This window comes from Cyprinus carpio, chromosome A17 (genome assembly GCF_018340385.1).
Source record: "Cyprinus carpio isolate SPL01 chromosome A17, ASM1834038v1, whole genome shotgun sequence".
In the NCBI taxonomy this organism is placed as follows: domain Eukaryota; kingdom Metazoa; phylum Chordata; class Actinopteri; order Cypriniformes; family Cyprinidae; genus Cyprinus; species Cyprinus carpio.
The window spans coordinates 6,426,845-6,480,723 of record NC_056588.1 but is presented as its reverse complement, the minus strand read 5'-3'; the positions used below and the strand labels follow the sequence as shown (position 1 = coordinate 6,480,723).

Here is a 53,879-nt window from a genome sequence, read left to right as displayed (position 1 = left end):
TGCCCTGCTAATGTTGCCAACACACTGGTGCCAACCATCTGTCCTCTGAGAAACATGGAGGGGGAGGCTACAGCGATGTCAAAATTGAAGAGTGGTGGGCAAATGAACACTAATGAAACACAATACTCGATCCATTCATCATGACATTCTGATGGTATTATATCATCTCTGTGCATATGATCCTGTGACACCACATCACCCTATCTGGTGTTTGAGCCGAAGCTGAAGGTCAGTGGGAACATTTAACCAGGTTTTGTGGTTCCAACCTTACCTTAGTGGTTTCTCAAAACACTGACTACTACAAAGGCATCATTAAACTCTGAGTTTAGCAGGCTTTAATTAAAAGGGTCAGTCCGTATATCAGGTCAGTCAGCCGAAACGTTTGCAGTCACCACAGATGATCCCAGCCTGCGCTGCTCTGAAGAACGCAGATTCTCGTGACATGCTATTGCTGACACACAGAACATTCAACTGCAGTAGCTGCAATAAACAGTTTATGATAGGAGATGTTATCACATGCTCTTCCCTTGGTAAATAATGTCTAAATAATGCATACTTGGCCATTTCTAATTACTACAGTGAACTCAATATTTTACAGCTGTTATAATAACATATACAAAACTGGAATTTTATATCATGACTGGGTGCTTAGCTAGTAGATATTAGCCTAAAAGTAATGACAGAAAATCATTTAGACCCGTCTCTCATTTTATAAAAGCCAATATGTTTACAGTAAAGCACTTTCACTGGAAAGCATTCTGGAGTGTTTAAGAACACATACATTAAGGTTATATTTTTATTACAGCTCTTATATTAAATCTTCACCTATGGTTCTAGGTGGATGACCTTCTGGTAATGTTTACTGGCTTTAAATGACTGTGACAGGCGCTGAAAGATTTACTATACAGATAATGTTAACAAGTCTTATGTTAGCATGTATAATATTAAAATACTCTTTAAAATATTGAATAAAAATAAAGTTAGGAAAAATTTGTATAATCTTTTAAATAAAGGAAATTATTGCTATTATTCAAGGATGCATGAAATTGATCAAAAACAACAAAATATTTCTATTTCAAATAAATGCTGTTCTTTACATTAATCAAAAAATCCTGGGAAAAATATCCACAAGAATACTAAGCAGCAAAACTGATTTCAGCACTGATAATAATAAGAAATGTTAAAATACTATAATTCTGAAGGATCACATGAGACAGAGGACTAGAGTAATAGTGGCTGAAAATTTAGCTTTGGCCATCACAGGAATAAATGATTATTTTTTAAATATATTAAAACAGAAAATAGTTATTTTAAACTGTAATAACATTTTAAAATATTTATGTTTTTACTGTATCTTTGATCAAATAAATGCAGCCTTGGCGAGCATAAAAGACAATATTCAAAAATTGTAGACTCCAAAAACAGCATTCTATTTTTTTTTAAGAGGTTTTTTTTTTTCATATTTCTTTTACAAGACTTTCCCAGTGGAGAGCACCCTGACATGGCAACCTTGGCTGCCATGGCAACATGCCACGAAATTAAATATTTACTGCAGTGGTTCTGGCCAGCCAGTGTAATAAAACAGATTTCTTCAGCTGCTGTTTTAACAGACCAGGTGCACAATGACATTAACCCATTTGTTATGCTTACTGATTAATTAACAATGACAGGGCTACAAAAAGTCATCCAGTTTGCTCAAGTGATATTGCTGTTTGACTTTTATAGTCAAAGACATTCCTTAGTTAGTCATACAACTAAACTATTCCTTAGTACAGTCATACAACTGGGGGAGTCGTGGCCTAATGGTTAGAGAGTCGGACTCCCAATCGAAGGGTTGTGAGTTCGAGTCTCGGGCCGGCAGGAATTGTGGGTGGGGGGAGTGCATGTACAGTTCTCTCTCCACCTTCAATACCACGACTTAGGTGCCCTTGAGCAAGGCATCGAACCCCCAACTGCTCCCCGGGCGCCACAGCATAAAATGGCTGCCCATTGCTCCGGGTGTGTGTGTTCACTGCTCTGTGTGTGTGCACTTCGGATGGGTTAAAATGCAGAGCACTAATTCTGAGTATGGGTCACCATACTTGGCTGAATGTCACGTCACTTTCACTTTCTTTTCACTTTCACTTTCACAAGGTTAAAAACTGTCCAGACTTTGGCACATTATTAAGCTAACGAGAAAACTGCAGTCTTTAGCAATGTGAGTCATGTCCGGCACAATAACAACAGCAGTTTATCATGTGACCAGGAGCTCTTGGTGTTTTTTTCATATCCCACTTAAGCCAGCAAATGTGTAACTTGTACTCAAGTTAAAAGTTAAGTGGCTAAATGTGATTACGGAGCACATCCGGCTAGTGTGACTACAGCTTCATCTCAGAAATGTCTTCAGTGAACATGGTCAATATTTGTGGGTCCAGATTATGAATTACTTATTAAAAACAGACTGAACTAAGTTATAACTCTAGATTGGCAGGTCAGTGTTATTTGTGTAAAGCAGTGGTATTTTAGCATTGTTTATACACTATTACAATATTTAGTAATATTTTACTTAGATTTTTCAGTTTTCATTTTTTTTCATTAAGTTACAATATTAGTAATTTTGTTATGCACTGTCATTTTTTAAATATTTCTATAATTGTATTTGTTTTAGAAATTTTAGAATGTTTTTAAAATAAAATGTTCATATGTTTTATTTTATTTCAGCTTTATTTAACAAAAACTTTTTACAATTAATTTTAGTTATCGTTTTAGTCTGGATTATTACATTACTAGAACTAAAACTAAACCTGAAACCAACAAAAGCATTTTCATTACTTTAATAAAATAAACTGAAAAAAGAAATATTATATTTCAGCAACATTTCTTGTACTTGTAAATAACCAAAATGAAATAAAACTAATAAAATCTCTCTCTCTCTCTCTATATATATATATAAAATACAAAATTCTAAAACTTGAAATTAAAATGAAAAATGTAATGAAGAATAAAAAAACTTCAAAATATGAATAAAAACTAATAGTATCTTGATACTAAAATAAAACTGGTTTTAGTTAACAGCAAAAACACTGGTGTAAATTTAAAGAATGTATCTTGTTTTGCAGATAAAGGGTATTTTTTATTGTTTTTTGGTTAATGTGTCAGTGTGTAAAGGTGAAGTTTAACTTGGGTAAAATGCTGCATTCACACCATGATTTTGAGATGAAAACATGTGACGTTCTACTTTGAGCTGTTCACACCCTTGGATTCGGAACTATCACACTTCAATGCATAAACATAGCAGATAATGAATTCGAGGTGCTCAGGTGGTACAAGCTGAAGCTTGTTATTATGAGTTCTACAAGGACATGAATGCTAATGATCACTGTATTATTCAAACCCCATTACTTTCACCTGAATGGCTAATGTACATCATACCACAGCCTGGATCCCTCCTCCAGAATTCTAGGCATCAGTAAACAAACATGATTTGGATTGCACTGATATGACACATGGCATTTCCACACCAGAGAAATATCTGCCCATTGCTAAGCAGGAAGGAAACGGCATTGTGAAATCTGTTGCTGCGCATGTGGGTGAGCGTGTAGAAAAGATCCAACTCTTTCCCACTCGCAGGAATCGCATTTGAATAATTTAGTGTGCTTTCAGTGAGTGGGCTTTACCATTAAAGCTATATACCATCATTTCTTTGTGCCAAATAGGCAAGAGTTCACATACACACCTCGAAGACAAACAACCACATGACTACACAGCGACTATGTCAATAAATGCACTCCGCTATTACCAATATGTAACCAAAACTCAAAGACTCAAATAGCTGTTCTGACAGTGCTGGGCAGTATCCTTCAATTAGATCTAGTTTCCCTTTAGCTGGTGACCTAAATGAAATGAAAAACAAATCTCAAGTGACAGAGTACCACACACATTGTTGCTAAGGCAACCAAGAAATGACTAATCTATGCAAATAAACATTTCATTAACCATAGTTAGTCTGATCCTAAAATGTGAACTGATAAAATGTAAAACCCTCCTATGGCTTCTCCTTTTCAACTATCCCAAGCAAATCAAATCATCTGTATAGTAACCTCAGGCCAACCTTATGACCTCACATGGCCCCTATTGATAGGGAAGACCTAGCCGTGCTCCATTGCGTGATGTTTATTCACACCTGCACGCTGGTTTTGCGTTTCATTATCATTGCACATCTTGTCAGACCAGTTCAGCTTTGGTTTAACGCTGAATGCAGATAAAGAAATGTTTCCTGCAAAAAGAGTATCACTGGCTTTCAGAATGGGAATCTTGATATTGAGTCACACATTTATCTATTCAATCTCAAGTCCATAGCAACAAAAGAAACACAAACAGTACTGAAAATGCACTGCATGTTTATTGCCTGGAATAAAATACAAAAATACTGGTTATATGCTTCATACCATATATATATATATATTTATCGGTTTACAAATACATTATAAGAGTTTCATCCAAAATATGGTAATAAAATACTTTTTTATTAATACATTGTCTTACAACCCTTCATGCATTTGAAGTCTCGCTATAGTTCCTACATGCTTTCATTTCATTTTTTTTTAGCTGTCTTTGAAAAAAAAATTCTTCCCAAATCAAAGATCTCCAATGAGAAAACTCTCCTATGCACACAGTGCTGTAAACTAGCTATATTAGAATACATTTAATTATCTTGTAACAGCTGAACCATTTAACAGAATTTTGTACAGTCTAGCATTTACAATATCATTGATGAAACCAGTACAGATCATTAAAGGGTTTGCATTGACATAAAAAGAGATAGTTTACCCAAAAATATATATTTGCTGAAAATGTATTTACTCTCAGGCCATACAAGATGCAGATAGGTTTCTACATCAGAACAGAATTAGAGAAATAACGTGCTTGATGGACTGAAGTTGTGTGCATTACTTGTGGGTTATTGTAATGTTTTTATCAGCTGTTTGGACTCTCATTCTGACGGCACCCATTCACTGCAGTGGATCCACTGGTGAGCAAGTAATGCAATGCCAAATTTCTCCAAATCCGTTCCAAAGAAGAAACAATATCATCTACATCTTGGATGGCCTGAAGGTGAGTACATTTTCAGCAAATTTTCATTTTTGGGTGAATTTTTCCTTCAGATACAAACAATAAAGCAGTGCATTAACCCGATATGCCGAGCTTCAACATAACAGTTTCTTTTAGAAAATGCAAAATATTTTCTGTTAAGTCTCTTTCTGACCATGCACTATTATTAATGCATGCCATTTACCATTAGATAGTTCATTACGTGTTAACAGAAATTGCAGTTTTAACATAGGAGAGATATGCAGAGAGGTCTGAATACAATTTTAAAAGGGGATTTTGCTACAGGATAAAAGCAGTTGAGTCCGGTGTGCGTATGTGACATACTTCTCAAATCTGTAAAGCCATGCAATACGCCTCTAAATAAAATGACAAGCACTGCAAACATAAAGCCCAATGATGCGTTCAAAGAGGGTTTTGACTTTTTGCCAGCTCTGAAAGACAGACCATTTGTGAGAGAAGCCATTGTTCTGGACAAAAAAATAAATCAAGTCATTCCTTTCATCAAACCATTACTTTAAAGAAGCAGTCCTGAAAGAATAACTGAACTCAAACTCTGATGGTTTTGGGCCCTTAGAAATCCCAGCTGAGACAGTGCTTGCAAAAAAAAAAAAAAGAAAAGAAAAAGGAAAGAAATCAAAAACAGACCAAGGAGGTCACAGAGTTCCAAACTTTGGTTCAAAAAAGGACATTCTCCCCAAACAGGGGTATTTTTACTCCATAATCTATGCCTGCAAAACACTTACAATAACCAATAACAACAATCAGAGGCAAACCAATGCCAGTCTTAAAGCTCAACAATGTGATTCTGCAATCACGACTTCCAAAAAACGTTGAAAGAAAGCTCTCTATTCTAAGAGCGCATGTGCACAGCACCTTTGCTCTGGAGTGATACAGGAATATCTGTGTTGATTTGGACCTTTTCCACTTCTAAATCTAACCTATATGAAGAGCATTTTAAACTGAGCTTAGTTTTGAAACTTTTAGATGATAGTCTTATCTATGACATCAGAATCAATACACGCAACACAGTAAAAAATTATATCCTATCATCAAACAGAGTTTAGTTTTTGAGTGACCTGAGTAAAACAAAAAACAAAAGAATCTGAACAAGTGGTATGAATAAAAACATGAGGGACTTGCGATGGATCCTGAGTAGATGTCTTTAAGGGAGTTTTGATCTTTGTATAAGTTGCATTGGTTTATCCAAACGCCTGTAGAGAAATGAACAGCTTGAATCATGTTGAGCATATATTTAACTCCCACACAAACAAACAAACAAACACTTTACTCTCTCTCACACACACACACACACACATACACACACGCTTTCTGATGTGCTGGGTCCACCGGTGGGTGTACAGTGGAGCGAGACCAGCTGAGGTCCAAAAATAAAATGACTTCAAACATTAACGGAACAATGATAAAAAAATATAAGTATTTGTTAGATAAACACAAGCGCAGATTGCCGTATTTCTTAAAAAGCTGCTGTTGACACTTAAGTGGGTGGAGGTCCGTCGTAGCGGAGCATGATGTTGAAGGAGCGGGCGAAGTTGTTGGATAGTGAACAGCTGGTGCCCTCGTCCATCATGGGCAGCAGGAAGGCCAGCAGCAGCAGGGCCAACAACAGGAGCTGGAGAGGAAGAGCCACACGACATACACGGTACAGGAAGCTGAGACCACTGTTCGCCTGCAACACACACAAAACACAGATGCTGTCACATGTTGAATGGCTCTACTACAAAACCTTGAGTTTCTTCAGGATCTTTCACTCTAGAGGTCACCAAATAACATTGTAGATGTTTCTACTTAACTACAAGTGTCCAAAAGTTTAAATCACGCTAGTTTCACTGCAGTCACTGCTCAACTTTGCTCAACTTTGGCCATTGCTCACATAAAATTTAATTGTATGACATTGACATGACATTGTGAACATTAACCGACATCTGAGAACCGTGAACATGTACATTTGTTGTTAAATTATTGAAATATGAACTTATCTCAATATTAACAATATCTCAGGGGGTACTTCAAGAAAACACTTTAAGTCATAGGGGTTCAACTGACAAAAAAGTCTGGGAATCCTTGCTTCAATAGCACACACACACAAAAAAAAAACTTCTACAGATGTTTTTCAGTTGTGTATAAAATAATCTACTTTTTTCCTTTCTTGGATAAAAACCTTGAGTGATCTTATTCCAGTACATTCTGGGTTTATCTTATTCTAAAAGGATTTTTAAAATGTTATTTTAAAAAGTTTTTGTGCCAAGTGTTGTCAAAGTCTCTTCAAGGAAAGTCAGTTCACTTGGACATATTAGCAGTGCCTCCAAGCAGCTATTTTGGGCATGCAAGGCCAACTCCTATCTACTTGAGTGGCAAAATCTCAAAAACTGCTGGCCAAACTCATACATATTTAAATAACGTATTTAAAATCAGCAATAGAATCTGACAGGAACTGTCCATTAATATTGTTTTTTGTCCTCAAATAACACTAAAATGCGTAAATTTCAGGTTGGCCCAGCCAATGTGCATGTGCAGTCCTAAGCACTCATCTCAGGACACGACCGGACCTGCAGTAACGCAATGACTTTTCCAATGGTTGAATGGCTCTTTTATTTAGAAGACCGGATTTATTCCACAATATTAAGCGTTGCTATTTATCCCACTCATGGTTATATGGGTGAACAGTCTTAGTATTTCTAAAGTCTTTGTCGCCAAGGTAGATGACTCACTAGATTTATTACAAAAATAATATGAACACACAATAAGCTCAAATTCTGAGTATAGAGAGAGAGTTTTGAGAGTAATTTTAAATTGCCAACAAGAACATAAAGAAAATGTTTTACTTTTCTAAGTTTATACTTTTCTTCTGGTGGATGATAAAAGGGCAGAAACATTCCATATAAATCTCATTTAATTCCTCCAAATCATGACATTGCAAAAAAGAAAACTTTGACAAGAATATAGATCCTGGCTTGTGACTTAATGCAGCAACACAACACCCATCTCTCATTCATTAGCATTATACTACTGATAAAAAAACATCACTATAATTGAGTCATTTTTCCATGACTCACTGGATGCCGAAAAACATTCGCACAGACAAATGAATACCTAAAAAAATAAGGATGTTTTTCAAGCTTCTGTAGAACTGTGGGAGTGAATGTCCACCCACAGCTGCTCTACAACCGACATTGCTCTGAGCGCCGGGCTGTGAGATATCTGAACTTTATACAACCCTTTCTATTTAACTGTAGCAAAGCTGAGGAACATGGGAACTCTTTCTCTCTGGGTGTTTGAGAGACAGTGTAGAAGTATGAGAAAGTGAGGAGGAGGAAATGTGGGTGGATGAAAAGCTGAATTTTTCCACACTCTTCTTTTGTCAGCCTCTTTTCAGGACAATATAATTATACAGAAAAGTAATTACAGCAGTGCTCAGGCCTGGTGTAATTTAGGCTATAGAACCACAGGGTGTTCTTACAGATCAACAATCGTATCGTTCTTGCTTGATAATCATACAATAGGACAACATACAGTGGGGAAAATATTTTTCTGATCCCCTGCTGATTTTGTAAGTTTGCCCACTTACAAAAAAATGCATGGTCTGTAATTTTTATGGTAGGTTTATTTTAATGTATAGAGTGAGTGAAATAAGTGTTTGATCCCCAAGCAAAACATTACTTAGTACTTGGTGCAGAAACCCTTGTTGGCAAGCACAGAGGTAAGATGTTTTTTGTACAGTCATGGCCAAAAGTTTTGGCAGTGACATCAATTTTATGTTTTGCAAAGTTTGCTGCTTAAGCTGTTTTGGTGTTCATTCACATTGCTTCTAGATTATTGTGTAGAGTGATCAGATGCATCTTAAATAATTGCTAAAAGCTTCATTGGCCAAAAATAAACGTAATTTTTTAAAAAAATTAAAAAAATTGATTGTTTGGAGAAGAAAAGGTGACCGCTACCATGAGTCCTGTGACGTGCCAACAGTGAGACCATCCATGTGGAGTTGCTTTTCAAGCAAGGGAGTGGGCTCTCTCATAATTCTGCCAAAAACACTGCCATGAATAAAAAAATGGTATCAAAACATCCTGCAAGAACGACTTCCTCCAACGATCCATGAGCAATTTGGTGATGATCTGTGCAGCATTTTCCAGCATGATGGAGCACCATGTCACAAAGCAAGAATGATAAAGAAGTGTCTCTCTCTCTCTCTCGCTCTCTCTTTCTCTCTCTCTATACTGTGTATATATATATATATATACTCCTAATTAATTTCGGATGCTCCATTTCAAAATAATTCCAAATGAGTTTTTTTTCTCATTTTGCAGAACTAACTCAACCAAAGCATCTGTGAATAGCCTTGTTAATTGGATGGCAATGCTCCATGTGCAAAACAACATTTCTATCTCCATCCACTAATATCTGCGTATGTAAATAATGCAGGCAAACTCAGAGCAGCCTTTTATATGCAGTCAGCAGGGCACCTGCATCTCTTCTCAAGCAGACATGACAGTTCATGAACAGATGGCCAGAGAGTGAAGGAGTGAGAAGAGGTATTAAAAAAGGTGTGAACGCTGAGAAAATTAAGAAATTACTGAGAAAGGTAAACACGCTCCCCAGACAAATGTGTTGGAGCAACCTTCTTGATGTTTTTAAGAGGCCCACAGAGCCAAAAAATAGCATTTGTTTTTGGGGGCTAAGACGATGCTTTGATTCAGTGTTTCTAAGTGCTATTCATGAGCCTCTATTTCAAATCCCTCCTACTAATCCAGCTGAACAGTGTTTCACTTCACTTGAGAGTAGTGGTCGACTGATATATCGGCATCTTTCAAATATCGGCATTGGCCGATAAGTTTTTCTGCTTGGCCAATACTTTTATTTTGACGGTGCTGAGAGCGGCAGCGCCTGAGCACACAGTGCTTACATTCTCCCTCTTGTTCATTGTCGTTGTTAACAGTTCTGTCTAATAATCTGATAGAACGGTTAAACAAAGGAATTAATGTATACAGAAAGTATTATAACGATTGCTTTTATATCATTAGTAACAGAAAGGCAAACATTATTAATACTTTCTCGTCTGCCATCAGCATTAAGAAAATATGCATTTATATCATTTAAACAAATCTTTGAATGACTAATGAACATTTAATTTCACAAACCTTGCAAACTTAGTCAAATCCAGCTGTGAGATCTTGTGAAGTGTGCAATTTTATCCAGCATGATCGCGTGTTCTCTGTGTGTTGGTCGGTCCGTGCGAATAGAATGCTTTAAACTCGTGATTTCAAATTATGCTGCACTTTATGCATTTGCCCACTGTAATATTCATGTCATTTTCACTCTGCGCTGTATGAAAAATTAGTGTTACCTTTGCTTTATTTGAACAATATGATTCCCAATGGACACAAACTTCCCAGAATACTAAGTGCCCTGTTGGTTACAGTGTTTACTTCCTTTTTAATTATATTTTTATTAAATATTTATTTGTGAAAAAATACTTTGTCATCTAAAGTATAAGTATGTTTATTTTACACATTTATTTTTTAATCCATTGTCAAATGATTTCAAATTTCTCAAATAGTAATAATAATAAAAAATAAATTATATAAGCTTTATATTGGCTATCGGCCCCCCTGCTTTCCAAGATATCGGCATCGGCTGTCAAAAAACAATATCGGTCGACCACTACTTGAGAGTGCTTACAAACTCTTAAAGTCGGCATGAAACAGCATTCAAAAATCATTGTGTGTCCATAATTTGACTTATTTCAGAGTGAAACAATATTTAACAAGAAAGAAGAAGTATACAGTTGATTCAAACTGCTAAATGAGCACCTTCTTTCAAAATTATTAAATCACATGCCATTGTTACATCTCAGAAACAAAGTCTACCAGCCTCAGTTGGTGTCAATAAATAAACACTGCTTTCTATTCTGTTCTAGACATGAAAAGGGAATATTTTCTGTTCAAAAAGGCTTTAAACATTCTCCACTGTCAGATCAGAGAGATTCTGAAACCCACTTTAAACACATGCCCACTCACAACATCAAGGCCTACTTTCAAAGAATAAAACCTACCTTTCCAGCTCGGACATGCTCCTGTCCTTGTCCACTGACACCCTGAAACAAACAGAAACATTAGGTTTAGTTAGTTGCATCCAGCTATAATCTGCTACCCCCTTCTGGTGGACACATGATACTACAACAAAATCTGCATTGCGAAATAATGTAGTAGATCATATACGGCTCTTTACTGTTATTATAAAAATGTTATTCCCCATTTTTAAAAACTGAAGGGATTTATTATGGCTTTACATTAAAAATATTTTTTTTTATGGCACAAGGAAAAAAAAGTAATGTAAAAATAATGTAAAGAAAAATACCTTCCTAAGGGAAAGTTAGTTTATTATAATAATAATAAAATAAGTTAATAAAAGTTGAATAATATTTTTATTATAAATGCATAATCTTATCTAATCTAATCTAATCTAATATAACATAACTAAAGAATATAAATGAATTAAATGAATAAACAAAACTTTAAAATTAAAAAGTAAAAAAGTAATAAAAGAAAAACAATTGTCACAGATTTTCTCTTTGTACCTTGTGTTTCAGCAGACCTCTGAGGTCAGCAGCCTCTTTAAGTTTGGACTTGTATGACATCCAGCGGTAATGCAGCTCTTCTAGTTCCACGTCTTCCTCCGCTGAGGTACTCTGCTGACCGGCCATCAACTTCTGGAACTGACTTTGACCCCAGGCTACACCGGCATGTAAACCCTATAAAAAAATAAATAAAATAATAATAATAATAATAATTTTCATGACAAATTTACTATGAAGGGTTTGTGTAGGTTAACCCTTTGCTTACAAAAAACATTACAGACCAATCCTGCCTTAGAAATTTGATGCCAACAATATTACAAAACAAGCTTTTGCAGTTTTTGTGATGCAAATACAGTACCGTTCAAAAGGTTGGGGTTTTGATTATTTTTTACGTTTTTGAAAACATTATTAAATATTTAATAAAAAATACAGTAAATAAGTATTGTGAAATATGAATATAATTTAAAATAACTGTTTCTATTTAAATATATATAAAAATTTAATTTATTCCTCTGATGGCAAAGCTGAACTTTCAGCAACCATTATTCCACAATTCTGAAATTATTCTAATATGCTAATTTGGCGTTTAAGAAACATTTCTTATCATTATTAATGCTGAAAACAAATGTGCTGCTTTATATTTTCATCTTTCCAGTTGACTGATAAGCAAATCTGATTCATAGTCATCAGTTTTCAATGACATTACTGTGTAATTTAACAATTTCTTTACAGAAAAAAAATGGCAGATAAAATTTTAATTTTAGTCCACATAGAATAATATCCAATAGATTTTTTACCACTTTATGAGCACATTATACTAACAATCTCTAAGTCATGCCTATAAGTAAAAGTGTCTGAATTAACAACAGTTATTAATGGAGAAGGAAGAAGTTCCTGCTAACATAAAGTCAGGTCTTAGCATTGAAGCATCTAGGCACTTTGTCAGCTGTGGGGGAGATTTAATTACCTGAAAATAATCTCAATGTGGCTTTTTTTCCCCACAGAGCACAATATGCAAATGATTGATATTCAACAGGAAGACCACCTAAAAATTGCCATTCAAGAGCTTTCCCAAATCAGAGCTATGAACAAAAAGAGTCAATGTGACACTGGCTGTCAGTCAGTTCAGCTGTCATCAGATATGACAGCTTCCAGGTAGTTGTGAAGTTTGAATTTTTCCAAGCCTGGGGTAAAACCTGAGCACAAGCCTTTCAAAGCTTCACAGATCCACAACGGCAATGATGTAAACGTACGTATGGCACACAACACATCAGATTTCCACAGACATGTAGCTTCAAATACTGAAAATTATCCAGCATTTTCTTTGTGACCACAGTAAAACATCACACTGCGCTTTGTTGAATAAGATATCAAAGCTATCAAAGATTGTTTTTTACTCTCTAACACTTTTTGATATTTTGGACTCCACATGAAACTTTAATCAAAAACAGATAAAAAAGAAAACAAAAAAAAACTTAATAAACACCACCAACCTTGAGTGTATTCTGTCTTATCCTCAGTTCTTTATCGCTCAAGGATCTTTGGTTGTTCAGAATTCCTGTGAGTTTGTCATTTTCCTCGAGAAGCCACGCTTCAAACACCCTCCTCTGGGCCTCCATATCAGCATGATGTTGGGGCCCCTGAGAGCCCATCTGCAGCAGAAATGAAAAGAGACATGATTATATATATTATTATATTATATTATGAATATAATAATATATGATCATAATATTATGATTTTTTTTTTTAAGTCTTTTGATGTTATTGCACATCTCTTTTTAGGTATTTGCTCTGAAATAGTACCAGTCTCAAGAGTATGACTCAACATGTTTAATAATGTAAATTAAAGTAAAAATCTAGTTTAAAATAATAAAGGCATGTTTTCCTTGCTAAATAAACAAAACAATACTTTTCATTTTCTCTACTATCCAAATGTTGGGAGTTTTTTTTTTTTTTTTAAGAAGTTTCTAAGTTTCTTAAAGTCACCAAGGCTACATTTATTCAAACAGTAATACTGTGAAATATTATTCCAATTCAATAATTTTTTCACTATTTTGATATATTTTAAAATGCAATTTATTCTTGTAATTCATGTAAAATGTTTGAAACTTTGAATTATAACAGTTCCTACTATTTATATAAAGCCATTTTGCTACTTTTGTTTAAATCAAAGACTTCGTTATACTAAGTCAAAAGACAAGGAGAGACTGAAAATAATATTGGAGTTTAATTATATTGCAAACAAAATCACTGCACATACATAGCATATTTTGAGATAAGTCCCAGCCTTATAAGACTGTCAAAATAACAAGAATCATATTTGAATCATCCTAACCTGAGTGTCATCAGGGGGGATCTTTGACTGCCGCATCCTTTTCTGTGCATCAGAGTCAGTCCCACTTAAAAAGCTGTATCCACCTTTTATATCAAGGTCTTCAATCCCAGAACCATGTATGTGTTGTTCAACCCATTCCCCAGTCTGACCACTGCTCCTGAGCAAGTCACCTTCATCCATCCCAATCCTCTTCCTGTTCACATTATGGTCACCTCCAGATATGACTGCATCCACTTCATCATCCATGGACTGGTCTTGGTAAATCCACTCTCTTCTCCAGACCTCTGAACCTCCTGCTCGTCGATCTGGTTCTGCTTCCATGTTTCTCTCCAGCTCTAGGTGCCCTGTTGATTCTGGTCCGTGGTAGGATCTCTGATGCTGGCCTGTTCCTTCATCTCCTTTGGCAAGTCCCACTTCAAAGTCCGAATCCATTCCCTGGTGATGCCCTTCTGCCCATCTGTCCAGGAACTCAGTTCTCTGTAATTGGGGATCTTGGTCGCCTGTGGCAGCATGTCCATTCAGAAGCCTAGCAAGTTATGGTTAAAGTAATAAATAGGTTGTCAAAAATATAATTTTTATTTTATCTTGATTAGTGCTAAAGTGAGATATAGTGACCAGGTCAATGATTAATCAGCCGGTATTTGTCTATTTTGAAGTATTTTAAACTGAAATATTACACATATCACCTTTAAAATACTTAGTTTAACAGTAAATGCTAATTTCTGGATCTTTTTCCTCAACTTCTGACTAGTAAACATAGTGAGAACACAGCAATGATTCACAAAACAATCAACAATAATTAAAATCAAGTTGACCAGGTGAACTGGGTGCAGTACAGTTAGAATGTGAAATATGTCTGCTGTAATTTCTATGAGGCTTGTTTAACAGGTTATGGTCCTTGAGTCATAGTTTTTCTTGATACTAACAACACCCACTACTACTGCAAGCATTACTACTTCTAACCTGTAAAGATTGAGACTAAGTGTGTGGAGGGACATCCAGGTCTCTCTGAGGCGTTTAAGGTCTTGCTGGATGTGAACTTTGCCTTCATCAGAGGTTCTGGCCAGCACGGTCTGACCCCGAGCCTCTGTCTGATGAAGCTGAAGCTCCTTCTCTGGAAACTCTCCTAGTGCCCTCTAAAGGAAAACAACAGTGAAACAAGTTAGAGTCTAAAATGCTACAAAGACATGCACATTGCATACACAGGCAAACATTCATTCGCTTTTATGACTGTGTGTGAACTCTTTATATAAATCATAATATGCTTTTTAGCACACAATGTTAAAAACAGCATACTTAAAAAAAAAAAAGAAAAAAAAAAAAGTGTTGTAAAGCCTAGTTTGCACATTGTTTGAATGTTGTTTTGGAATACCATGCTTTATATCAAAAAGTTGTTACAGATTTTTTTTTTTTAAAGTGTAGTAACTAAGCCATAATTGTTTCTCTTGGTGTACCTCAGCCTCATGCTGGCGGTTATCGATGCTCCATTCCCCATTTGATCCGCAGAACGACTCTAGCTTCTGTCTCATGATCATTAACCACTTCTCCATATTCAGAATATTGTCATGGAAACTCTCATGTTCTGCAATGTTCTCCTCACTTTCATTCACCTTCATCTGCAGGATCACCAACACATATACACATAAATACACACATACATTATGAACCCGAAACAGACGTGAGAAGGATTTTAATGCAATAAATTCTGGTATCTTTTCCGAAAAGAAAAAGAAAAAATCTCTTCAGGACACAACTGTGCATTAAAACTGAAATAAGGAGGTTTGATCAAGGCCTTCATAGTCGTCATCTTCATCATCATCATGATCAACACACGGCGGGAGATATGGAAACTGGGGCGTGATGGCAGCAGTTTCCACAGATCTTCAGGGTTAAATCAAAATCACTTGTGAAGTTGGGAATTTTAGAAGTGGCTAGTAAAAAGATTTGTAGCCTCTCCTCATTATTCTAAATTTTGTATTTCTATCAATTAAAAATAAAAATATTATGAATATTGAGTAATAGGTCTTTCAAAAAAGAAAATTCACTGCAGATGAAAATCTTCCCCCTGCAACAGCTCTCAAATTCTTAACTCCATAGATACATTCATCCCAGTTATTGTAAAATTCTTTTTACGGTTTTGTTTTGTATCATGGTTGCCTGGGCACAGGATGTAATAAATCATGTTCACACAATACTTGTACAGTTGTAAGGGTGATGCATGAGCATGATAATACGATTGGTTGAAATTTAGAATAGACTACACATCTGAGAAAAGCTTTCTCATGTTTATTCCTAGACACCCTTTTGTAAATTCCATAACAACTCTTTTTGATTGATTGTCCCATAGAATCATTTCCATTAATTTTTTTTTTAAAATAATTCTAATTCAATTAAATGCTGCTCTTTTGAACATTCTATTCATCTACAAATCATGATAAAAAATGTATTATGGTTTCCACAAAAATATCGAACAGTAAAAACAGTTTTCAACGCTAAAAATAATAATAAGAAATTTCTCTTGAACCCCATACTATAACATAACAGAAATAAATCACAATTATCATGTGACACTGAAGACTGGAGTAATGGCTTCTGAAAATGCAGCTTTACCATCACAGGAATAAATTACATTTTAAAAGAATTAAACAGATAACATTCATTTTAAACTATAATAATATCTTACAATATCACTGTTTATATTGTACTTTTGATCTAATAAATGCAGTCTTAGTGAGCAAAAGAGACTTCGGAACAATATGAGGGTTACTAATTGATGACAGATTTTTCATTTTTGGATGAACTACAACTTGAATTAAATTTACAACCATAGACAGGAAATTCGAAGAATCTTGAGCAGAACAAATCTTACCCGAACTGCCTTATAAAGCAGTTTCCAGTTCGCATAGAGACGCTCAAACTTTGTCCTGTTTGCAGGGCTGGATGACACCAGTGTCTCGAGAGCTATGATATGGGCTTCACAATCTTCTAAGTCCTTTCTAATGACCTGCAGAGAGATGCACATTCATTTTACATTCAGTCTGCTACTAGCGAGTCTTTCCCACTCACACCTGGATAAGTCACTCTGATCAATCAGTGCAAACACATTGAGCTCCACATGACATAACTCCTAGCTCCTTTAATTATTCACATGACTCTTTTAGTGTGTGTCAAAAGACCATCAAATCAAAAGTCACTGTACGTCTACAGCATATCACATGCAGAGATTAAAACCAAAACAGCTGTTTAAAAAGAAACTCAAAAAGCTGCATGCATAGCAAAACATGTTTGAAGTCGGAAACAGCTATATTTTCTGCTGCTCACCCTGAGTTGGTCGGCCTGGGTCTTCTTGGTAAGAATATCAGGTTGAAGTCCATCCGTCATGTTGAACCTCTCCTTTACGGAGGTCAGTTTTTTGTGTATGGAGTCATAGGTGTCAGAAAAGTCCTTTGTCTTTGATATCAAACCCTAAGGGCATTCATAGGATACCACATGGTTTGGGGTGTTTAGACAATATGTATAAAGTTTAAGACAGGGATCTGCATCCCTTTTGAAATACTGTCAAGCGCTATTTTTAATATTTCTTACTAATACCAGACAGAACAAATTTCTATTGGTGGGCAATATAACAACATATTTCTATCATGGTAATCTGAAAATAAAATAAAATAATTTATCAGTGGGCAATATAACAACATATTTCTATCATGGTAATCTGAAAATAAAATAAAATAATTTATCAATGGGCAATATAAGAATAAATTTATATCATGATAATCTGAAAATAAACAAATCTATCAGTAGGTGATATAACAATATATTTATAACATAATAATCTGAAAATAAAATAAAAATAAATAAAATAATTTATCAGTGGGTGACATAAGAAAACATTTATATCATGATGATCTGAAAATCAAATAAAATAAGATATTAGTGGGCGATATAAGAATACATTTATATCATGATAATCAAAAAATAAAAACACAATAAAACATTAAACAAAATATTTATAAGAAAGCGATATAGAAGCTACTGAATAATAATTGAATAAAAAAAAAGTCTCATTGATTTAAAACAACACCTAAAGGTGTGGTATTTAATGAAGAATAAAGTAACTAAAAAAATACTATATTTTTTTCCTGCATACATTTACACTAATAAACAGGGCACATTTTCTTTTATGCAAGACTGTGCATGTTATGGCTAATGGCGGGGTGAAGAGCGTTAAAGTAGCTCAGGCATTTACAGTCTGTACATACAGCAGTAAAATTTTAAACTGTTGCTGGCGGGGTACCTGCAGGTGGTTCTTGCGCTCTAGGAGATTGCTGTGGAGTAACTCTCTCTTCCTCACATCCCCGCTGAGCTCTTGGAACAGATCATCGGCTTTCTCTTGGCCAAAAACTGAGCTGAGCAGATCACTCTTCACCTGGAGCAAACTCAAGCGCTCCTGGAGCTGCACACTGTTTTTAAGTAACTTCTACAAAGAATAAAACAAAAGAAGAAAGAGCACACTCAAAAACTACAAAGAGAACAAAGCACGAACACAGACTTAAGATGCCAAGATTAAGACAAAAAAAAAAAAAACCCTGCAAATGCTTAAAAACAATATAATCATATACCACAACAGATTATGGCATAAACTGGATCTATAGCCTTTATTTTCTCAAAACAAAGTGCAAATCAGGTGTCAAAAAAGCTGAACGGGAAAACATCACAACATTCAGAGTGGGGAGAAAAAAAGAGGCTGACTTAAATAAAACAAACAAAAACAAAAACCTGACATAAGAGAGATTCAAACCTCTGTTTCACACAGTAATGTTTTTTAGCTTGCTAACATAAATGGTAAAAACTACTTATGATAACTCGGAAAGTACCACTTAGAATAGGCCAAACATTATAAATAAGTTAGAAATCGTTTTGCGCTGTAAGCCCTCATTTTACAGCAAGTGTGTTTATGAATTTAAAGCTATCGAGTTACATAACTATACACAGATTCCAGCTATTATTGCAAATAAAATAAAAAAAAAAACAATATATTATTTGTTAAATCTTCATTTATTTTTAATTAATTTGTTTATTTGACATTTTTTAGAAGGGGCCATACTAGCAGAAAAAAATGTCCTGTTAAATATTTCTTTGTTAATATTTGTTCTGAATGATTTGATTCAAATACAGTTCTTTACTAAATAATGTGATGCATGATGCAACCTTAAAGTCTGATTGCAAATTGGTTATTTTAATACAATTTATAATTATTTTCAAAAATATGCTTTAAACACACTACTGCTGAATTTTTTTTGATTTTTTTATGTTTTTGAAAGAAGTCTCTTAGGCTCATCTAGGCTGCATTTATTTGATCGATATACAGTAAAAGCAGAAATATTGTGAATTATTTTTACAATTTAAAGTTTTCTGTTTTTCTATTTTAAAATACAATTTACTCCTATGATGGCAAAGCTGAATTTCCAGAAGCCATTACTTCAGTCTTCAGTGTCACATGATCTTTCAGAAATCATTCTAATTTGCTGATTTAGTGCACATATTATTATCAATATTGAAAACCGTTGTGCTGCTCAATATTTTTTGTGAAAACCATGACCTTTTTCTTACTGACCCAAACTTTTTAATTGAAGTGTATCTAGAGGGACACTTTTTTACTCCATTTCTTTGCACAACAATAAAAAAAACTTTTGTTGAAAGCTACTAATATAATTTACCTCTATATGCTGCACGAGCAGAGCGATTTGGGAGAAATCTGTCACCTCAGCAGAGGCCTCCAGGACCTGAGAAACCACCTGACTCCACTGGATGAAGCCATACAGAGGATCCTGCAGTATCTGCCGAAGAGCCATCTCACTCTCAGAGGACAACCTGAAAGATCTGCCTTTCACACTGCCACAGGAAACACAAAACAACTCTACTTAGTAGTCCTATACAGTATGAGCTTATAGAGTTTTCAACAGATGGCTGCCACAAACAAATGAATAAATAAATGCAGTAAACCCTGTGTGTAGTGCACTAATTGTCTGAGGTGTTTACATTGGCACTCTTTTAGGATACACATCATTTACGGCTGACTAGACTTGTGTGAGTGACATCACATTGACAGTGTTGACACATTGTGAGTGTAACACAATGAGGATGCAAACCTACATGACGAGCCTCCCATTGTGTCTGCATGACAGAATGTTTATCAATGACATTACCAACAGCTAATGATTAATAAAATATCAATCAAAGTATTTCTCCTCGCCTCGTTCCTCCTTTGCTGGAGGCTCTTTGCATATGTGTGGTTGCTGCTCACCTCTGGTACTCTTTCACCACTGCTAGCATCTCATCAGACAGGCTTTTGGAATCTTGCGGGAATCGGAATAGCTCTTTCAACCGGGATTTCAGCTGTTCCACCCTAGGCTCCTCTGCAAAAAGCTTGTTGCGCACACCCTGAAATGTGGACGTAGAGAACTAATCAATGAAATGAGTACACACAGTGTGTCTGAAGGCAGCTCATTCAAGCAGGGCATAAATGCAGAATTTCTCCACATGGGGTCCAGACAGCTTTCATTGATCTAAAAAAGATTTTCATCCTTGTTGGTTTTCCCTACTGCTTACAGCAAGCTTGGTCTAATTGGATACTTTGATGGACTGAAATAAAAGTGCACACACACACACACACACGACTATGTGAACATACAACCTTTGACGTTGTTTTTGCTAATGATGTTTAAATCAGAGACACTACTAAAGCATCTCAACATCTAATTGGTCAAATTTAGATAATAGCATATAATGAAGCCCTATACCAATGTGTACTGCAGTTAATGAATAAGACGCAGGTCGTTTGCACTGAAATAAAGCACACAAAGTGTTAAAACTGTATAGTGAATTTGCCCTTGTGTGTCTCACATGTAGGAGGTATGCCACATTACTACTCTTCCAAAAACAACTTGTAGAATTAATTTTACTATGGCTCAAATTACGGTCTCACCCCAAATAGGAATTTACCGAAGCCATTCCCTAAATCACTGTAGTAATCATGTGCTGTCACAAAAATATGCTATAATCACCATGTGTATCCTACAAGAGATCTGAAGACTTTTTGTGAGTGGTGAGAGAGATGTACAGTGTGCTTACCGTGTGCGTCTTCCATTGAGCTACCATGTGTTCCTCAGTTCTCTCTCCATCCCTGCTTTCCAGATCACTGCGGAGTTTCTGGACCAAGGTACGAAGCTGCTCCAGGTCCGCCCACAGCTCCTTACAACGGTTTGAATACTCACTCTCAGAGTCCAGTGAGCGCTGGAGCTCTCCATGAATCTCAACCAGCAATTGGCGTAACCTCTGCCAGGCCTGCCTCAACTCCTCCATCTCCTTTGTGATCTTCTCCGCACCTGCTGGAGACGTGTTGGCTTTCACAGCTTCAGACAAATTTTCAATGTGCTGGAGAGTTTGTTCTTCTTTGGCTATACTAGCATCCAGTTCCTGATAGAGGTTGGATGGGTAGAAAATAATGAATTATTTACCATTAATTTCACATATTGTTTATAATATATTTGCAACAAGGCTTTCTAAACATGGCAAGAGAGGTGGAATGGAATGCAATGGCCAAAGACGTCTGTTAAAGACGTACACAGACCAGTATTTAAGAATTACTGCAAATAGAATATACAATGATTACTAAAACTTCCTGCCTTGGCAACTAACTTAAGTACTAAACTTACTAAAACTAAAACTGAAATAAAAAATTAATAAATGTAAAGAATAAATATATTGTAAAAATACATAGAAATATTAAAAATAATAAAAATTACTCTTTAACACATTTAAATTTTTAAATTACTAAAACAAAAAATTAATATCAATAATATCAATAAATATTATAGTATAGTCTATAAATATCACTACAATAGCACAGTATAATATACAACTAAATTAAATTATCAAAAAGATTTGTATTAACACATATACACACTATTTATTATTTTAAATAATTATTAATAACTATGATCATATAATTAATTACAGGGATGTATGATTTAAAAAAAATTTTTTTTATTATTATTATTATTATTTTGTTTTGGTCCCAAATTTTCCTTGTCATGAGATGTGGTGAGTTGACACAAAATCAGAATCAGAAAGAGCTTTGTTGCCAAGTGTGTGTACACACACAAGGAATTTGTCTTGGTGTCAGGAGCTTCCAGTACAGAAAATACAGACATAATGCAGACATACATATAATTTAAGGTAATAATGTGAAATAAAACACTAATAATAAAGAGAATAGAATAAATAAGAAATATAAAATGGTAATAAATATATATATATATATATATATATATATATATATATATATATATATATATATATATATATATATATATATATATATATATATATATATATATTAAAAAAAAAAAAAAAAAAACAATCAATAGACATAATTGTGATTGTGCATATGTGCTATTTATAGATGAAAAGTTTTGATAAGTTATTTACTGATGTACAGTCCTAAAAAGTGTTATGTATTGTTCAGGTGGAATATGGCCTGGGGGGTAAAGCAGTTCTTGTGTCTGGCTGCTTTGGTGCTCAGTGCACTGAAGCACTGGCAAGAGGGCAACAGTTCAAAAAGGATGTTACCAGCCCTTTTTCTCACTGTAAAGTTGAGGTGTAAAGTTCTTGGAGGTTAAGCAGAACTGCACCCATAATTAATAACGCTGTTTTGAGCGTGTTTAGCTCCAGGTTGTTAAGGCTGCACCAGACAGTCTTGTCAGTAAGCAGACTTCTCACCGCCCTGGATGAGGCCAGTGACTGTAGTGTCGTCTGCACACTTCAGGAGCTTGACAGAGGTTTTTTTTTTAGAGGTGCAGTCATTTGTATACAGGGAGAAGAGTAGTGAGGAGAGCACATATCCCTGAGGGTCACCAGTGCTGATAGTGAGGGTCCTGGATGTGAGTTTCCCCAACCTCACTAGTTGCTGCCCGTCTGCCAGTAAAGTGGTGATCCACTGACAGATGGAAGTGGCCACGGAGAGCTGGGTCAGTTTTGGCTTAGAGAAGATCAGGCATGATCGTATTGAAGGCCAAACTGAAGTCCACAAATAAGATCCTTGCATAATTCCCAGGTCTGTCGAGGTGTTGCAGGATGAAATGCAGTCTCATGTTGACTCATTCGTCCACAGACCTGTTTGCTCTGTACGCAAACTGAAGAGGAACCAGCAAGGGTCCAGTGATGTCCTTCAGGTAGGCCAAGACCAGTCTCTCAAACGACTTTGTGACCACAGACGTGAGAGCAACAGGTCTTTAATAATTAAGTCCAGTGATTTTGTTTTTTTTGGGAACCGGAATAATAGTGGAGCATTTAAAGCAGCAGGGAACTTCACACTGCTCCAGAGATCTGTTGAAGATCTGTGTGAAAATGGAGGCCTGTTGGTCAGCACAAACCGTCTGAGCCTGAAATTTTCCTAGTTTTCTGAAGAACCTGTTCACATCCTCTACACATACCTTAAGCGCAGGTTGAAAGGTAGAAGAGGGAGGGAGAGGGGTTGCGGGGGGGGGTGGGTGGGTGGATGGTTTAGGTGGATGTATGAAATGCAGATCTGAGCGGGTGTGGGGTGTAAGACTGGGCTTTTCGAATCGGCAGTAAAAGACATTCAGATCATCTCCACAGACTGCCGGGGTGGTGTCTTGTATTTGGTGATGTTCCTCAGACCTGTCAAGACTGTCGCCGGGTCATTGGCTGAAAACAGTTTTTTCAGCTTTTCAGAGCAGCTTTTTTTAGCCACTCTGATATCTTTTGTTAGTCTGTTCCTGGCCTGGTTATACGAGATTTTATCCCCACTTCTGTAAGTATCCTCTTTGGCATGACAAAGCTCTTTGAGTTTCCCAGTAAACCATGGTTTATCATTATTGAATGATAAGAATGTCCTCACAGAAATTGATGTATGACGTTACAGTCTGTGAGCTCGTCCAGATCAGTGGCGGCAGCTTCAACAACACTCCAATCAGTGCAGTCAATGCAGTAAATCCGGCTCTACTTCATTAGTCCATCTTTTTACAGTCCTTATTACAGGTTTAGCTGATTTCAGTTTCTGCATGTAGGTCGGTATAAAATGAACTAAAAAGTGATCAGAGAGCCCCAAAGCTGCCATGGGACAGAGTGATATGCATTTTTTATTGTGGTGTAGCATTGGTCCAATATATTATTGCCTCTGGCAGGACATGTAACATGCTGTCTGTATTTTGGCAGTTCACAGGAGAGATTTGCATTATTAAAATCCCCAAGAATGATTAAAAGAGAGTCTGGGTACCGTTGCTGAACAGCTGGAAGCCCGGCAGATGTAATGTGTCATCCGGAATAGCTTCACTTAGCCAGGTTTCAGTGAAGCACAATGCAGCAGATTTTTAAAAGTCCTTGTTTGAGGAGAAGTAGTTAATCCGTTTTGTTAGGAAGGGATTGGAGATTCGATAAACGGATACTAGGAAGCGCTGTTCAGAAGTCGCGTTCGCGGAGCTTAACCAGCGCGCCGACACGCTTCCCTCATTTCCGTCTGAGTGCACATTTGAATAGGACCACTGCCCCTCCGACTAGAACATTCAACAAAGTGTCTAAATAATCAAAAACCAAAATAATTTTGTCTGGTGTGTGTTGCCTTATGTCCAGTCGTTCGTCTCTGGTAAAACTAATAGTAAAAGAATGACTAAACACAGAACAAACAAACAAAAACAGCAAAAGAATGTGGGTGCCTCTCCACACCGAGGCACCCATATGTAGCGCCATCAACTGCAACTGTTCACGTCTTTGTCAAACTCTGACCATTGTCATATAAAAATACATGCAAAATGGCAGCATAATCAACAGTGAAAGTCACATCAAGTTTATTTGTATAGCACTTTTCAAACTACACATTGTTTCAAATCAGTTTTACAGAAAAATCATTCCTTAATCCCCCAGTGTTCAAATTAAACACGACTGTGGTAAAAAATGCACAGGATAGAGACAGCTGATCTTTTATATGTAATGATAGATTAATCAATAGATGAAGAAAAAGTGATACAGTACCTTCCTGTCAACAACAAAGTCATAGAACCTTTTTAAAGTGTTAAGTATTGCTATGGAAACAAAAAATGAGTCCAAGGGTGTGAACATTTCAGAGTGGAGTCGTCAGATCATAGTTTTATTAATTCTGATGAGACCATTCAACCCTCTACATAAATCTTGGCAATGGAATCGCCATTGGCTAGTAAATTTTATATATACACGAGTGCCAGCCAATAAGTTTGCTGCTTGTGCATTAGTTCCGCCTACTATCAAAGGAAGTGAAATTAGCTACTGCTTGTTCTTAAAGGCTAAATAATAGACTTCTTGCAATGAGCCTCATGACGCACTTCCATGCTGTATTATTCCGTGCTGTATTCATTATTTTGAAATAATACAGCTCAGTTATTTCCGGTTATGTATATTTTCAATGTGCTGTAATCACTGACCTAAACGGCTGTTAAAATGAGAGACTGCAGAATGATTTCAAAAATCTGATATTTTCAGAGACAGAAGAAAAGATATTCTGATGACTGCTGTGTGCAGAATTTTCCATACTTAACGGAATGTGAAATTTTAATCCAACATAAACCGATCTTAGAAAGCAGTGGCTGGTAAACAACCTGGAGTATATTACAGTGCAATATATGTGACCCTGGACCACAAAACCAGTGTTAAGTTGCTGGGGTATATTTGTAGCGATAGTTAAAAATACATTGTATGGGTCAAAATGATTGATTTTTCTTTCATGCCAAAAATCATTAGGATATTAAGTAAAGATCATGTTCCATCAAGATATTTTGTAAATTCCCTATTGTAAATATATTAAAATGTAATTTTTTATTAGTAATATGCATTGCTAAGAACTTCATTTGGACAACCTCAAAATCTACATTCACAATAATGCATTTAGCAGAAACTTATACACAAAGCAGACGACTTAAACCAAAGCGACTTACAGTGCATTCAGGCTATACTTTTTTTTACCAGTATGGATTTAGATTTTCAAATAGTTGTATCCTAACAAAATCTTAGGCCATTAGTATTTTCACCAACAAAAAATTTTTTTTTAAGCCAGGTATTTCTATATGTTGCATTAGTGTGTCAGTAGGAAATAACAGTTTACATTTCCAAACATTCCTTTTGCCATTAATTTTAATAATACAGTGAGATTTTTGTATGTACAAGGAGTCTGGCAACAATCAGTGCTCCACAGAGATCTGATCTCATCATCATCCAGTCTGTCTGGGATTACAAGAAGAAACAGGTAAGAACGGAGACAGACTAAATCCAGACGAACTGTGGTAATGTCTCAAAGATGCTACAAGAAACCCACCTACAAAGCTACAGTACTGTGAAAAGTTTTAGGCACTTGTGTAAAAATGCTGTAAAGTGAGGGTGCTTTCAAAAATAATGTCATAAATAGATTTTATTTATCAATTAACTAAATCAAATCAACATTTGGTGCGACCACACTTTGCATTTAAAACAGCTTTTGTCCTAGGTGTACTTGTGCATAGTTTTTCAGGTAGCTTTACAGCAAGGTTTCTTGTTTCACTAGACACTAATACTAGACATACTACTAGTACTAGACATAGTAATCAGATTTTTCATATGACCCCTTTAATATACTAGACCCAAGTGAAAATGAGGCCGCAAATTAGCAAGTGCTAAACTTGAGTTGCTGGAATGACTTCTCCACAGTTTGACTTCCAAAACAGGAATGATTTTCCCACTTGACCATTCTGACCTCCCCTCCCCCAAATAAGTAGGTCATTGTACCTGCAGGGCTTTCAGCCTATTTTCTGTCGTATCCTCCATGTCGCTGAAACGGCTGACTTCTTCTGTTTTAGACATCAGCCAGCTTTGAAACTTATCAATGAAACTTTGGTACTGCTGGTGCTCCTCTGCTATTTTCTGTGCCAATGTTAATCTTTCCTGCATGCATTAAAAAAAAAAAAAAAAAAAAAAAAAAAAAAAAAAGGCATGTATCTGACATTACAATACTATTTTCAATTTGATGATCTTAATTCTGCAGATAACAGCAATAAATGAATTATGCATTAAGAATAATAATATAGGTTAAATAACAAATTATACACTACCATTCAGCAAGGATGCATTAAATTGGACAAATGTGACAGTAAAACAGTATTACTAAGTTTCTATTTCAAATAAATAAAAGATTTATCTTTCAAATAAATGCTGTTTAGTATTAAAATAGCAAACGGTTATTTTAAATTGTAATAATATTTCACTATGTAATTGTTTTACTGTATTTTTGATCAAATAAATGCATTAGAGACTTTCAAAAAACAACAGAAACATTTTGCTTACCCAAAACTTTTGAAAGGTAGTGTAATTTTCACTAATATCTAGAGGCCCCTAATAGTTCACTCTTTCATAATAACTAAGAAAGAGTAACATAAGTTACAACCTATCAGTGACAGTAACAGAGAACTGAAGAACAATGGTAACTTATTGAGACTAGATTTTTTGAATGGCCTTCATGAGTAAGTGCAAAAAAATTAGAAGACAGAAGATTAAAAGACTGTTTTGACTTATTTAACATGCTGAACAACCTTATAAAACATTAACAATACAATACAGCTTCAAAGAATTTCAAATTCTTTGAATGCAGCGTTTTAATATAGAACAAAGGCATTACCTTAATACCCTCAAAACTAAAGCATTCTGAAATGACTCATCACACACAAATTTATTCTGACTGTGTGGTTGTCAATGATAAGAAAAGAAAACTAAATTTTACCTGTGCTCGTTCTTGAATGTGGTTGTATGCATCTTGAAGACCCTGCTGAGCCTTCTCATCTACACTAGGGTCTTCAGTGCGGTTGAACAGGGCTGCAGCCTCATCCAGGAGCCTCTTCAGAAACTCAGCCTGGGATTGAATGTCACTGTGAAGGACCCGCAGATGATCCACCTGCCACAGCTTCTCTTGGAGACCCAGTTGCATCTCAAGCAGGGGCTCCAGAGACCTGTGCATCTTCTCTATCCACATCCCAAACTCCTCGTGGGCCTTCAAGTATTCACACCAGTGCAGCCACACCCACTCTATACGACTGTCAGAGGGGCACAAAAATAATCAAATAAATAAATACATTTTCAGATATGAGAATACACAGCATTTCCATGGTTCTCTCTGATTCTGATTGGTCAATCATGGAATTTTGTGCTCAAATATTTTTGTGTAATGATGGCTAAATCAATTAATATAAATAAAATATAACTGTCCTAGATAGACAGACAGACAGACAGAGACGACAGAGACAGACAGACAGAAATATAGACAGACAGACAGACAGATATAGATAGACAGAGATAGATAGATAGATAGATAGATAGATAGATAGATAGATAGATAGATAGATAGATAGATAAAAGTAAATGATCCAAAATTATAGTCAATTCCCCTCAATGGTTGTAGTAATATAGCGCTACAGTGATAACGCAAATGTCACTATATGCAAATGCTTTTAATATAGTAATAAACCTTTTTAAGTATGGACAAAGCCTGTACCTGTGACAATGAATGATGTAGGTTAATGTCTCCTCCCAGAGTGCTTTTATATCTTTGAGTTTCGAAAGAGTCTGATTCTTCATCTCTTCATCTCCATTTCGAAGCAGAGCTTCAGAAGCCACCAACATCCTGTCCATCTTCACATGACCTTCTGGCTCTGAGCTATGAATTTTCTTTACAACAAAGAAAAGTCTTGCTTAATGGAAAATTGAAATTAATGAGACTTTAAATTGATGAGATATCCACTGTAAAAAAATTAATTGTAAAATATTGTAAAAATGCTACAGAAAAAAAAAAAAAACTGTTAATAGGTTAACAGTAAGTTCCCGTACTATATACAAGGAAAAACTGTAAAATGCTGTTAATTTTAGTTTTTAGAAGTAAAAAAGAACAAATCAATGTATAATTTACAGTCAAAAACTGTAAACTGATATTCCCAGAATTCCCTGGGACATTCCACTGTGACATTCCACATTTGAAAGTATTTTGTTTAAATAATTTCTTTAAATAAATAACTACTTGTGATGAAATTTGATTCTTCATGTCACTTTCTTTTACCACCTGCATTATTATGGTGGTTGTCACTTGTCAGTATATGTTAAAGATACAAAACATATTTTAGAAGCAATGTGATTTGTTGATTTTACTGGTTTCCATTCCAATTTTCTTGTTGGTAAATTAGTTTTATACAGTAAAATATAAAGTTTGTTCAGTAAATGTGTTTACAGGTTATATATGTATATAATTTTTTTTTTTTTTTTTACAAAATTATTCTGGCAACCACAGCTGCCAAAATTATTAGGCAGCTAAATTAGAGCCAAACAGATTTTTTTTTTTTTTACAGCATCTCTTTTTTTTTTTTTTTTTTTACAGCATCTCTTCTGAAATTATCTCAAGAGCTTTTTTAGCAAATATGAGACACAACTGAGAAACTAAGATGGTTTTATTTCAGTACCACCACGTCCTCAATAGGTCTAAGGTCAGGGAAGGTCTCACCTCTGTCTCTCGGAGCCGGACCTCCAGTGCTGATCTGGGTCCTTGGGTGTTATCATTTTCTTTAAGTTTCTCCTGGATGGCCTGCATCCAGGACAGGGCTTCTGCCAAACGTTCCCTGAATTCATGCTGCTCTTGTTGGGTCATTAGGTTAACGCTGACCTAATGCAAAAACATAGGGACCACATTTGCTAAAATCCAAAACAGCTGTGAATTTAGAAAAGACAAGCCTTTTCCATACCATACATTCCTCTTATACACTTAGAGCAGGTTCTTTTATCCAAAGTGTCTCTGGAGCTCAACTGGCAAATCCAAAGTACCTTTAAGGCAAGTCTGTTCACTGGTAACACCCTTGGGCAGCTATTTACAGTCATTCAAGTACAGCTCTCTCTACTTGAATGGTGAAAAACAGTAATCTGGTCAAAATTATGTTTCTATAACATTTCAGATCTGAAATACAGCCTGAATAACAATGGTATCATAAATTGTGTTTTTTTTAGCTCTAATGCCAAAGATAAGTAATTTTCAGGTTGGCCAGCTAATGCACATTTACGTTCTGGAGTAAACAAACACACGATTGCCTCATTTAACTAAAAGGTGGGACTTTACATTCCTACAGCTGCTATTTTGAGCATTGTGATGAACCCAACGGAAAAAAGCGATGACTAGCATTACAGTTTCTCCTATTTATATATACTACCATTCAGCAGTTGGGGGTCGGTATGCTTTACTTTTATTAAATTGTTTTAAATTGAAAGAAAAGGCATTTATAATCTTACAAAAGATTTCGGTTTCAAATGAATTGTTTTTTTTTTTTAACTTCCTATCAAATAATCACGGAAAAAAAATCACCACCGTTTTCATAAAAATATTAAGTAGCACAACTGTTTTCAACATTCATGATAATTAAAAAAGCACTAGAGCACTAAATCAACATATTTATTTCTGAATTATCATTTGACACTGAAGACTAGAGTCAAGGCCGCTAAAAATTTAGCTTTGCCATCACAGGAATAAATGACACTTTCATTTATAAAAAAAAAAATTAAATAAATAAATAAAAAATAAATCATAGCTTTGTGTGACTATACATTATTTGGATAATTAGTCAAAAGAGAAAGAGTTAGGCTATATCTGATTCAGTTGAATAGAACTGAATAAAAATAATATATTGATATTTAATATTAATATATTTTCTGTCCAATTATATTGTGTTACTTTCAATAAAAATGTGGTTATTTTATTGGCTTGTGTTTTTTAAATTCAGTATAATTAAAATTATTGAGTTAAATTAAAAAGTCTTACACAATTAAATTTAAATAATTTAATAAAATAATAAATAATTAATACAAAGCTTTTTAGGTTTTAGGTTTTTTTTAGGCCTAGAATTACATCCCTAGACAGTATCTTACCCTTTTGGAAGGAGATCCCATATTAAAACTCTAGACGCTTTTATAGTAGTAACAACAAACTGTAGTAATTATGTGAATTTGGCGGGCTTGCTGTGCTCACAAATGGTGACAGTTCATGAATCAACCCTGGCAGCTGGTTTGAACCAAACACCTTTCGGTTACAAGCCAATATTAGTAACCACCAAACCACTCCACCCTACAGAGCAATGTTTCCGCCAAACCCTGCACACTGGCAATGCTGCATAACTTTCTAAGTGGCATGACACACAATTCCTTATGGCTACATAGGTTCTTTCAAAACAAGAGACTGAATGAAAAGCAGTGCCAAATATGCCATTTTTTATTCTTTACAGAGATGCGCCCTAAAAAGGATTACAAGCCTCTTTCCTTCAATATTAAAATACACAAAAAAAACCCTTTCTCTGGCATCCCCATAACCCTTTTCATATGAAAATACACAAACAATACATCTGGCCATTTTGGCCTTGATGGTTATGCAGTGGGTCCATGAAACAAAACATATATGTAAAATAAATTGTATACAAACAAAAACACACAATAATTTCATACAATTTGACCATAAACAGCATTTACACAGATAAAACACACCTTAAGTGCCTACAATTTGACCATAAACAGCATTTAAAAAAAAAAAACACACACACCATATGATGATTAAATAAAGCCGTAAAGTCACTTAAACGGAATATCCAGCTCCAAAGGAAAATATAACGTTATGGCTTCAATAACATGTTATATTACATCTTCTTACATCTCTTATCTGTGCAGTTTAACGTTGTTTTAGAAAGACAGACAGACAGAATCACGTCAAGTCACACCCAAACCAACCCCACGCCCTCCTTTACGCTACGCTGATTTTCATACAGTTGAAGGTCTGTTCTCTGCCTGACTCTGTATATCACATAAACGGAACCTTAAAGAAACATATAATTTAGTGAAACAACAAAATATAGAGGACTTCTGCCTCGAATGACTCATGTAGACACAGTTAAGTACATTAAATTCCACCGTGTAGCACTTTATAAACTGTAACGTTAAACTTTGTGTTCAAAAAGTAACAGTCCAGCAATGCAGCTAACGTTACACAGACAAAGAAATCACCTAAATATGCTCATCTATCTACGATAAAGTGGTCGTACTCACGGATATATGTGCATCTGTTGCGAGTATTTATGATAATAAATTACATAAGTTGCTCCTCGAGCTACAAAGTTTCAGTAATCCGTCAGGAAGTCAATGCAGGCCTGTCAGTTGCTTGGGCTGGTCGAGGAGGACATCAGGCAGGCAGAAGCAGCGCATCCGCCGAGTCACTGATGAGCGCACGTGACCGCGCGCGCCTGAATAATTCAAAAATAGAGCGGGCTTTACCGACCGTTTGGGCGGGCGAAAAAATTAAATTAAATACATTAAAAATATAATTGTGTTATTAAATGAATGTAATACATAAAAAAAAACTACCTCATAAATATCCCTCACCATAAAGCTCCCTCAGTACTGGGAGAAAAATCACATAAACTTTGATGGAATTCAATTTTTGATGAGCCTTTTAAAAGTAAGATTTTAACACACCTAATGTGTGTTTTCCCCAGCATATCACAAAAATAAGGAATCAAGTAGTTATTATAAATATTGTATATCTACAAACCCGATTCCAAAAAAGTTAGGACACTGTACAAAAAAGGAATGGAATAATTTACAAATCTCATAAACTTATATTTTATTCACAATAGAATATAGATAACATATCAAATGTTGAAAGTGAGACATTTTGAAATGTCATGCCAAATATTGGCTCATTTTGGATTTCATGAGAGCTACACATTCCAAAAAAGTTGGGACAGGTAGCAATAAGAGGCCGGAAAAGTTAAATGTACATATAAGGAACAGCTGGAAGACCATTTTGCAACTTATTAGGTCAATTGGCAACATGATTGGGTATAAAAAGAGCCTCTCAGAGTGGCAGTGTCTCTCAGAAGTCAAGATAGGCAGAGGATCACCAATTCCCCCAATGCTGCGGCGAAAAATAGCGGAGCAATATCAGAAAGGAGTTTCTCAGAGAAAAATTGCAAAGAGTTTGAAGTTATCATCATCTACAGTGCATAATATCATCCAAAGATTCAGAGAATCTGGAACAATCTCGGTGCGTAAGGGTCATGGCCGGAAAACCATACTGGATGCCCGTGATCTTCGGGCCCTTAGATGGCACTGCATCACATACAGGAATGCTACTGTAATGGAAATCACAACATGGGCTCAGGAATACTTCCAGAAAACATTGTCGGTGAACACAATCCACTGTGCCATTCGCCGTTGCCGGCTAAAACTTTATAGGTCAAATAAGAAGCCATATCTAAACTTGATCCAGAAGTGCAGGTGTTTTCTCTGGGCCAAGGCTCATTTAAAATGGACTGTGGCAAAGTGGAAAACTGTTCTGTGGTCAGATGAATCAAAATTTGAAGTTCTTTTTGGAAAACTGGGACGCCATGTCATCTGGACTAAAGAGGACAATGATAACCCAAGTTGTTATCAGGGCTCAGTTCAGAAGCCTGCATCTCTGATAGTATGGGGTTGCATCAGTGCATGTGGCATGGGCAGCTTACACATCTGGAAAGGCACCATCCATGCTGAAAGGTATATCCAAGTTCTAGAACAACATATGCTCCCATCCAGACGTTGTCTCTTTCAGGGAAGACCTTGCATTTTCCAACATGACAATGCCAGGCCATATACTGCATCAATTACAGCATCATGGCTGCATAGAAGAAGGATCTGGGTACTGAAATGGCCAGCCTGCAGTCCAGATCTTTCACCCATAGAAAACATTTGGAGCATCATAAAGAGGAAGATGCGACAAAGAAGACCTAAGACATTTGCGCAACTAGAAGCCTGTATTAGACAAGAATGGGACAACATTCCTATTCCTAAACTTGAGCAACTTGTCTCCTCAGTCCCCAGACGTTTGCAGACTGTTATAAAAAGAAGAGGGGATGCCACACAGTGGTAAACATGGCCTTGTCCCAACTTTTTTGAGATGTGTTGATGCCATGAAATTTAAATTCAACTTATTTTTCCCTAAAAATTATACATTTTCTCAGTTTAAACATTTGATATGTCATCTATGTTGTATTCTGAATAAAATATTGAAATTTGAAACTTCCACATCATTGCATTCTGTTTTTATTCACAATTTGTACAGTGTCCCAACTTTTTTGTAGCATTACCTCACTGAATCTATTGAATCTACTGAACTCACCACTATTAAATAGAAAATAATAATGTGTTGATAAAATAACCATGATGTAAATATCACAGGAGTAATGAAGTAGCTTTTTTTTTTTTTTTTATCAACCTATAGAAAATGAGGGAAATAATCTATATATCCCAAACAACTTAGAAGAAAATTAGCAGTTCTGAGCCATGGATTCCCTCAGGAATTTCAAACAGATTATTAGATTAGTCGTTTTGATTTATGAATAAAAAAAATAAGGCTTGTGGATAACATTAGGCTACTAGAAGGGTACATGGAGAATTAGACTTCCAGGTTGGCCCACAAATTGATGTCACAACTGCACAGTGCAACTGTTAAAAATGATTAGTACAATCTCACCAGTGCCTATCTGACCTTGTTGAACTCATAGAAAATGACATTCAAGATGAAGGCTGACTTTATTATTGCCTGATTTTTATATGCTTTCATAAATATTCCATTGTGTTGACAAAAAGCAGGAACTCGGCTGTGAAACCTAAAAGAGATACTATATTTTTAAAATTAAGTTCTGCCTTCTGTCAGAACACAGTAGTAATGATTTTTAAAAATTGTATTCCTGATTTTCTTCACTTTAACATTTTAATTTAATCTATTAAGTTATAATCTTAGGACAGGTCATTTCAACAGTGATAATGTAATAACAACAATAAACTTCACCTGTATGCATCTGCACAGCATTTAAAAAAAAAAATACAAAATATGTGTAAGTCTACATAATATATTTTACAAACGTTTAATTATAATGCACCATATTCTGGTCAACACATTACATTCTTAACTTTTCAGTAATTACAGAAACATCTTATGGAGTGGTACTGTTTTCATGATGACCTTTCAAATACTGTATAAACACGAACTTCAAGCACATGTAGAGTTCACAGTTTTTTCATTTACAGCAAGAGGTATTTTAAAAGTCTGAATGTGATGCCTGCACGTGCACTAAAACCATCCCACCAAAATGAATAATCACCTTCAGTGTTTGATGTTGCATGCAAGGCAGCTTCAAATTGTATTCTAGACCGTTAAATCACAAACTAAACTTTAGCCTGCACTGAGTGACTGCCCACATGAAGAAGCTTTGTACTCTTATAAGGTATCATGTAAAATTCAGGTTGTAGTATAACTAATATAAAATTGTATAATCAATAAAACTAACATGCATGAAGATGAGCCACAGTAAAGACATACCGATTTATTTTGCATGAGAAATATAATGGTATCAAATACACACTCTCTCTCTCTCTCTCTCTCTCTCTCACACACACACACACACACACACACACACACACACACACACACACACACACACACACACACACACACACACACACACACAGACACACACACATCCAAATAAACCTCAAACTGAAGGAATATTCTTTCTTGTTACTGGTAATTACAATACATTAACATGAGAGTTTGCCTTAGCATAAACAAACTGCCTTGCCTAAATGAAATAAAACTGGACATTGTGCAGATAAGCAAACAGACTTAAAGGTGCACTAAATAATTTGTGAATGCATTACATTTCATTAGCCACTGCCACTTTACATTACAGCTGTTTAAAGGGATACTCCACCCCAAAATTAAAATTTTGTCATTAATCACTTACCCCCATGTCGTTCCAAACCCGTAAAAGCTTTGCCTTCGGAACACAATTTAAGATATTTTGGATGAAAACCGGGAGGCCTGTGACTGTCCCATAGACTGTAAATAAATAAATAAATAAATGAAATAAATAAATGAAGTAAATAACAGTGTCAAGGTCCATAAAAGGTATGAAAATCATCGTCAGAATACTCCATCTGCCATCAGACGTGCAATCTGTGTTATATGAAGAGATGGGAACACTTTCTGTAAGCGAAGAAAACAAAAATAATGACTTTATTCAATAATTCATTTGTCGACAGTCTCCTCTGTCTCTCTCAATATCACGTATGCTGTATATGCTCTTCTGTATCTTCCGCGACAAGGATGCGCTGTTTCTACGTGTATTTAGCTTTGATTTGAAATAAAACAGTGCATCCTTGTGGCACGGATGATACAGAAGAGCATATACAGCATACGTTAATTTGGAGAGACACAGAGGAGACTGCTGACAAAGAAATTATTGAATAAAGTCATTATTTTTGTTTTCTTCGCTTACAGAAAGTGTTCCTGTCGCTTCATTTAACCCAGATTGCATGTCTGATGGCAGATGGAGTATTCTGACGACGACTTTTATACCTTTTATGGACCTTGACACTGTTATTTACTTGGCGGTCTATGGGACAGTCACAGGCTTCCGGGTTTTCATCCAAAATATCTTAAGTTGTGTTCCGAAGACGAACAAAGCTTTTACGGGTTTGGAACGACATGGGGGTAAGTGCTTAATGACAAAATTTTCATTTTGGTGTGGAGTATCTCTTTAATTTCTAATTTCTGTTCTTTTTCATAGATTTTTTTCATTTACTATTACTATTACTATTTACATTTTTTCATCAACTTTAGGAACTTTGTTGTGTCTTTAATATTTATATTGTATTTGGTTTGTTTTATGTCTGTTTTGTTTAATTTTGATGAGCACCTTGAGCACTGCAAAAGTGTATAAATATGCTATATTAATAAATAAATATCTAAACTTATTATTAAATTGCTTAAATTGCACAACACAGCAAGTCATATGATCTCAACATAGCGGACCCTATGAGGGTGAACCACCCAACTTACACATACACATCTGTAATATATACAAAAAATAATATTATTATATCACATGATATTAAAAAACATATTCTAAAAAAAAAAACTTTATTTATCGTAAAAAATAAAAAAATAAAAAAAATAATAGTACACCTACCTTTAAAAGAGAAGATAACACCAGACTTCCTTGCAATACTTAATAGTCCAATGACGCAAACATGAAGAAAAAACACATAAGCCCATACAATGTCTGATAAGTGTTTTACAGTTAATTTGTCATAAACCAGAAAAGGCTTACATGAAGCACTCAACTGACACAGACAACCCTCTTTCTCTCAGTCTTTTTGTGCATGAAGTGACAAAGGTAACTGCAATTTGGTATCACATGAGCCAATGTCTGATGTGCATCAAAAAGTCAAGGACGGTTGTATAAAACCTCCATAAGTCCAAAAAAGAGTAAAAGATGGATGTAGCTGGAGAATGATCAGCAATACACCGACCAATAAATAAGATTAAAAAAATATAGGCTCCAGGGAAGATCATGCGGGAGTACTTATCAATGGCATGCGTGTTCTGCATAATGCGTAAGGCGCGGATGCCCTTTTTCTTGGTGGTGGTGGACTCGCTGCTCATTGACAGGTGCACCACCATGTGCTCCTGTTTCTCTGGCATCATATCCTCAAGAACCATGGGAGCTTCTGTGTAGCCAGCCAAACTGTTGGTGTCAGCCTCACTGTAGGTCCCATCTAACATCATGGTCCTGGTGTGGGACATACCGCAGGTGCAGGGCAATGACTGGAACAGGTTGAGTTTGGCACCCAGGGAGAACAGAGAACAAAGAGAAGAGATCATTAGCAAGGGCACATTATCAGTTGGCTTTATTTAGCTGATGGCTAACTATCTTATCACATTACTCAACTTTTAAAAATGAGAAAATAAAGAGGGTGTTAAAATGCAATTTTTCTTTCCTGTGTTGATGTATATCCTGCAAATATACAAAGTGGGGTTGAATATAGAGTGCAACAGTTGGGGTCTAGAAGTAAAAATTCTATAATTTTTCTCCATAGAACTGATTTTGAACAATAACTTAGAAACTGTAAGTTATGAGGTTGTTAAATCAACTGGAATTCAACTGGAGTCCAACAGCTTATATTATTTAAACTTATTTAAATAATCATGTTTAAAGTGGAATATCTGATGGAAAAGCTACATTAACCATGATTCTGCCAAAAAATCTTCACTAATCAAATCGAAACAAGCAAATTGTGCCAAAAGAACTCTTTAGCGCCCACACATTCCCATGAAGTGCTGTAGATAGAGACCATCTTCTTACACTCTCAAACGATTTAAATATTTGTATATAGATATATTTTTTGTTCAAATGAAAGTTTGTAATGTTGTGATTCACCTCATAGCTGGTTGGCTTGGTTCAGGTCATATAACGTCTAAACAAAGACTACTGAAAATCTATACAGGGAAAAATGAATGGGAAAATACTTCCAGAACCATGGCCAGAGATAAAGTGGGCGGACAATGTTGCACTCTATAGAGAAGTTAAAATGGCAATAGCCTTTAACATGAGTAGTTTGTAATATTAAGCAGAATACAATTAGGCAAATTTTCTGTCTGCATAGAAATAAATTTAAAATATGCACTGTGTGAAGTATAATATCCCACAGTGCAATGTGGTTGACATGGCCTTCCATTCAGAAGTAATCAGAAGTAATATCCACACATTCTTTTGTGTTAGGATATCTGATTGGAATAACACAAGTTTTCCAATTTACATTACTTCATTTTTATTTGCATTTGAAAACCTGCATAATTGAAAAATATTTTTTTTTTTCTATTTTTTAACTGCTCACAAAATGTCATGAGGTCATGGCAAAGTAGTTGATTACAGTTGGAAAACACTGCATAATTGAAAAATATTTTTTTTTTTTTTGGTGTGTACTGTTTATTTAACCAATTCTATTTTTTACCTGCTCTCTAACTGCTCGATCTCTGAGCTTACGCTCTCTCCTCTCCTGGACCGTGGTCAGATAGTTGACTGCTGCATACTCCAAGACGGACAGAAACACAAACACAAAACTGACCCACAGGTAAATGTCCACAGCTTTGATGTAGGAGACTCTGGGCATGGAGGCGTTCACCCCAGTGATGATGGTGGACATGGTGAGCACCGTGGTGATACCGATAAAATCAGCACATCCTGTTAAGATCTGCAGGTGTGTGACTTGACATAGGAAGTAACGATGACACCTGATGCAAAAATGCCAATTTGTGATAATCTTACCTAATGAAACTCTGGCTGGAACAGCCCTGCGATCAATCCAAAATGACACCCATGACAACATAACCATAAGTGTGGCTGGGAAATAAGTCTGCAGCAGGAAGAAAAAGATGTGGCGGCGAAGCGTAAAGTTTATATACAGGCGGTTGTACCATCCTAAAGAGAGAAAGAGATAAAAATGCACATGGAGTCAAATATAAACCTAGCAAACAATTTAGCCACACTTAAAAATTAAACAATTGGCATTTACACTACCATTCAAAAGTATGGAGTTGATAAGATTTTTTTATGTTTTTGAAAGAAGTCTCTCAAGGCTGCATTAATTTGACCCAATTACAATTTAAAATAACTGTTTTCTGTTTTAATTACCATTACTCCAGTCTCCAGTGTCACAATGATCCTTCAGAAATCATTTTAATTTGCTGATTTGGTTCTCAAGAAACATTTCTTATTACTATCATCAATGTTAAAAACAGTTGTGCTGCTCAATATTTTTGTGGAAACCGTGATATTTTAGGATTCTTTGATGAATAGAAAGCACACTACAGCATTTATTTTGAAATAGAAATCTTTTGTGACATTATAAATATCTATCAAAAATCGTACTGACCCTAAACTTTTGACCAGTAGTATATTTTAAAGCAAGACAGCACAAGCACACTTTTCAAGCTAAATATTTCACAAAAATACATTTGTTAGACTGTAAATTATCCAAAATTTTTTACACATTGTCCACAATTTGATGAATCAGTAGCACCAGTTGGTTAAATGTCACTACAAAACCAGCTCAGAGAAGCCAAGTTAGTTCTGAGAAAAGCATCATATGTGTGCAGATGCCACCTGCTCTGATATTTAATGCAATAACATTCATACACATTTAAGTGTGACTTAAGTGTCCAAATCCATATTGGGGCCACACTACTTGAAATAATTCAACTTGACAAATAATCGCCCAATACCTGTGCTGCTGTAGAAAGCCAGCCGAGAGGTAGTGTGAAACTTCTGAATGAGGAACTGAGAGAGAGAGATTTTCTCATCTATACTCAAAGACTCATCTCCACTTTTCCAGTACAGCATCAGATCCTCATCTGTGTAGGCGTCTAGAAAAGAAGGATCCAATTCAGGAAAAACTAACTTGGCAGAGTGAATTGAGCATGTGCCGCACTAAAAATAACACAAATTAATGATTCGCTCACAGCTTTCCAACTCCAAAGAGCAGGACTGTGAATCCAGCGGGAAACGGCTGAAGTCCATGTTGCAGGCTGCTGTAACCGTGACCCTGGGCACAAGAACCATGTATAACACAGGACGAAAATACAGAAACCCACCGTCTTAGATCTTTATATTTCATCATATTCCTCACAGATGCCTGCTTTATTCACTTTTCAAACCCAAAATTCATGGAACTTTAATATCAAGAATTATAACAAATTCCAACATCACCAAAAAACATCAAAATACAAACTTTTAATACCATAAATTCATATCAATAATAAAAAAAAATTTACAACAACTAAAAACCATATCATATGATATCGATATTTATCACAGATATTAATTTACAGTTAATGGAGAAAGAAATGTTTTCCATACGTTTACTAGACCTTGAAAGTGAATGTAAACATAAACTGTTTGCTCTCAATTAAACTCCACAGAGTAAGCTAACTTTGAATTTAGGGCTCCATGAAATCAGTTTTATTTTCCTCTAAATTCTTTTGTATTTCCATTTTATTTCCTCTGGATTCTAGGTTTTATGATTTAATATAAAAGTATAATCAAAAATGGTGTCTAATGAAATTAATTTACAATCTAATAGACTGTTAGATTAATCCATATCCATGTCCAAATCCATGTCCAGAGCCTACCATGGGTATCAACAGTAATTTTAATTGCAATCTTGATATAACATTTTTTTTGCCCAGCCCTACTTTCTTGCTTCTGTGAAATGCAAAAGTAGTTTTCTAGCAGAGTGTCCAAGCTGCTCTTTTCCACACAATGGATGTAAAAGAGCAGCTTGGACATTCTGCTAAGCATCTCCTTTTGAGTTCCACAGAAAAGCGAAAGTCATATGGGCTTGGAATGACAGTAGCTTTGGTAAGAAAGCCCCTGCTTAGAATAAAAATGTAAATGTGATGTAAATGTGCTTAGTAATGCTAGTCAAGAAGGCATACTGGCGCCATTTTCTGAACCGACACTAAGGCTGTTTCATTTTTCTGACTCTCTCTGTTCTCTGTAGTGGTGTCCATCATTTGTCGGACAATGGAAATAATCTGGGCCAGTCCCATCAATAATGACACTTTCCCTGGAGCCAGAACAGTGTCTGAAATTTGACTTTGAACTCAGCCCCTGATTATAGCCTGCACGCAGGTAGCTTGGCCTAATTTTTAACGCGCAGCACAAAAGACACAGCAAAAACATCACAGGCCAGAAGCATCATTCTAATTTTAACACCGAAGCAATATGCAAATGCTTAAGCCCAGTGAAGTGCTTTTGTTTTTTGACCACATTTAAATGAAACCACATTCAGTAGTTGAGTTGCTTGGAGGTGAAATGTAGTAAATGCTGAACAACTGAAAAAATATTAACTTTTTCTTACACTGTACAAAATAAACAGGAATTAAAATAAATATGTATAAGTACATTTGCATGAATACATTTAAACTCTATAAATATATACACAACTTACATTTAATTGGAATTATAATGGCTCACTTAAAAGTCAGAAATGCCGGTGTAGATAATCTGCTTTTTTACCTCAGGCTGTAAAGAACGTGACCATCAGGGAACACTCTCAGCATGATATTTTCTGTGGTGGTGTCATGAATAAAAGATCTTTTAGAGTGGACGAAGAAGACGTCAGGAACCCAGATCTTTTTCACCAAGCGCCCGTCGAAAGTCATGCTTTTATTTGTAGTGCTGGTGAAAGACAAGCGCTCATCCTTCCAGTAGTGTCTCAGGTATAATGTCATAGTAAAGTCCTACACAGATGGAGGAAAAAAAGAATTTTCAAGAAGGGTTTGTACAATATTTAGTTAAAGCACAGTGATTTTTAAAGGAGGCTCTACCATTCTTGTTTTCTGAACTGTTCAAAAGTTTTTTTTTTTAACATACTAACACTTTTATTCAGCAAGGATGCAATCAGTTGATCAAGTGACAGTAAAGTAATTCATAATGTTACAAACATTTCTATTTCAAATAATTGATTTTCTTTTAAACATCCTTTTTATCAAAGAATCCTGAAAATACTCTATCACAGTTTCCACATAATTATTAAAAAGCACAACAGTTATCAACATGATTTGAAGATTTTTGAGCACCAAATACGCCTATTAGAATGATTTCTGAAAGATCATGTGACACTGAAGACTGGAGTACTGGCTGCTGAAAATTCAGCTTTACCATCACAAGAACGAATTACATCTTAAAATAAGTTCAAATAAAAACAGTCATTTAAAATCTTTTATTTATTTAAAAAAAGTTATTTTACTGTATTTCTATCAAATAATTGCAGCCTTGGTGAAAAAAACTTCTTTTAAAAAATCTTACTGACCCCAAACATGAGACCGTGCATATTCGGGTTAATCTCATGAAAACCTGTCACATTTGACCCCAAAATCAGAAAAATAAATAAATAAAAATTATATTTGGCTTTAATAAAATGAAGGACCATTAGGAATTTTAGTATTGACACATTACTAAGCATCTTACTGTGAGGTAAAGAATATTTGATTTTCATGTATGTGATGTGAAAGAAAAACTTTTTAAGGAATAGTTCTACCAAAAATAAAAATTCTGTCATCATTTACTCATTTTGTTTGCTCATGTTTTTTTCATACTCACCCCATGTTATTCCAAACCTGTATGACTTTTTTTTTTGATTTTTTTTGTATATGTCACAAAAATGAGACTAGAGCTTCTGAGACCTTTTTGAAGTACCATAAAAGTGGTTCATATGACTTGTGTGGAATATCCCAAATCTTCAGTCCTCTGAAGACAGAAGAACATAGCGCACAACTCATAGGAACCACTGTATTGGGACTTTAGTATCCTTTTGAAGCTTGAAAGCTTTATTCCTTGTCATTGCAATCAAAAGAGTGACCACATTCTTCAGAAATTCTCCTTTTGTGTTCCAAGGAAGGAAGTCTTTATGTTCACAACATCATAAGGGTGAGTAAATGATGATATATATAATATATAACGTTGTTTTTTCATCATCGTGATAAGAATAGGATTTTGTTTTCTTTACAGTAATGAGAATTGAGAGGAGGGTCATAAATTTAATGCCCAAGGATAAAAACATTATGTTGGCTTTATTTTCTAAGCAAAAAATGGTTTCTTTCTTTTTATTTTGGGGTGAAATAAGACCATGTTCTTCAAAGGTTTTGTGAGGTTCACTTATTTACTTTATAAATACAGGCAATGTACACACTGTAAAGTTTTGGGAGTGACAACTGTTTTTCGCTGCAGTACAAAACCAACTTCAGATCTTTTCCTTACAACAATTCTTTTCTTTGCAGTTTGTTTAAGTAGAAAGTTGATGTACAGTAACTCTCGATCCTCCAAATGCCTCTCTAAATTGCTCAAGCAGACCATCCCTTCTCTATTCTTTCTTTTGGTTATATAATCATAAAATCTGATGTGGCCTGTAATGATATATGGTCAAGAAAAACACCACACAGTTTCTTTGTTGCATCGCACAAAGGCTTGTGAAATCCAAAAATTGAGAATGGAATGCCAGAATGGGTGTCATATTCTGTTAAAACAGAAGTAAAAAGAAGATCCATGATCAAAGTTTCAACCATCAGAGACGGCAGCAGCTCTTTTAGGAATACCATTGTGGGATTTAAAAACAGCCAGTAACAAATGGGCAAAAAGCAAGAAAATTACGAAATTGAAAGTGATTCTTACAAAACTTGTGAAGATCATGTCCAGGTAATTTTTTTTTAACAAAATCAAAAGAAATAAATTATATATATTATAAGGATTTATATTTTATTCGAATATTTTTTCTGTTATTTAACTATATTTAAATTATACTTTGCATAGAAAATGCAACCTATTTTTAGGACCTTTTTATTTTTGGATAGTAGATTTTCATGACGATTAATCACAAAATTCTAATTATTATTAATAAATGAATGAATAGATAAATTAATAATAATAAAAAAAAGATATATAAGATGATGTAAAAACTAAACAGTTTACACAATGGTAGTGTTTTACTGGCTTTGTTTTTATTTTATTTCAATAGCATAAAAATATTTTTTTAATATTTACATTTAAGCAAAAAAAATAAAGTCTGGCTAAATTTAATTTCTTGTTTTGTCAAATTCAAATTTAACTGTTTAATGTGTGCTCATATGTTCAGTAATTTAGAATCAAATAGCTGATGATGTTATGTAAAACGACACATGTGAAAAGCAACTGTTTGGGATTACTTACCATGTCAACTTCTGAAATACTGTCCAAGCTTTCCACTTGTACATCAACTCCCACAGGAATAGCAGGACCTGCAAAAGACAAAACATGTCATCGATTTCTACAACAACTATGTTTTTCAATTGAATTACACCATCTTCTCCATCCCATTGCTACATGACCTCTTCTGCATGTACCATGCATTTATTTTTCATAATTCTCATTGTTTACTGGATTCTGACAGCTTCATACCAGTCGCAATTAGCAGGGTGTTCGCTAAGACTTCTGTGAGCATCATTAAATACGTCCTCATGGCCAGATCTGGATCTGTTTGCTTTCCACCAGATCTGTTCACAAAAGGCTTAGCAGCTGCTTTGACATCTAACGGATTGTAAGGAATGCTAGCTCTCAAAGGACGGGCCTTCAACCGGAACTGCAGCTTTGATATCCTACATGGAGATGCACTTGTAAGGTCTTTTGCAGCAAATCTAAAGCCTTGCTTTTTACCAGGATTAGTGTAATAGGGCTATCTGTCACTCAGAAGGTAAGACATTTAGGTAAATGGGCAGGGGGCAGGCCTGTACATACGGACGGGGATGATGTAGGAACGCCGGACAGATTCAAAACGAGATTTCCAGCGTGTCCCATCGCCACTCCTAGTCCTAGTAATCCAAAGAGATTACTGGAAATGGTAGATTAATCTTTGATGCTCAAAATGATAGCGACACTGACTGAAACTTGCCATTACATGTCACTTAATGTATCACTCATAAAAACCCTTCATGAAATGCACAAGCATTATTTTATATGCTGCAGAAAACGCATATGAGTCCTGTTGATAAATACTGTAACCACCAACTGTGGAGATGACTTTTACAAATTTGCTTATGTAATCCAAATCCTCATAAGTAAACGATTGCTATGCAACACTCACTGGACCATCCTGTCAATTTCCCTGTCATGTACCATCAAGGCTTTTCATATCACACAAATAAGCCTAAATAAGGACACAGCTCCTAGGTAAAATCGATTTGTCCCAACTAATCAACCCCCTGCTGTCAGTTTGAGTCTGAAACCATTAGAATGACCTTGAGTTCAGTTGTCCTATTTCTCAGTTGCAGTTACCACTTGGAGGTGGGTATTTGTGCTTTTCCCATTAAAAACAAATTCAAAGATCTCTGTATTAACTGGATATCATTAAAGTTCATAAATAAATAAATACATATTTTTCTTTCTTTCTTTTGTTTTACACACTCTTATATTGTTCAAAATCCATATGAAATTGTATTCTCTTAAAATGTTATAAAAATGTCCCCTTTTGGATTCCACAGAAGAAGGAAAGTAATAAAGGTTAAGCACAATGTAATGATTATGACAAAATGTTCCTAAAGGCATAGTTGAATGAATGAATGAATGAATGAATGAATGAAAATTCTCTTATTATTTACAAACTCTTATGTTGTTCCAAACCAATATGACTTTTTATTCTCATAAAATTCATTATCTTAAAATATAAAAATTAAAAAATTAAAAAAAGAATTATTATTTATATTCTCTCATGTTGTTTCAAACCAATATGATTTTTTATCTTCTTAAAATTCATAAAAGTATTTTCATCTTATGTTCCACAGAAGAAAGTAAGTCATAGAGGTTTAGAAGCACATAATGATTACAACAAACGTCCATTAAAGAGATCATCAAAAAATAAATTAACAAAAATTAAAGAATTTTCTCTTTATTTGCACACTTTTATCCTCTTAAAATTCATAGAAATATCTCTTTTCGTGTTCCACAGAAGAAACTCTTAAAGGTTTGAAACAACATAAAGATGAGGACAAAATGTTCATCAACAAATAAAATAAATAAACAAATAATTTTCTGTTTTTATTTTCACATCCTCGTGTTGTTTCAAACCCATATGACCTTTTATCCTCTAAAAATTCAAAGAAAAATATCCTTTTGTGTTCCACAGAAAAAGAAGAAAAGTCACAGAGGTTTGAAACAACGATTATAATAACAAAATGTTCTTTAAATGGACAGTTCATTAAAATAATAATAATAATAATGATAATGTTTTGTTATTATTTACACACTCATGTTGTTCCAAACCCATATGACTTTTTATCCTTCAAAAAAATTCATAAAAATATCTCCGTCTGTATTCACAGAAGAAAGAAAGTCATAGTCATAGTACAACAACATGTTTATTTTTAAGGTGAACTACTCCTTTTTAAAAAAGAAATAAATCACCCCTTTCCAGTGTTGATTTTATTAATAGTGCTTTTCTTTCAAAGTTCCCGAGGCTATGACATTGAGCTGGTAATCGCTGGTTGATGTTTGGCTAGTGGGCGGTCTTTAAACCAGCTGTCTGCGGGGCAGGGCAGGCTGGGATTGTTGCATGTGCTAATCCACATGACCGGTCAGTACAAACCGCTGCCAGATTAATCGCGCCTCAGCCCATAGCAGATCGAGCGATCCTCCAGATGGACCAACCCATCAGCGAGGACCGCTTAAGTCTTTAACGGACAAATAGAAAAAGCGAGAAAAGAGAGAGAGTGCCAACAAAATGTAATTTGATTACAATCGTCCTCAGTTCCGCAAGCAGCTTGTAAAACTAAGTGATCCTTTCGCAGAATGTCAGAATTTAGCCAGATTTGGCTGTACGAAAAACACGAAAAAGGCCGCTGGCTTCATCCTGGCACAGAGATGTTACTTGATATCTTTTGATCTTTCATTTCATTTCGTATCTGGTTTTCAGAAGCTGCTGGCACAGCTGGCCTGAACATTGAAATGAAAGCTGCATTGTGCATATGCAAATCTGCAGACTACAACATGATACCAATCTTTAATAATATGTGTAATCCTTCACATCAAGAAACACATACTGCCCTGTAATGACCCATAAACACGCAGTGAGTGCTATATGTTCTGTGTACATCAACTGATACTCCCCTTGTGGAGGATTAGACCTAAGCTTTATGCACCATCAGTTAGCCGTCTCTGGATTTAAACCAGAGTGCAGTCATGCATTAGCAATTCTCTTTTGCTTCAGAAGTAAAGCTCATTTATGCAGTACCCATGGCACATTATACCTGTGCTACCATTTACTAATCAATTTTTAGCATGCTTTTCAATGACCAATGGCAGTATCTATATACTGCCACTGGTCGATGAAAAGCATGCTAAAAAGCATTGTTTAATATGATAGGACACAACAGGGATGAAAGCCAATGTCATCTTCCTGGTCCAAAATTCATAATTTTATATATAATTATTATTGCAGCATATTGACAGAGCTGTGAAAAGAAATGGTTCAACAAAACCATGTAAATATTTGGAATAGAGCAAGATATTTTTGAGTAAGATCTACATGCAAAATAACCCCTTATTCTGAACCGGCCTGTTGTCATTGGGCAATTCACAACATCTTTATTTTAAGAAGAGCTTCTCTATTATTTTGGTTTTAACACAGTCTGGTCCATCTGGTATCATACATATTTTTGAGCTACAATGTCAGTATATGCATATTTCACAAATGCACTGTCAAATGCACTGTCAAATGCACTGTCAATTTTTAAGCTCAGGATCCTTTGACTTATTTGACATTTACTGAAAAATAAAACGTAATTACCATAAAACCAATTATTATTTTTATTATAAGAATAAAGTACTTTATAATAGCTCATTGCATTAATTCTACATTTTAAAATAATTTAAAAAATGAAAAAACGAAATATTGACAGCAACAATTTCTGTGAAAAGTAATGGTTCAACAAGATCATAAAAATACCTTTGATACAGCAACATATTTTTGAGAAATGTCTACACGCAAAATAACCCATTGTTCTGAACAAACCTGTTTATTTAAAGGGGACATCGGATTAAATTTTTTAAGCTTTTTTTGCATTTAGTTAGATTTCTGGCATATCTGGCAGCTCAGAAAAGCAAAAAAAGAAAAAGGAGAAAAAGCACTCAGCCAGTTAGTTATGCGCTGTCTGAGTGTGAAACCATGTCATCTGGCAAGCTTTTTTAATTTGCAGCCAGTTTCTACGCAGTAGCTCATTATCATTTAAAGAGACATGCACCAAAACGAGTTGCTGTGAACAGGGTTGTTTTTGACAAGATAAAAAGGGTGTTTTTATACAAAATCTATCTATCTATCTATCTATCTATCTATCTATCTATCTATCTATCTATCTATCTATCTATCTATCTATCTATCTATCTAGTGTTTTGGAAGAAAAGCAAATGAAAATGCCCTTTAACCCCTTGGTGAAAATCTATAATACTATGAATCTATGCCATTGGTTGACAGCTGTGAACTCATTACATCATGTTTTGAACCAGCAGTCAAGTGGATGCAACAATGCTTTACTGACAGAGCTGACAGATCTGTGTATGCGTCTGAGGGGGTGAATATGTTTGGGCTATTTTCATTTCCTTTGCTGTGACCCCCTGCTGAACAAAGAGCAATTCCCAAATGTATGCCGAGTCAGAACATTCAAACGAGTGACTTTTTAGATACTCTATTCATAGGAGGAATGGCATCAAACATGGGAGTGTTTCTTTTTCTTTGCCCTATATACAGTAGGAACACATTATTAAAAAAAGAACAGGGGGACTGTATGGACTAGCAGGAGAACTTTCATTAGTTCTTAGCTTTTACTACGCAAACTTTTAAGTGTCATACACTTAAAGAGAATCTTTGAGCTCCCCCTTATATTATCCTTTAATACAATAGCCGTGGTAGAGAAGGAATAGAAGGCATTAAAGGAATAGATCATACAAAAAAAGAAAAGAAAATTCTGACATGATTTACTCACCTTCCTGTCTTTGCAAACATTCATGCTGTTATTTTTGTCCATGGATCACAAAAAGAAGAGTTTTTGAATCTTTACACCATTGCAGTGACAGTTCAGTGACCATGACTGTAAAACTCCAAAAAAGGCAAGAAAATAAACCCACTAAAAATAAAAAGCACCATAAGAGTCTTCTGAAGTCATGAGAAGTCATTAGTCCTTAATAATCTTAAATTCTTGTTTATCAAAAATGGCAGGTTGTGTTTATACACACACAAAAACATTTTGCTGTTGACAAGCCATTTTTGAATCTGGACGTGCTTGTATGCTAAGAAAAATTAATAAATCTATCATTGAAATCCACTGAAAATATCTAATGTAAATATCTAAATGATAGCGAATAAATAATAGCAGTTTGCATTTTTTGGGTTAATTACAGTATTACTATTTCATAACCTCATCTTCCCAGAGGATGCCCAATCTGGACACACATCCAGCTGTTTCTATGTGATCTGACTGATTGTTAACTTTAAAAAGGGTGTAAAAAGCTTGAGAAAAGTGCACAAGGCTCCATCTGCCAAGCTAAAAGCTTAAAAAATGTCTAACTGCAATTGATCTGAACGAGTTTAATAAGATATTGCTTTGAAAAAGAAATATGTGAAATCAAGGTCAGAGAAAGTCCATGTCCATGCAAAAATTAAATCAAAGCACGCACATTTCTAGAAAAAAAAAAGTTCATTATTATTCTGAACATGAAAATAACAGACCGATTATATTATCACTGTAGCAATTCGAGTGGGATATTTACATTGAAAATAAGCATGAAATACAGAAAGTAATTGGTTTCTGTCCCTTTGCTTCAATGGCATCAGCTCTTGAGCTGCACAAACTCCACAAGTTTATGTAAATCTTCTCCAGCATGATCCAAAGACAATCTTGTGCTTCAATCGAAGCAAAAACGTATGACTATCTGTACAGAGAGTCACATGATCAATGGCAAAAAATGTATTTATTTGATTAGTGACATAGCAATAGTTTTCTGTTTCAGAATCATAAAACTTTATATTTCCAGTTTAAAATAAAAACGGATTTGGTTTCAGACTTTCAAAAATTTTATATTGGACGAATAAAAAATTCTATGTAAAATAATTGTTTGGGGTATATGATACACAATACAGGCAACTTTATGGTTTAATATCAATTAATAATGGGCTAAATTCGCCTGCCTATCAATGCACATCACAAACTCCAATTCTTAAAACCAAATGCACTCCAGTAAAAGTGAAATCCCAGTCTTAATTACAGGTCACAGCAGTGCTTAATAATGAGGTTGTTTACCCCTCTAGAGGGAGCCAATGTAGATTTAATGCCTGCTGGTCAAGTAACCGACCTGAATGCACTCAAACTATGCATACTAAATACTGTATGTGCAATCTGTACATAAGATCAAAACAATGCAACTATTTAGTGGCATTTAGGAAACAGATGGAGTGAAGACATCATAACAGTACTTTATCAACAGGATTTATGACTTTCTTAGTCTCATGTCTGAAGTACATTTGTCTTATTTTGAATAATCTTTAGAGGATTTGGATGCTAAACCTTTTGAATTACACATACTGAACATGTCTTTGAAGATTTTTTTTAAAAAAAGGCTCCAGACTGAGGTTGTGGCATATAAATTAAGGCAAAGAAATGCAATTTACATTTGCAATGCAGGAATATGATGAACTAACCTCCAAACGCGGGCCTCATGGTGAAGTCATGGTCATCCACTTTCAACAACTGCTCTGTTTTCAGTCGCCGTGATTTTGTCACATCCGGTGGCTTCTTTGCCAGTGAGCTGTGGGTTTCAAAGTCACAAAAAAACTCAGATCAGCCTCTTATATCACAAATTTAGACAATGTGCACTATTGCTAGGAATCTACCAGAGGTTACATGAAAAATTCAGCCTGAACCCTCAAAGTCAATGACGTTTACATAATTTCTGTGATAATGCAGCCGCAAAAGTGTAATGACGGATTAAGATCATGCACTGCGCTTGTATCAGCAAATTGTTAAGGCAGTGGTGAACTAACTGCAGCAGTCGGATCTGTTACAAATTACAGGAGATGTTATCGACAGACATTCATATGAGTCCTGAACACTGGATTCATGAACTGTGATTGTCTCAGTCAAACAGTGCACATAATTAACTCTTTATGTGACAATATAACAATCACAGACAATGAGAAGTCGACTGCCTCGTTCCTCTCATTTGTAGTTTAATTTCCTGTATTGAAAATGAGACAGAAGGCAGCTTGCTATGACAGGCACCCTGTCTGCAGTGATACTGCTGGATTTTCTCATGCAAATCTGCACTCTAACAACATGTTAATTCTGCAGATTGTTTCTTTGTTTTAATTTTGTAGACCCATGAAGCTGTACTCATGTGAGATGTTCGTCAGGACAGCTCTGTGCCAACGTACTGTCCTGTGACACATGGCTGTTTGTCTGAATAAGATGCACCAGTTCGAGCACACCAGTGATATGTGTTCGGTTCAGTGGCGGTATCATCTGTCTGGGTCACGTTAATTGCGCACTGGCCCCTGGCCTCATTTATGGCACTATTCTGTCATACAGAAATCAGGCTAATAAAGGTGGTCGAAAAATGAGTCTGCAAAAGACATCAATGAATGAGTTCACACCATCACCTCAGTTCTTATACAGTATGCAGCACGCGTCATCTTGTTACACATAAATCAGACACATTATCATAAAATGCTTGTAATTAGTAATGGACCGATATAGATCCGATACACTAAAACTTTAGTTTAAACTATTTTTACTCAGAAATTGCTAGTAAATTTCACAAATAATTACTAAGAAATGCAGCTAAATTAAACATGAAATGAAAAAGTTAACATTAAGATAAAGACACATGAGATTAGACCATATGGAGATTACCAGAATCGGCCGATAACTGGCCACTTGATCGATTAACAGAAGTGTCATACATTTTCAAAGAATTTTTTGCAGTTTTTAAAAAAAAATAAAATAAATTATTTATAATTATGATTTTTAATTTAACCCTAAAATGCAAAGCTAGCTTTCCCCCATAAAATTCATATAATATGTGGGTCAAAATGCATATGCATAGACTGTATATAACATATAGTATATAACTAAAATCAAGTTAAATTAAAATTCACACTTAATTTAGGCATTCCTAGATTTGCAGATGAAAAGACCACAAGTAAAGCAAAAACTGGCAACCAGACATGCATTTTAGGGTTAATTTCTATAATTTTATATATCTCAGCTGCTATAATTAAATAGTATAATATCGGCCAGACAGCCACTCTGCTCTGTAAATATCAGTATTAGCAGATTGTAAAACCCACTAAACCTTAAACTGAATTGCTGCCTTAAGTAAAAATCAGTCTTAACATGCAGTAATAACTTCACTGATGAATCCAGTTGAAACTGAAATCTCAACAGAAATAATAATAAATAAATACATAATCGTGACTAGTAAAAAAGATGTTGTGTGCACTTGTTGACAGACAGCTTCAGTCAACTTTATTGTGATCATTGCTATACTATTCCTCATAATCATCATCATTATTTGTGAACCCAGCAATGTGCAAGTGAAATATCAATCCAAGTTCAGTTGTCAAAGACTGAAATGCCACTTACGTCCCGTGCTTCTGAGTTTCCACAGCTCCTGTCCACCTCCTCTCTCGCGCGGTATGTTTATAACGGCATTCCCCAAACGAGCCCAGGAAGAGCACTAAAATCAGGAACTGTCTCAGGTAAGGCATTATGCAGAGCAGGTGAGAAATCTACAGGTGTGTCCTGAAATCCAGCTTAATCCATGAACTCGGTGACTCGGGGAAGGCAGCATCTTTCCGCTCTCGGCGCAGAAATCGCTGCAGCTCGCATCTCTGGCATGCGCGATGTGTGGATGGTTTAAATATCAGCGCGGCGCGACGCGACGCATGCAGCAGCTCCGCGCGGCGTCTTCTGCCTGTCATTGGTTATCAGCTGCACAGCTGCTTTGACCACATGGCATCAGCGGTGGACATACACGCCTTTCCCACAGCTGTCTGTACGGCTGGAGGAAAAGACGGATTAAGACACATATGACCTCAAAAATCTCTGCAGAGGAAACTATGAATGCTTTCAGATCTAATGCACGCGGGAAATGCATCCGCTAAAAGCCAAAACATAGCCTACTCGTGATTGACGCAATTCCACACAGGTTTATTCTCGTGGGATCAATGCATTGTAGTTGTGAAAGGACAAGTTCGATTCACTTCCGATTTTACGATTATTTTTGTTTACAGTAGGCCTACTGTGTATTACATAATCGTGGCATTTACTAGCCTATTTTTACTACACTGTACATTCAACCGAACTGAAACGAA

The 53,879-nt window shown here is 35.4% G+C and overlaps 2 protein-coding genes across 3 annotated transcripts in view; both read right to left on the bottom strand.

The window, feature by feature from the left end:
- Positions 1–6,378: 6,378 nt before the first annotated feature.
- LOC109057069 (nesprin-3-like) lies at positions 6,379–32,347 on the bottom strand. Of its 2 annotated transcripts, none has more exons than XM_042773764.1 (18): positions 32,154–32,347; positions 29,581–29,739; positions 28,585–28,757; positions 27,817–28,126; positions 26,829–26,984; positions 21,150–21,494; positions 20,323–20,459; positions 19,736–19,910; positions 18,313–18,495; positions 17,340–17,483; positions 16,888–17,022; positions 15,473–15,634; positions 14,982–15,154; positions 14,019–14,544; positions 13,177–13,335; positions 11,684–11,857; positions 11,159–11,200; positions 6,379–6,778 (listed from the first exon to the last, which is right to left on the bottom strand). In XM_042773764.1, exons 2-18 carry the CDS (start codon positions 29,722–29,724, stop codon positions 6,587–6,589), a joined length of 3,330 nt encoding a protein of 1,109 aa, XP_042629698.1. In that variant the 5' UTR covers positions 29,725–29,739; positions 32,154–32,347; the 3' UTR covers positions 6,379–6,586. The 2 variants fall into 2 exon arrangements, with proteins under 2 accessions (XP_042629698.1, XP_042629697.1); XM_042773763.1 differs by lacking the exon at positions 32,154–32,347 and adding an exon at positions 29,819–29,968.
- Positions 32,348–37,121: 4,774 nt separating this feature from the next.
- Positions 37,122–53,879, bottom strand: part of LOC109057162 (gamma-aminobutyric acid receptor subunit rho-2-like) — a 16,885-nt gene continuing 127 nt past the window's right edge. Inside the window, 10 exon segments of the mRNA XM_042773762.1 lie at positions 37,122–37,479; positions 37,482–37,755; positions 38,943–39,155; positions 39,258–39,409; positions 40,213–40,353; positions 40,450–40,532; positions 42,008–42,231; positions 44,696–44,763; positions 51,207–51,313; positions 53,149–53,879. The exon segment at positions 53,149–53,879 is cut by the window's right edge and continues 127 nt beyond it. Of these exon segments, the coding sequence (XP_042629696.1) occupies positions 37,445–37,479; positions 37,482–37,755; positions 38,943–39,155; positions 39,258–39,409; positions 40,213–40,353; positions 40,450–40,532; positions 42,008–42,231; positions 44,696–44,763; positions 51,207–51,313; positions 53,149–53,273 (1,422 nt within the window). The 5' untranslated portion in view covers positions 53,274–53,879 and the 3' untranslated portion in view covers positions 37,122–37,444.

Excerpts from the sequence above, each read along its gene's own strand:
- LOC109057069 (XM_042773763.1), bottom strand. Across the intron at positions 20,460-21,149 it reads CTCAATGGAAGACGCACACG|GGTGTGCGCAACAAGCTTTT; the intron begins GTAAGCACACTG and ends TCCACATTTCAG. Across the intron at positions 15,155-15,472 it reads ACCGCCAGCATGAGGCTGAG|AGGGCACTAGGAGAGTTTCC; the intron begins GTACACCAAGAG and ends GTTTTCCTTTAG.